The sequence below is a fragment of the Anopheles stephensi genome, chromosome 2 (genome assembly GCF_013141755.1).
Source record: "Anopheles stephensi strain Indian chromosome 2, UCI_ANSTEP_V1.0, whole genome shotgun sequence".
NCBI classification, from domain to species: domain Eukaryota; kingdom Metazoa; phylum Arthropoda; class Insecta; order Diptera; family Culicidae; genus Anopheles; species Anopheles stephensi.
The window spans coordinates 23166897-23238985 of record NC_050202.1 but is presented as its reverse complement, the minus strand read 5'-3'; the positions used below and the strand labels follow the sequence as shown (position 1 = coordinate 23238985).

At 41.6% G+C, this 72089-nt stretch overlaps 1 protein-coding gene across 7 annotated transcripts; it reads left to right on the top strand.

Annotated features, from left to right (window-relative positions):
• Positions 1–35985: 35985 nt before the first annotated feature.
• Positions 35986–64236, top strand: LOC118507454 (long-chain-fatty-acid--CoA ligase 6). 7 transcript variants are annotated; one of them, XM_036045941.1, is made up of 9 exons: positions 35986–36209; positions 39640–40410; positions 46340–46494; positions 58439–58612; positions 58678–58964; positions 59038–59934; positions 60002–60230; positions 61626–61799; positions 61876–64236. In XM_036045941.1, the coding sequence occupies exons 2-9, from the start codon at positions 40332–40334 to the stop codon at positions 62011–62013; spliced, it is 2133 nt and encodes a 710-aa protein (XP_035901834.1). In that variant the 5' UTR covers positions 35986–36209; positions 39640–40331; the 3' UTR covers positions 62014–64236. The 7 variants fall into 7 exon arrangements, with proteins under 7 accessions (XP_035901834.1, XP_035901831.1, XP_035901832.1 ...); XM_036045938.1 differs by having other exon boundaries at positions 35986–36262; XM_036045939.1 differs by having other exon boundaries at positions 35986–36439.
• The last annotated feature ends 7853 nt before the right edge of the window (positions 64237–72089 follow it).

Here is a 72089-nt window from a genome sequence, read left to right as displayed (position 1 = left end):
AACCTAAAGGCAGCACCCGCTGGAAGTGTGGTTAAATTTTATTGTTCTCTTGAAATTTGACTTCTCGCACCGGAAGTGGGTTGATATTGTTGTTAGATTATGGCAAAAGTATCCACCCAAATAAGGGGTGTTCGTGGTACCTCACCATCGGAAACAACATTTAACTTGCAGCCATTGCCATACCAGAAGTTCCGTGGGTTTGCGCTTCCCCGAAGCGCACCAGCCGACCAGCAAAAGGTGTTGCTCCTTCCGATTCCTCGGGGGAAATTTCAGTTTTACAACCCATTTACCCGCTACTAACCGTCACTCGGACATTGACGTGTCTTCCGAACACACCAAGATTGACGGCACCTGCAGCTTCAAAAACAACTTTCGTCAGCCTTATTTTACGAACTGTCGGAAGTTCGCAACGGTCATAAAGATGCCCGGGAAAGATGCCAACGGCCAATGGGTTTCGATGATGACCGGTGGCGGGAGGCTGATTTGACGCCGGGAAGTTAACGACCGCCCGGGCCGGGATCGATCGGGCGAAGTTTGTAACGTGAGCCACCACCCCAGCAAACAGCACCTGTGGCAATAACAATAATCTATGAAGTGTCTATGAAACTTCAGGTAGCCGTCGATGTGCCACGATGGCTTATGATGGTTGCGGAACAAATCTGACATGGTGTGAAACACTCAAGTATGCAAAGACAACATGCACTTTATGTCGCTGTTTCCTTCTTTTTTGTCTTGTTGGGTTTTGGTCCATCGTTATGAAATCTTATGAGACAAGAACTTCAAATGGATCCTAAATTTTTGACGATGATAAAATTTGAATCGTTTTTGGGACGTTTTTAATCATTCGAAATATTTACAGGAAGATGGTGTCAAACACGTGTGAATTTAGAATAAGTATTTAGTTATTTCACTTAAAAAGTACAGCGTATTGAGTAACTTAAGGCGTTAAATAAAATATACAGCCTTGGTTGATCCGTTGACGAAGCTGTGGCATTCGGAGACAACATCATTACTGCCGTAAAAAGGGAAGTAGCCGTGCTCCACTGTAAGATTGTTCTCCAATCCAGCTCTACTCTGACAGAACTGGCTTGGTTGAGTCTCGGACTCGGTCTCACTGGGGTCTCGGTCGCACAACGAGATGGAGCTTGCCGATTATCTTCGAGTTAGATGCTGACCGAGTCAATTTTTTTGCTGTCATTGCGGAGCAAGCTTAGAGATCATTGTATTTTTGTGCTGCCATAGTATGTATACTTGTATTGTCATAGCCCAGCAGATCAACCCCAGAATAAACCGGAACTAACCAACCTCCATCCACAACCACACCAACAATTCCGAATCAAAAAAAGAGACACTGTACAACATAGTACAACCACAATATTCCTGGCCTTCAATACCAAATCATCATATACAATCGAGTATACCCGGGATAGTTCAAAAAACATGGCTGAACGCTTGAAGTTTATGACGGTGTTGGCTCGATGATACGGCAAAACTTTTTAGGTATATAAATTAGTACAAGGTATCGATGTTACTTGCCACCATAGGATGCATTGCAACGCCTGCTGGTATGCAATACTTTGTTCTTTAAGAGCATTTCTTTGACGAAGGGCGGAGTTTTGTTCCATAATGTTTTATTTGACATACGTACTGCCTCTGACAACGCTAACTCAGCAAACGATACATAAAAAGAAAAGAAATATGTTGATGAATTAATTCAAATCGATCTTATTGTTTAAAACATGGAGATAGGTTTATGGCCGGAAAATCACTGTAAAAAAAAAACTCTCAAACTTTTCTGATTGGAGACTTGGTTTTCTTCAAAGAATATGGATACTTGAAAGATTCAGGCCAATCCCAGTGGTCACAACGTCGGTTCATCACTTAGCTGGACTGAGTATCCCATCCAAACAATCATTTTATACTTTAACAGCTTAAAGGGTAAAATGAAGCAAACGAACGAATCAAGGAAATTGCATACTTTTTGGCTATGGTCGAAAATTTGGCTATGGTCGTAGAAGGAGATGCTTGGAATTTAAAACATAAAGAAGACATAGACAGTTCATTTATTATACATAAAGTTCTCACAAGAGATCAATACATCGTTTTATAATCCATCACAAATATCTTTAAAGATTAAACTCTTGATCTTCATGTTAAGCACTAATGATGATTGTGATATGTTGTTGCCTAACTTAAGGCACAATAGAAGACAAGAGAGTTGTAAAAATCCACATGCTATGATTATTATTATTATGATTTAATTTAAAGCCAAATATAATTAAAAATCAACATAAATAACACATCGTAACAATAACAAGGAACAGATAGAATTAGGAATGTGGAAAGATATAACAAACTTCAAGACGGCCTAGCGAAAAACAATTGACTGAAACATGATGATCGATGCTTCCAAGCACACAAACACCTGCAAGTTAGTACTGTTGCCAACATGTTTAACCCTTAGAAATTAAACCCGCATTAGGAAAGACTTCAAACAATCAAACAAACCAAAGTCTCTTTGAAAAGTGTACGAAAAGAAACGCGCCCGCCATGATGAAACTGGCAACAAATCTCATGTCCCGCAAAAAAACTTTTCAAATTGAAAGAAAAACAAAATCAAACCAGCCCGTTCAACATTGTCACAAAGTATTCCGATTGTCTTTACACCCTTGCTTTCCCTTTTTGCAACATGAAAAAAGGAAAAATTACCCAAAAGAAATCAAGCCACTCAAAACTCAATCCCGATTGAGCCTGCCCAATCATGATTTGTAAACCTTTTTTTTGTGAAAGCAAAAGAAAGAAATGGGAAGAAGACACAACAGCTTCGGCCAAGACTACAACACATTCCCGACAGTCCCGTGCGATGTTTACAATGTGACCATTTATTATTCTAATGAACTAAATCGACTATCAACCGACAGTTTCGAATGTACCGATGTGACGGATTTCGCCCACAAAAAAAAACCCTGGATAAAACCAAGTGCTCGTGAACAAGGCAAACAGGACGGGAACAAAGGCAGGGAAGAAAAACCCGCATCGCATCCCACGCATGTTCCTCAAGTGGGAAATGTTGGGGGAAAGAGTTTCCCTTTTTTCACTCCATTTTTCCCCATCGGATGGGGTTTTTGGAAAATATCTCATGCGAAGCTGGGCAGAGAGAGCACAGAGTTGGGGAAAAAAAGGAAACCCGGGGACAAGTGTTTGCCGACCATCTGGTAACCGGGTACGTCAGGTTATTCTTTCCGCAAAACTCTTGCCGGAACTTCCTCAACAATACTTTATTAATTCCTTTTGTTCGGACTTCTTTTATTTTTTTGCTTTTCCTTAGTGGCCCGTTGTTGGCCCAACTGTTTGCAAGCTTCACGTTTCATTGAGCTTCCGGAATCTTTGTGTGTGTGTGTGTGTGTGACCGTATCCAAAACGTCCATAATATCCTTCCTTCCTGAGCGGAACCCATACCGGTGATGCTTTCTTTATTTTACTTCATCTTTCTGAGCTCCGAAGGCTGAACAAACGGGCCGTCGTTTCTCCATCATTGGCTTCGTATGAGGTACCGGAACGACTACAACTTGCAAACGACCGTGCTCTCAAGAGCTCCCGGGAGACGTTACCGGCGTGGAGTTGCAATGTACCGGCCAAACCCGGGAACATCGCAACAGTTATCGGGCCAGTTGATGAACTTGTTTGCCGATTTCGGTTCTTCTTTGACTCCCTGCGTGTTTTCCCCGTGTTGCCCTGTTAGTGAAACCGCACCCGGCACACGGGTATGGAAATTGATTGTATGTTTGTCGAAAATGAGTCTGGTCTGTGTTGGCGCGCGGGCGCTTGTCCAGCCAGCACCAGCAAAACCGACCAAACAGCGTCCTTTCTTCTCCTACATCTTGCGGACGACAGGTGGCTCCACAAAGCGGGATGCCGTCAGGATTGCGACTTTCCATTTTCTCATAACCCGTCCCCCGATAGAACGGGTTCTCTGTTTGTTCGACTTTCCTTCACGCTTCCGGGATGCTTTCATTTCTTTTTTGCCTTCCTTTTTCCTCCCAACATGCGTTTCCATTGTCTGATAAAACACACAGATAGCTTTTCCTTCGCCTTTTTTGTATGTACCAGGGGCAGGATGGATCTTTTGCCAACCCGGGCGGGTAATTGAATGGCTGCTCGCCATGCAGTAACGCTATTACTGGTAAGAGACCGAGGTTTTTCGCTACTCGGTTGGTTTTTTTTTCTACCATGGTACGATTAATGAAGCACAAAGCAAGCATTAGCTGTTCGTTCGATGCTTGAATTTGGGTTTTTGTGTAGGATTGCACGTGTGTGTGGACGACGAATGGATTCGGATGTTACTGCGTGTGAAACATGGTTACGGGAAATAGTTGATTATCTTGGACGAGAGCGAGTTAGTGCGAGATTGGTCGGAAAGCACTGCACAATGCAAACAAATGGAGGGCGGGAAATTGTGTACGTTTTGAGTGCACAAATATCTCAAAAACTAGTTTTGTTGGTTTTAACTAAAAGTTTCTTTGTGTAAGTTTACTGGGAAATGCATGTTGACTTAGCGTGTGGTGCTTTTAATTGCTTGAGAACAGGGATTGGTTCGGCTTTGCTCTGTGTGAATCAGTTGTTAAAAAGGTTATTTTGAAGATGTAAAATATGTGATTGCATAACTTCCCGGCGCAAAGGATACAAAACCAAGTGCCAGTTTGTAGAAAGTTTTAAATTATTTAATTGTTTACTTAAACGATGTTAACTTATAATAACAGACATTAGCAAATGTTAATCACAAGCAGAGAAATTAATTTTTGCAGTATATTTTGTATTAATTATAAATTGTTGTTGCTTTATAAAAATAATCTGTTACATTCAACAACATTCGCTTAAATATTTATGAATTTTTGCTCAAATTTCTTGAAACAGAAATGCTTTTTACTACTTAAAGTTTTTCAACATTCGATTGATGCAAGACACTTCACATAGTAGACATATCGGCCAATTATACAAAGCTGTAGAAATCAATTGTCACGGTGTTGAAATATGGCGCCGCGAAAGTGAAGTTAAATATTAAATTTACCATTACAAAACCAAGGATAAAACATTTACAATTTCGATTCTCATTTATTTATTTTTTATTTATTATGCTTCAGACTAATTTAAAACTGTCAATTTACAATGGTTGGAAGGCCTTTCCTTCTCCAAAACTTGAAACAGTATTAAATCTCGGATCGGATTATTGATTAAATTTAATAATTTATCATTGAACGTGGGGGCGGCCCGGTGGTAGATGCGGCAGCGCCGGTCTTCAATCGGCAGCATCGGGGTTCAAATCCAACCGGGGCCGTTCTCCTACAGAGTGAGGACTGACTATCCAAATTTGCAGTATCATTAAGTCTAGTAAGTCAGAAATGGCAGGTATGACCTAAAAGGTCATAAGGCCAAGAAAAAGGAAGAAGATCATTGAACGTTTGGCATTGAAATGCAAAAATTTAAGCAACTAGCAAAGAAAGAAACTAGCGAAAAGGAGACAGGCAAGCCCATCTCCCTGGCGCAGGCCCTTGGTGGTAGCAAAGGCCCCTGAGAGTTTTCCATCCACCTTCACCTGGCATGTGATGTTGGCCATTGTCATTCGTACAAGCCTGGTAAGCTTGGCCGGGATTCTAAAAGAGCTCATTGCGTCGTACAGTTTTACCCTGGCTATGCTGTCATATGCGGCTTTAAAATCAATGAAGAGATGGTAGGAGTGGAGCTGTTGCTCCGCCATCTTCTCCAAGATTTGCCGCATCGTGAAGATCTGGTCAGTGGTTGATTTTCGATTCTGGAATCCTCTCTGATAGTTTCCGATTATCTCTTCAACGAATGGGACAAGTCGATCTTGTAAGATTAGGGAGAAAATCTTGTAGGCGCTATTTAACAAGGTAATACCCCTGTAATTGCTGCACTGTAGCCTATCTACCTACTTTCAAAACACTGGTATGTGTAAATAAACCATTTGATTTGACAGGAATGTTGAAAAACTCCCTACTCTTGTAGTACTAATTATTCGTTTATTCAGAATTTATATTATTAAAGGATATAAAATTGGATCCGATCAAATAATCTCTACAGAATTTAATGAGCTTATTCGGTCGGCACGATATTTTAAGCTAATGCGAGTTAAAAGTTCCTTTGGGAAATTTTATAAAAAGCTCATTATTTGTGTTTCGTCAAAGCTATCCTTCAATTTATTCCCCTTGGCGGTCCGGTGGTAGATGGGATAGCAGCGCCGGTCTTCACACGGCAGGACTGTGCATGCGGTAACAATAAGTCAAGTAAGCCAGAAATGGCAGGCACGACCAAACATGTCGTAAGGCCAAGAAAAAAAGAAGAGAACCTATGTCCTTTATCTTACAATATAAAATAAATATTTTCAAGTGCAGTCCTAGGTGTGGTTTAGGAGGTCGAATATTTTAACCATCTGTATTCGAGTGCGTGCATGTACATCGTCAGTGTGGAAAGTCGAGAGTGAAAAGCCACTTGACAAAAATGGAATTTATATGCACGGAAACACAATATAAATCGGTTGTTGTAATAGATATTTACATATTTTTACTTATTGCATAAGTCATAAGTATTGCAAACCTTAAGGTCATATGTTAACAACCCTTTAAACGTATGTACGAGGTGTTGATCAATTCGCTTCCATATAATCTACCCAGAACAAATATCGTATAATTATTTAGCTACCGTAATGTGTGATGATTACATAAACGTAACAGTTGTAATTGACTAATGGCAAGGTTTTTATTTGTTATTTATTTGTAAATGTAGAGGTTCTTAACCTTTTAAAGGATTCATTCAAAATATTTCATTTATCAATATTTTATTGTAATTTAATATATTAATGTAATTGTTCCTCAACACGAAACCCGTTTGATAAACACTTTTTCTTCTTATCTCAGCTATTCGATAAATAATTATCCAAAAATCCTTGATGAATTTAATTGAGTGACACACCAAATGCCACGTACAATTTCCACCCACCAACACTAGACTCTGCTCTTAATCTCTAATCTCAAAGTCAGTGGGCACGTTCGGTCCTTAATTTCTCACTCGCCTCTAATGCCAACCAACCAAAATAAAAAAAAAATGGCTGGGATGAAGTGTGATTTCAAAAATATTGTCAATCACTTTGTCATCCCATTCATGCCCTGTGTGCGGCGCGTGTGCACATCCCTCCATCCATCATGCAAAATCATGCAATCTATGCTAGACAATTCGGGCAACGTTTCCCCTAACCGTGGATTGATGCACTGACACTGACAGCAAGCACGAGTAAGCATTTTATTAAAATAAATGACAGAGGTGACGAACTGTGCTGGCGGAAGCAGAAGTCAGCGTTGAAGCACACTCACAAGGAAGTCGTTGCAACACCATCACACTCGGGGAGAGATGTCACTTTTGAGAATGAGACGTCGCCAAACGAGGACTCGGTCGGCTTCCGCCACTTCCGCTCTACGGTTACAATTAATTCAGTGTCAATGGCGAACCGGTGGCGGGCGTCGGGTTTGGGCACGATTGCACGGCGGGCGATTCATCACCTAAAAACCAGATGTGCAAAATGTAACAAGTCGGCTCGGTCGGCTCGGTTGCCTGCAAAGTGTGCACAAAGCTTAAAAAGGACCGTCGGGTGATTACTATTCATAATGACGAGCGACATGACGAGCATGAGTCCTCTCGAAAGTTCCCTCCCCGCGTGGAAGGTCATTTCTTAGCACTTTTAGGAAGTTATAAAAAACAGTTTCGGGCGCCCTACCCCCTAACCATGTGATGATCCGCTGTCAATATCGTTTCACAATCTACGGTCGACTCTAGTCTTGTTACCCTTCGTTTGGGAATGTTTCTGATTTTTTTTTTGCTTCTTCGACATTGGTTGCTAGTGAATTCTGGTGTAAATCACGGTTGGACACCCTTCTCACCAACTTTCGACTCAAACAAACAGTAGAATCATTCTGACAGCTTCGTCTGACAAGCTTTCCCTATGTACCGAGAAGTCTATTACAATCGTCATCGCCGTTCGTCCGTATGCCGCACGCCAGACGATTGTTGATGATGAAAATTGCTTTCAGAAAGATTAAACTCTAATCGGAATCGGAATTTTCCGACACACACACACAAACCCACGCACGTGAAACCTCCGGGAAAGAGAGCGTGTGTGTGTGTGTGCCCCGGACAAAAGGCGAACCATATGGGATCAATCAAATTCGGCAAAGCCTCGGGAGGAAAATTTCGCCACCAGAAACAACCGTCCTTGATCCAGCCCGATTCCCCCGAGCTTGGCCGAGTGAAACACAAACTTCAAGCTGCAGACAAACGCTTATGAGGTGGATTTCCCAAGGTCCTTCTTGCGTGTTTGCCCACCGAGAAAAACACCCACCCAGCACGACACGTACTCATTAATTTACAAGGAAAATGCAAACAAAAGTCTGTTGCGAGCGCGCACCGGTGCGAAACAAATCGTGTACGGATGGCAGTGAAGGTGCCCGATTCGGATGCTTTGATTTTCCACGCTTCATGGATGGTTCCCGTCACACACACACACACACGTGCGGGCGTCGGTGCCAGGTGCGATGTCGATGGCGGTTCGGGATATGGCGATCGAGTTGGAATTGTAATGAAATTTGCCCACCCAGAAGCTCTGATTAAATTAGCGACTGTAGGGGAAGGGCGGTCGTGGAAAATGGGTGGAAAATTTCGAATCGGTACCAACCGGGCTGTGGTAACGGTTCACGGGCGCGTAGAGGATTAAAATCCGAAATTTGTGCGTATATTTGCAATTATTTCGATTGAGACGACGATGCGACAGCTAGTGAAGCCACCGGTGATGGTTATTGGTTATTGGTTTTTCGAAACTCACACTACCGTAACGTGCTATTGTCGCGCGTCATCCGGGCGTGTTGTGTTGGTAGCTGTGGTAAAGAATCAAAGTAGCTGTTAAAACGATCAACCTTAGCAACGCGTGTTGTTCGATTTGCATAGCTTTAGGCGCTTGTTCAATGAAAGTTTTAGAGTTCTTTTGAGTTATGGCTTGCAAATCACTATAGTTTGAATTTGTTGGCAAGTAAACGAGCCAGTGTTGACGTGAATTAGTGATCGATCATCTCTGCTGAGTATAATAAGAAAGAATCTCATCTACTAACCAAGTAATTATTTCAATAAAATGTTTAAGAGAATATGAAGCATATATGGGTATTGAATGTGACAGCGACGCTGGTGGTCTCAAGGCAGAAATGGGCAATGAATATGAATGCCGTTCCTCTAATAGGCAATATCCGCTATGATTAAAATTAAGTCAAGGAAGTCAGAAAATGGTACGCCAAGTCTTATCGAGGTCGCAGACTTAAAGGTAGATGAAAAATAAATTAGGTTCAAAGTTTGCTAATTGTGTGAAGCGATTAAAATAATAAATGCATTGGGAATCATACATAAGAGAATAATACCACTTTTATATCCGCTATTCGAGCTACAGCAATAACACAAAAAAGTTTATGAATTTTTAGTTTTGTGAATAGTCTTATTGTGTTGTATTACATGATTTAACCATATATTTTCATGAGAATGGCAAAAAGATGCTCAGAGTCGATACCTCGATTGATCCAATTAAGTCGAACTTTAGTCGATTCGTTGAAAATCGGCTTCGATTCTGCGGGGACTAGTTCCTTGGCAGATTGTTGAAAATTGGCCTCAATTTAACGGTGTTAAAAAAAGATAGTCTTATTCTATTGTCTGACACTGTAGCATATACTTCTTCTTGTTCCTTGGCATTCCCACCATTACTGGTCGGCTGTGACATGATTTTGACCCGTAACTGGGTAGGTAGTCCTACGTACGAGGAGCCGGTCTAGATGGGATTTGAACCCCGGTCCTGTCGTGTTAAGAGCGGTGTCGTTATCGCATCCCCAATGGGCCAACGAAGCCCTAACAGTCCAGAAAAAATTAATTCGTTTTTTATATATGATGGACAACATGCCTCCTGAAAGCTTTGTCTTAAGTGTTTTTTTTTTTTGTAGTACCACGGGTGATCCGTTGTCTCTCACTTATAAAAGTCTCTTACTTATAAAAAGTAATAAGTAAAAGTTAAACAAAATTACAAAGAGGAAAAAACTGAACTGAAGAATAACGATATCAATGATATGTTTTGAAAAGTTATTAAGTATCAGGTGCGAACTAAGCAATTAAGCAATGAGAGAAGGTTAAGCAGAATACAAAAAAAATGAACATGAACAGAAATATTTTGTAAAAAATAAATAAAAATAACTAAATTTATGAAAAGCTAATCTAAAATCATAAAAAAGAAGAATTTATTAATTCAAATGAATATCGTTTATATATTATCAACATATTGAAGCATCAATTTTATTGCAATCGTTGCAACTTTTGCTCTCTCTCTCTCTCTCTCCCGCTCTCCCTTCTATAAAATATTTTACTCGCTCAAATGAAACGACCCCTTTCACGCAAGGGTGTACTATTTATTTATGTTACCCCCGTACATTAACGCTGTCTGCTGTATTGTTTTATTGAATTATAATCAGCTTTCGGGTGGTGAAGCGTTTCACAATAAACAGAAGAGGAAAAAAACACAGCACAGAACAGCCCGAACAGGAACATAATAATGACAATGATGTTTGAAATCACGCTTTGCACACACCCATCTGCAGAGCACTGGGTTCGTGGTTAGTTTCGCCCGGGGAGTCCGAATGTTTGGAGGTTTTTCGGGTGGACCGCATGTCACCACCAGAGGCATCGTTCAAACGCCAAACAACAGGGACACAATAATCACACGCATGAAGCCGCGTGAGCGTCAGGGACACAAGGAAACGTGAAACCTCATTTTCCGACCGGAGGTTTTGCTTTTCCATTTTTTTTGCGGAAGCTTTGGTGCCATTGGCTGGTGTTATGGTTTGTGTGAAACTATCAGCGCAGATACAGACCGACCGACCGAGAGACCGACTCACACCGATTTTCCACCTGTCTGGTACGTTGGACTGGGGTTTTCCCGGTTTCCTTTTAAATAGCAACGTAATGGTGTAATTGAAATGTGATAATATGAGCATGAGCTCGTGCGTGTGTGTGCAGTCCAAATGTCCACAGCAACAAACAACGCACTTGCCCCCGTTGAATGCTTTATTGGAAATTATTTTCCCAATCGGGGTGCTGTAATTGAAATCATTCGAAACTCGTTGCCCCCTGCACTGGGTTTCCACAAAATGGAAAGAGGTTTTACAAATTTTCCTCATTTTCAAATTATACTTATGCTACCGGGGCGGGGTGAAATAATTAGCTACCATCACCACCATTACACCTGTGAGGCAATCGATTGAATTATAGAAAAAAAAAACGGAACGGAGACCAATATTCATATTTGCCAATGTACATTTCCCATTTTTCCTTTCAAACCATTCCGACGGTTCATGGGTTGAAAATCAACCGTTGTGCTTTATAGCAAACGTTACCAATCGAATAAATACACTCACGATTAGGCATAATTCGTTTCTAATTGAATGTATTTTCTGGCACACAATCGGGCACAGTTTTCTGCGCCTACCTGCGTCTGGTCGGTTGCATTGTGGGTTGAGGGCCAAACAATACCGTCTAACTTGTTGCAAAAACGAATGCCACGGTAAAGCGTTAATCGTATTACAACTGTTACAACTGCAACGGGAACGCAACGCAAAATGGGGTTTTGTTCTAGGAAGCCGGTGGTGATGTATTGTGGAAAAAGATCGATAAATAATCAGATTTAATTGAAAAAAGAATAAAATGTGTGTGTGTTGTTTCTCAATAAAATAAACCTTTTTTTTAGAAAATACAATAAGAAATACAATGAGAAACATTTGGAATACATAATAAAAAATCAACATTTCAATATTAAATACAATTAAAACACTCTATTTCGTTCGATGTGAGATAATACAGTTGACGGCGTATTATGCTCGGAGAGGGAAATGTCTCCCAATTAAAGTGAAAGAAAAATTACATGTAAATTACTTTTAAAGTAATACAGCCAACACAATAGAACCAGTGATTTGAATTTTTCCTAAATGAATTCAGATACATAATTTAAGATTTATTTTTTTCCAAATTTTACTCATCAGGTTTTTAAAGGTTTTTTTTTAACATTTGTTACAAAAAATTAAATTCTATCAGTAGCATTAATCTCATTCTCATCAGCTCACTACTGCCACCTAGAGGAAATTTTTGAAAGCTTCTTACATGAGTGAAATATTTCATGAAAGTTTTCATAACTATGTATTTTAAAATAACTGCAATACATCCGATGAAATGCGGATATTTTTAAATATAAGGATTTGATTAGAATAATTTATGAAAGAAAAACTGAGACTTAATGTATAATGAAGCAAGAAACAAGGAGTTTGAAGGAGGATGAGAAATATAATCTAAAGAAAAACTCATTTATTTCACTACATGCCAAGATTCTTTAATGTACGATTCCGTCCATTATTCCGGAATATTCCGGTATATTCCGTCAACTATAATACCATGTATTTATATTGTTCAATATTATTTAAATATTATTGTTGAGCTATCATTGTTCTTTCTTCTTGTCCGCTTTTAATCACGTTAAGAGATCTCCAATAATCTTTAAAGATTTTAATACGAACGTTGGGCTCAAGGTGATGTTGATGTACATAAGTTAGTGAAATAAACATGTGCCTGTTGCCTGTTGGTTCTTGCTTGATCAGTATCGTGAAGATTTTTTTTATTTCAGCATGTTTAATTTATGACAATATGGTGCATGTTAGTGGATAAATCTTAAAAGTAATTAAAGAAACATTTATCTTCTACTGTAAGATAACTCCACTCCACTTACACTCCAGGATAGAAGTAAAAAACTCAACTCAAGTCAAGAACTCTCAACATAGAAGAGGCTACAGAAAAAGTAAAAGGGAACTGTTTTAATTTTCTTGTCAACATATATCGGGGTAAAATAGTATATTTCAACGATAAAACTATGCTGAGACTTTATAACTTTGAAGTTATGAAACCATGTATTTATAAATTTTGATTTTGAATTTTGAAGATTCATTAGGTGAAAAGCTATTTACAAGCTGGTTAGAGGTACAACCATCCTTGAGGATGGTTTTAAATCAGAATTTAAAAATTTATGTTTTAAGTATACTTTAATAAAATAGTTTTAAAGTATATTTTAAGTATTTTATTTTTTAAAAGCATTCAAAATTAAAAACAGCTCATGCAAATAAAATCGGACTTCACATAAAAGTCTACCGTTTCGTTCAAAGTATGCAAAGCATCTGTCCCTTCTCATCGGTGCGAAAAGCAAGATAATCAGCATCAACACGATTTTAACAGAATCGTCACCAAACTCCATCGAACGGGTTGATCGAAACATATTAACAGCTCCTTAACCGTTTACAATTTGATTACAATTTCCCATCACTTTCCATTCTGTTCCTCCATTTCATCTTCATTTAAACACTTCTATACTTTCTTTCGGGGAGGAAAAAGAAGTGGGAAATCGTTTCCTTTCTCGCTCTTCCTTCATCCTGTGAGACGCAACACAAAGACGGGAAATGAAAAATTCAAACCCATCTTCCGAAAAGTGTATGAAACATTCAGGCGCTCCTGTGAAAAAGAAGGAAAACGTAAGGAAGCAAGCTGCAGCCTCTTTTTAGCACAGCAAATCGGTTTACAAATTCTAGATCCAGAACCCACCCAGGGCATACCTTCGTCGATGAATTATTGATCAGAGAATCGACAGGCTGGCTGGCTGGAGACCTTCCAGTCCCGAAGGACGGGTTACAAAGAAGCGAAACCCCCTTTTTGAGCCGCTATTTGTCCGGATGTTTAACCGTCTGACCAAGGGTTAAAGATTACTTCTCGTCCCCAGCCCATCCCGGGGATGGGGATGGTCATCTCTCTGGTCAGCTCAAGAGGATTTGGAATCTTCTTCGGGCGGCTCATTCCAAGATGATGAGGACGATGATGATGATGATGATGGTGTTATATCCTCCTAAAGGGCGAAGATCCTTACTCGAATGTCTCGCTTAGTCTTAGCCCAAGATTGGACGGCCGGGCGACAGGTTGCAAGCTGCATAGTGCCATTGATTGAAAGGAGTCAATTAAATTATGGTTCACTGGCTTTTCGAAAACTTCCATCGGATGTAACGAATTTCAATCACAATCTTTTTTTTTTGTTCCATTTTTTAAGCATTCCTCGGTTGATGGTGCACCATAATAGGTCCAAGATTCAAAACCGCGCACTGAAAAAAAATCCGGTTGAAAAGTTAATCCCGAAGAAATATTCAAACGCAAAAACTGAACCCGTACAGTTGATCCAAAGGAGAAGAATTTCGTTTGCACGCTTCATTTTCATCTTATTGAGTTGGTTCCGAGGTTCCAATCGAGTGAGAAAATTGGACTGAAAATTAGGAATAAAACAGAAGGCATCATCATAACTTTTTGCTATTTTGAGCTGCAGTTGCTGCGAGCTACTGGCTTTATTGTAACGAATCTCGTCACTAGAAACTTATATTAATCCAACAACTTTATATTTTTAAGTTGACTGAGATCCGGGAGCTAGGATTGATGTAGGCGAAATGGAGTCCCTCTCGTAAACTAAGTTCATATTTCTTCCTTTGCGAAAGGAAGAATGAAATATTGTTGAATTTCTTATCCACTTTTTGGCTTCCCAATGCCACATCTCCCTTGGAATGAAGTTTTGATGACCTTTAGCCTTTCTGGTGGCTGACACAGTGAGGATACAATAAACTTTTGCTGCCCTCAGCAGTGTCCCGTGTGCGTAAAGATCTTCTTTGCACATCCTTTTGGGGTAAGTTCCAAGACTGACAGCTCTGAGAATTGAGTCCAGAGTATTTTTTTTTTGCTGCGTTCTTCCTTCTATTCATTCATTTGCTCCGCTGCCTGTCTATATGTGTCTTTCCCGATAACTTACTTGAGCCGGTGTATCGTTTTGCCATATGTCTATAATTGGCATGTCATGGCACATGGCACATGTTTGCCGGCGTCGCCTGGCTTTCTAAACACTGAGCCACTGTGGGAGACTCGGTCCCGGACCTGGAATACCCCCGAAGGAGCCGGACGATTTTGTGATACGACGATTGACTCTTTGACAGCACTTCTAATGAACTTGCGGGACAGATGAATTCCCCATTCTGGGATGTTTGGTGGCGTTAAAGTTCTGTTTCACTATAAACGAGGTGCGTGATAAGCTTTCACGCCGATAGGGACAGCCCGAAGAATGTGTTTTGGGACTTTTTTTGCGGAGGAAAGTAATTAAGACACGTGAGTTTAAGTTGAAAGTGAATTTGGGAAAAAATCTAGAGGTTCGGTATTGGAAAGGATATTTTGTGAGAGTTTATTAAAGTCTTTTTAAAATGGAAATTGCTTTAAATGAGATTATCCTGGGGTGTAAGATTAGAAATAAGAAGGGCTTTACAAGCGATACAAAGGAAAATGACGAATAAATTGCATATATTAAGGCTGAAAGAATCCTTATTTTTTTGGGAATGACGTCGTTGTAACTTTGGGTCCTTTAGTAAGCAGCAAGTCGCAGCACTAAGTATACAGACATCTTCAAATTTAACCTATTGAATCACTAGTTCATCGGAGAGTATTGTGTTTCTAAAGTTCTCTGGACGCAGATCTTCTATCAATTGCTCAGTGGTCAAGCTGATCTAAGACAAAAGAGTGATCTAAACACTATCCTGCAACTTGGTGGACTGACAAAGCGGCCGAAATACCGAATCAGTCTTCCACAGTAAATTCAGACGATCTGATCGGAGTTAGTCACTAGAAGTAAGTAATAAGACTTGCTCAATGTAAAAATAGGAAAAATATAACTAGACTAGGAGAGCAAGAAGATGATCCAGAACAGTGCCAGAAATCCCTTCTAGGACTCTTATAAGAACCAGGTAATTCGGTGTTATGTACGAGACTTTATCCAACAATACCTTAAGGCTTCAGGGTTTTTGTTGTCCAGAAACAGAAGTTTTTCGGAAGGCATTCCATTAAACTCTTCAATTTATTAACTCGAGCCTTCCTACTCAGTCATAAAGCTTCCTTTGAGAAGGTTCATAGTTGGGACGGCATAATTCTTCGAATGATACTTATCCTATAGATCTCAGCTGCAGTTAGCCGCCATGGGTGTAGTAACGACGATGAAATGTTCAATAGCCTAAAATCAGCTAAATATTGATGGCTGACACCCTTTGACAATTGTTGGCTCTCGAGAACGCAAAGAATATTCTGTTAATACCTCCTAAAAAGTACAACAGTAACCGTTTTCCAAACATCCTCTCGCTGCAAATAAATCTCCCTCAGCTTATCCATTTAAATGTGTGCAAAACAGCATTTCACAATCGTCAGCTGCACAGATGGAGCGTCGAAGGTTTCGCCTACTGAACCATTGAACCCTCCAAACCACTCAAAAGCCACGGAAAAGAAAAGAAGATTTACGGGCTCGAAACCGAGGCATTTGGAAATCGCACCCCACACGCAACATAAAATACCGCAACATGTTTGTGTGCACAATAAAAATCGTTCCCGTGCAAAGCAAATGGCCATAAAAGCCATGGCCTATCAATTTATGCACGCACCAATATCGGATTACCATTACGCGGGTGGTGATTCGGGCACGTGATTACAATACATTAAGCTTCACTCTTCCTTTCCCACACAAACACACGCGCGCGCATAAACACCACAATTGTAGCGTGTGTAACGGGCGTACATAAATCAAACTGAATATGAAACACACACATTTCATTACGCTCCGGCATGGATCCATTGCTCATCAGCTGATCGATTACTCTTCCTATCTTTCGGCAGGTCTGGGGTTTGTTATTGGGGCCGACTACCTACTGTCGGCAAAGTTTTTGTGGATAAAACATTTCTGTCGATAAATTATTAAAACCCACATGCTCGTTAGAGTTACACAAAACCTAGAGAAGGAACTTTACTTGCTCTTCTAACCCCAAGAAAAAAGGATTTTTCTTACCCTAGTCATTACTATGCGAAACAGTCTTACTCACAGAACCGAACACAAGTGAACTCTTTTCAGCAAAAGAAATAAAAACAACCACAAACACAACACTTCACTTTTCCCAAGAAAAAAGGACTTTCTTCGTACTCGGAAAGAAACTTTTCCTTCCAACCCAAAAAACACATGGTAATTACACGGTGGTACTACCATCATTTCTGCAGGAAATAAAATGTACAAACTCCATACCCAGGCTCTAACTGCACGCTCCGTCGCACTTTGGGAAGTGTATGGGGAAACAACAATATTTTCCCATCGCCCGTTACAAGCGGTGAACGAGCTCAAGACGGGTAAAGTTGGTTGGTTGTTTCTTTTGCCGAACGGAATCCGAACGGAGCGAACCGAAGAAATGGCCATTATTCAAAATCGCTCAGGTGTGAATGGTACCGGCCGGCCACAGTTTGATGGTGATGGTGGATTAATAAGTTAAGAAGCACACATTTTCGGTGTGTTTGATTTGGAGCTACGCATAGGAGCGAGAGTTAATTCTGGACATTCTTTATTTTTAATCAAATATGTTAAGTTAGTTTGGAGTGTAGAGTACGAGGAAATACAATGGTTGCAGGCAATTTGCAGTACTTAAGTCTCCTATCAGCTGTCCCTGATGAGTTTCAAAGTCATTTTCAGGAAAATTGCATACATTTAGGCGTATTTTTGTTAACGAATATGCAGCGATTCTCCGTAGCGCAGAGACTAACTATCCAGCAAGCCTGAGGGTTTAAAATCAAGTCACAGAAAGTCGAAACGTCTCTTTCGAGGTTTTAGCGTCAAGAAAAAAGAAGAAGAAGCATCATCTAATCTATCTGTCTTGCGTATAGGAACACTTAATATTACAAAACGTGAAAAAAAGAATATGTAGCAAAAAGGAGAAAGCGAGTAAAGATTATTAAGATATTTTCTAAAATAATCAATCCACAAAAGCCATTTAATCCTTCCGAGACCCCACCCATGATAATCTTGGTTGGACACTATGCGGCGCTAAGGCGTGGTCAATCATCTTCTCGGGTTACCCGGGCTTGTTCCTTGTGTCCTTCGACCAAAGTATTTGATACTTACAGGATTTACCTTCAGCCTGCAAGAGCTCCCGCAAGCAACTAGCTGAAAGGCAAGCCGTGAGGCGCGAATCTCTGCCGGTTAAGACGCTGTGGAAGGAGGGCGCTTGGCACAAGACCGTGGAGTTCGCTTCGTTCTACGACAAGAAAGCAGCGGGCATAAATTGCTGCTTGGAAGCCGACGGCATCGCGGGACCAGTCACCTTCGCGGCTGGTCGCTGTCCGATGGAGGCCGAGCAACAGAGATAGTGAATCATTCTGTTTAGGAAACGCTATCGTTGAGGATTTGGGACGGAATTTGAAGTCGGTCCTGTCATGTTAAACGTAATCACGATGTATGAACTATTCCAATCCTCTGATCAAAGTTGATAATAGAGGATCGACACATTTTCCTAAGGACAACCGACCTTAAAAAATGCTGCATAGTCTACTACTTGCATACTTTTAGGCGTCAACCAGAGGGCCTCAATGCCACGATAAAGCTAATTACAGTCAAACACTTTAACACAAATCTCTATTATTGATGTGATATAAAAAATTGTGTTATTAAGCTCCTTTAGGCATTTTGATTGCATATCTTTAGGCGACTTGATGTATATAATGTTTTAAGGACGTTTAAAGCAAAGGCGAAAAGCAATTTAAAGAGTTTTAATTTATGAAAATGTTAGAATGTCTCTTCTAGTTTCATGTAACATTTAACAATAATATACATTTATATTAAAGTTCAGCCAAAATGGCATTCCTTAAAGTTATCCGATAGCCGACGGCTTCACAAAATCCGCACAATAAATAAAAAAAAACTCTCAAACTCTCAAACTGCAAAAAAATTATCAATAAAGCAATTGCTCAATGCACGATCATTGAGACGGAATCGCACGAGACAGGAAGCAATCTAACATCAAAGAGACTTTACAATATTTCCACTTCCTTACGCAAATTGCAATATTTCTCCGGTCCGCGTACTTTGCGGAGAAGCACTTACGCCCCATTCTTCGTACTTCACTTAAAAATCAAACAGATCACATCTAATCCCTCCAAGGGTTTTGTAACAGCGCAACCGGGTGTGGTTACTGGTACGCTGCATCAAATTGGCCGTTACTAGAACGCGGGATGAATTGCCACGAGTTCTAGCATTCCCTGGACAATCGTTCGTTGTTTGGGTTTGGTGAAACCCATCCAAGCAATACAATCATTATTGCTCTCCTCAGCTCTGGAAATAGAACCAGGGTATAGAGAGCTAGAACGAGTTAAACATTTCCCATCCGTTTTACCTTATCGCACTAATGATCCACCAAACGACGGAATGGAACAATGGTGGATCAGCGTCTAAACCTTAAGCACGGCACTAAAGAACTGCATTCCGGGTTGAAATGCATCACGAAGCGGAAGACATTTGGAGAATGTGAAAAATCTCCAACAATATCTTTCACCTGCTTATCTCGCAGGCACCTCATTGCCCGCTGGGAAGAGGTTAAATTACTGCTTGCTTATTCGAGACCCGATACCGGACGTATTGCAAACGTTTATAAGGATAATACAGCACGGAGCTGCTTGACGTTGCTTATCGTCCGCCATAAGTCTACCGTACCACCGACGCCGCCGCCGTCACCGTCAGGGATGGTATTCGCCAGTGACCAGTGATGGTGGTCTCATTAAGTCGAAATACTTTTCCGCCCAGGTAGTTTCCTGCATCGGTGATGAGCTTTCGGATGTGCGGATTATTATGAGCGTCACTAAAGCGGCGTATGTTTTATTCATAAGTAGCAAACTAAATTAATGGTCATTATAAGCGAGCCGGGTGGGGTTTCGTAATATGTCCCCGCGGGATGGTAAAGCCTCAACGAGTTGACATCTTCATTGTGCGCTTCATTAATATCAGGAAGGTTAAAAAATTCCACCAATTTCGGTCTACCATGGGAAAAAGCGACATCTACCGGGAAACCGCAGACGCGATGGCTGTGATGACACGTTGAACACTAAGGGGAGAGAGGATCAACCAACACATCAAGCGGTTAGAATTGCACATCCTGTCAACAGCAAACTTTATTCGGGAGTGTTTAACTCGTAGTCGAGGGCTTGTTTTATGCTATGTTCCCTCAATATTTCCCTCTTGATACATGCTTTAACAGATTTGCTTTTTATAAAGCGAGTTCATTATTTGTTATTTTCCTCACGCATTGCAACTGTCTCTCTCTTTTTCCCCTTCAAGAAACCTTCCAATGCCACATGCTCAACTTTAAGGACGCTTGTCAAGGATACAAAATGAGTACATTTCATCCAAACCCCACTCATCACTCGATTCATTCCACTCCGGACAGCAGACAGGCTCAAACCATCCAGTCCACAACAGATACGGGAAATGGGCGGCCGTCCGGCATAATATCCTGTGGACTTGAACCTGGGATGGATGGAAACCCCACACAAAAACCCATCCATCCATTTGACATCCGTCGGTGGGTGCTTAATTTGATAATTTGATTTAAGGGTAAGTGATTTCTTTTGTCTCCACTGTGCGATCCGTCCAATCTCTCGCTCCCCCATTTTCTCGCTTCCAATTCATACTTCACCAGCCGGCTTTAGCACGATGCTCCGAAACTCTGGGGGCCAAAGTTTCCCGGTAATGGTTAAAAATGTCCAACCCACGGTAAGGTTCAGTAGCGTTTGAAGACCAACACCCGTAACCTGCGACACAGTCCCCCAGTCCCCGGAAACTGGTGGGACAAAACAACAGCCCAGGCGGAGGACGGTCAGGGCAGGAAAGTTAAAGCCATTAAAAACAATTCCGGAACGCTGGAGCCGCATTTGCGGGTGCAGAAGTACTTCCGGGTGACAACTTTTTTAAAGTAATCCAATTAAAGTCACGCAAAACGCAGATCCAAGCTTTGGGATGCGGCAACGGGATGGCTGGTGGCAGTAATTAGGTGGTGGTGCAATAAAAGCTCCACTTCCTGGTGTTGAAGATAATAAAAATTTATCACCACATCCTTCCATCGGGAAGAGGGTGAGGCAAGTGGAGGGGAAAGTGAGGAGGGACAAGAACTGCAATGTTTCTGTCCGGACCACCAAGGGTCCAATCGCATTAAAAACCAGCTGTTTGACTGTACTGGAGCTCACTGATAAGCGGCGAAAAGGGCGTGTTTGCAAGGGGATTTGAACACAAACTAATACATTGAGTGCTTATCGGAAATGCTTGAAAGGAGATTTAGTACTGTAATGAGACTTAATGTGAGCTGTAAGTTGGACTGATTCCAGATTTCTTTGTGCTTGATCTTGTACCGCAAAAATGGTTCGTCCAATAATTATTTTAAAACAAAGATTCTACTACTTTAACTTTTCTTTGCAGACAATCTTATACAGTGCGTAACACATCAAAAGAGTCACTATTTTTTGAGAATAACTTTTATACAAATTTTTATAGAGGATTTTGATAGTTTTATGTTTAAAAAAAACAGGGGAACATTTGAAGCGTAGGAAAAAAAATCAAAATATAAATAAAATATTGACATACATTCTCGAATATGCCAGGGTTCATCAACAATTTTTTTTCAAATATTTGCTCATTTTTGAGAGCCTTTCTTACTACATGTAGTGAAATTTGAGATTTGGAAAATTTGAATTTGGAATTTGGATTGAGATGAAAAACAATGGATTTTCGTAGGTGGCTTCATCGTTACAATGAAGTAAAAAAATATTAATGGACGAAAAATAAGCAAAAAATATGATTAAACGAACTTTACAAATTTGCAGAACATAATTTTTTATATAAAATTTCTCTCGCTCCCTCTCTCTCTCTCTCTCTCTCTCTCTCTCTCTCTCTCTCTGGCTCTGGCTTATTAGACTTAATTACCACCTTAATTAATTGGATAGTCAGTCCTCACTACGATGGAACGGTCTGGATGGGATTTGAACCCCGGTCCTTTGAAGACCGGACGCCGTTGTCGCCTGTGACACCTAGTTTTTCAACTTTTCTAGTTACTCGGAAAAAAATGTGTTTTTCAGTTACGCACTATATTATTGAAACAAAAATTTTAATAAACGCAAATGCAACACTACTGAATGTTGGAATTTTTAAACACGATTAAACATTTAAATACATGTAAGAATTCTTCCAAAACACAGACAACTTTTCGTAGAGTTAATGTAAAGTTTTAAATTATCTTTAGAAAAAAAAAACTATGCGAAAAAAATGATAAAATGTTGAACGTTTAACGATATTAAAACACAAGAAAAAGAGGTAAAAATATTGATTATACTTACTTACTTACTTATTTATCAGGCGCTACAACCGCTTTGCGGTCTTGACCTCCTGCAACAATCCTCGATACCGCTCACGGTTTAGCGCCGTCGTTTGCCAATCCGTTAACTCGGCCGTATTGACGGACGCATCAACGCCATCACTCCATCTCAATTTGGGCCTACCACGCCTCCTCTGTCCGTGTGGACGGCCTGAAAGGACTTTACGTGCTGGTTCGCCCGGTGTCATTCTCATAACGTCACCAACCCACCGGAGCCTGACGAGACTAATTCGCTGCTAATTCGTAGAGCTCGTCATTATAGAAACTTCTCCATTGTCCTTCCACACATCCGGAGCCAAAAATCCCTCTGAGTATCTTCCTCTCGAACTCGGCTAAGAGAGCCTCAGTTTTGGACAGAGTCCATGTCTCAGAGGCGTATGTGAGTACTGGGACTATGAATTTTAGAGTGGAGAAGTTTCCTTATTTATACTGATTATAGAAGTATAAAATATTCATGAGCAATTTAAAAAATTAATTATTAAACCTACATAGCAACGTGAACTACTTACGAATACACATGACTATAATTAATTAAATCAATAATATGGATAAGCATAGCTTGAATTATAATAAAATTTCCTCTTTTCATTTCGTTAGAATATATTTTTAAGTATTTTTATCAAATTAGGCCAAAGGAAAGCAGAACAAATAGTATTAAAACTGAAGACTATGCTAGACTATGCGAAATAATAAAAGGGACTTTAATCAAGTTTATCCAAATGTCTTCATAAATTAAGTTTTTAGGATACTTTGGCAAATTTAAGCAAATAACCCAATTAGCTAGCAAACCATTAAAAAAATTTATTGAAAACAGAGATATTTTTACATTACAGGGGTTTTCGGTTGATTTACATATTTATTCATTTATGTAACCAGTATGACAGCATACTATAATACATTTATTCTAAAATTTGCAAACCTCTATTCCATATGTCTTCTTCCGATGAATGTCTAGCTAGCTGCTACCTATGGCAACAAGTTGCTTCTTCTCGCTTCTTTTAATTTTCTGTCTCACACCAACCTGTTCACACCTTACCAACGCACGAAAACTCCTTCCTCAGTTGTAAGGATTTACGCAGCTTTAGATACGCTGGTGTGCGTAAGCATTTCCCTATTCACACTTCATCATCAAATCTTTCCCCTCGGTAAAAACGCACTCTACTGCACACACGATGCTCCTTGCTGTGCTGAGCCTACCAATACAACAGTGGCAGGAAAAACGCAGAAGGCAATCGTTCCTAAACCGGCGCAGACTGTATGTTTTGAGACACGCTTTTGGGGAGCCGCGGCTGCGGTGCGGGTGTTTTGTAAAGTGAAAAGCCGGGAAAACTCCACCACATCGGATCACATCGAAGGGTGTCGCGTCTCGTTGATGTCGGTTGTACAGTGAGTCGCAGTTCAACCGTAATCAGGGACGGTCGATAAATTTCGGTGAATCGCGCTTGTTGTGACAGAATGGAGCTCGTTCGTGATAGAGCTTTAGAGTGGTTTTTGATACGATAAGTGACAACATAGTTTAAAAAAAATAACAGCAATTTTATGCAAGCAATGACAATGACAAATCAAGTGCAAGTTATTAGTTTTGATCCAGAGAATCCAAAACCATCAGCTAAGGAATGGTTGCAAAATGTGGAAACGTTCGCCCGCAATAGTAATCTCAGTGAGGATCAACTGTACTCCTTCGTGCGTGGAAAGCTTCAAGGATCAGCAAAAATCTGGCTCAAACACTCAAAGGTTTCCAGTTGGCAAGAATTTCGTCAAGCATTCCAGAAGGCTTTTCCGGACCGGGACTCCTCAACAACAACATTGCAGCTACCAAAAAATCGCGTCTTAGAGCGAAGGAAAAAACTTCCCAACGAATCTACTGACGAGTATATAGGGGAAATGTTGAAGTTGGGGAATCGTTTCAAAGTGTCTGACGAGATTATCGTTGGCTATATCGTGGCCGGTCTTGATGATCCCGTGCTGTCAAAAGCAGTTGCACCAGGAACTTCCGTTCAACAGTTGAAGAGTGCAATCGCATGGCAGAAGGAGCTCGGTGGACTTTTGGACCAGTACCACGAATCAAAGGTGACAGTGGATGACTTCGAGCGATTAGCCGATAGCATGGAGCAAATCGCACTGAGCGGGGACCAGTTAGTGCGGACACTGCACGGAAACCAACAAGTGCTCCAAACAATTGGAAACGAACTGTCATCCCTGTTCCGACAGCAGCGTGCCTCATTGTCATGTAATCTGTCCAATTTGGGCACCTCCAAAACGCACCAGATTGTGGTGCATCTTAAGGCGAGTGTCTCGGGAGATTCTGCCACAAGGCACCGACCATCTCCCGTCAAAAGTCGTTCGCTCCAAACTTCCTTAATCTCCCACTTAACCTGTAATGTCATTCAAAAGACATCCTCCACCCCGATGCTGCAGCTGTCCAATGCCCGGGAGCTTATCCCAGACCTTACCCACCTAAACCGTGCCGTGTCCCGTGAACCTCCCAACCACCTACACCCCGAACCACTTCTACCAGCCTTATCAGCCTTTCGTTACTTCACCACGCTCGACTTCGATGGAGGCCACCTGCAGATTCCGCTCGCCCCAAGCTCCCGCCATTACTTCACCTTCGCCACCTCGCCGTTCGGTGCATTCCAGTTCCTGCGAGCGCCGAAACACTTCACCAACACAACGATTATATTTAACAAAATTCTAATTGAAGTTGCCCGCAAACTTCCCACCGGTGATGTGGTGGTACTGAACGACACACTCGTCCTTCCCGCCCGCGACACTGCCGAAGGGTTGGCGAAACTGTCCCGCACACTGGCAGCGCTCGGTGCATTCGGGCTGACGGCACATCTTGGCCGGAGCCGGTTCTTCGAGCAGCGCATCCAACTGTTCAATTGGATTGTACAGTACGGGAAAGTCATCTCGATTGGATTACCGGTGCAGTTGCCCGTTAGCCCGGCGCACCGATTGGTACTAATGATAAGCGAATGTGCCGATGGGAAGACGTTCGAAAGTTTGCTCGAGAAGCGCACCAAGGAGCACGGACGAAGTAGGGTGCTTGGAAGCTTGAAGGCGGACGAGAGTCAGGATCAGGAGGATGAGCGGGTAGTTCGGTTGGGGAAACATTTGGTACAATCAATTGAACATTTTCGACAATTTTTGCTGTTCTTTACGTTCGAGGTAGAGTTGAGCGTGGATTTGAAGGAGGTGGATTCCATCAGGGATGAGTTGCTGCAGGTGCAACAATTTGATTTTGAGCTGAAGGTGAAAAAGTCCTGCCATGCAAAATAATCTATTGAGAATCGCGAGTTAATTCCGATGTTCTATCACAATAATTTTGTACTAAAATCATTTAAAATAAAGAACCAAGTGATTATTTGTATAAATCTGAAATTTTTATTATTTACATATAAAATTGCTAATATTAGAAAAAAATAAGAAATACAGAGAGCGCAGTTGGGTAAGTCTATAAGCAAAGCTGTACGATTATCGGGAACATTTAAAGCAAATCGACATTTGTTTGTTGCGTATGGGTTTGAGTTATACAATCGCTATTGAAATTTTTTCAAATTCTCCATACATACATATCAAGAATATCTGAATAAATTAAAATCAGGAACGCAAAATATTATTTGTAGTTTTTTTTGAAAGATTTTTATCACCAACGCCTAAAGATATGCAATTCGAATCAAGCGTCTCTTTTGTGCTAATAAATCTGGTATTATATTTTAAGTACTTTTCAGAATAATTGAGAGTATCCAAGAATTCATGTTCCAAACTGATAATCAAACAAGGTCCTCTTTTGATGTTTCTCAATTTGTCTAAATAGTTTCCTAATTTGAGGTGAACCAGGCTCAAAGAGACTAATCTGCTTTTTAGCACAATTTAGAAACTTACAACAATTTATTCTTTCGTTTCATAGTAACTCATTTTCGCCATATTCACTGGTTTCAGTAAATTTCATAGCCTTGGTAGTTCAAATGGAAAAATACACAATCAATAGCAAAAAACTAAACGCCGATCTTTATGGTTTCATTGACATCAATCTTACACTAACTTGGCAAAATATTATTCTTGTTTACCAACCATGTTCTACCAGACATGGTTCTTCTCATCCCATTTGACTGATTTTTACCAATCCCGATTCAGTAATAAACATTTTAAATTAACTCCCGCCGGGATGCTGCGGAACCATCCGCACCAGGCCACACATTTATTCTTCACCATTTCAAACTTATGAATAAATTAATAAATTATTTTCTCCAGCACCACAAAATTGCAGACTTCAACAGGAACAACAACGAAAAAAAAAAAAACAAGCAGGCAAATTGCAAATAAATCCACCATCGTATCGCGTCTCGTCACTAACTTCCGGGCAGATTCGAAAGGGAATTGAAAGAAAAACCGCAAACCATTTGGAAGCAAAACAGGGAGGGAAAATAAAATCCCAACCACCACCACCCAACGCCACGCTAATCCATTGCGTACTAATTTGCCTTCAAACCACACACCGTCAGCCGATGACGGCGACGAGTTTTACGTGCAAGAGCAACCAAAAAGCCATAATTCGATTAAGGATCGCATTTCATTCGGATTTTATCCACGGGCTTTTCTTTCTTGATGGCGTCTAGATGGGGACATAAAAATCGTACCAACTCACCGAATGGATGTGATGATTTGACTGTCGCTTGTGGGGGAGCGTGTATTGGGTATGGGTGTGTGTGTGTGTGTGTGTGTGTGGATGGCGACTTCCGGTACGAATGACGAGAATCGCTGAGTTTTGTTAATTGTTGATTTCGTAACGGATTTTTTTATGTAAAATCCGTATAGACGGATAGTAAAATGATTCAAAATTTATTTAAAATGTGTTGCAATTAAAAAGGTATTGCTTTAAGAATTCTAGGAGACATTTATTCCGAAAAAGTGAATAAAATATACCGACAGATTAGTTCCCACATAAACGTGTTATTCAAATTGCATAACTTTAGGCGTCGGTGCTACTAAAATTAAACGAAACTGTATCTACTTTCCAACGAGACTGGTTCTATTGTCCGCAAAAAGTTCAGCAGCCAACACTATCAATAAATCTTTCCACACAATACACAAAACAGACCGTAAAACAGTCGTTCAATAAAGTATTAACAAGTGTAAGTAAACTACCAACCATCCGTGTCATCTGCATCTCACAAGCGCAACGAACGCAACCCGGCACGATCCGGTCATTCTTCAGTGCATCTCCCTTCGTTCCACAGGGTGTTAAATCCACCGGCCCACCGGGTGATGCTCAGCGGGATGGGAATTGTCACGGTTTGCATATTAACAAGGCTTCACCGTACGAGCTACGGCCAGTGTTCGAGCGTACGGGGAGCACCAAACCAGCAAAGGGCATAAACCAACAGTATGAAGTTTGAAGTTGACGTGAGGTCGTGCTGGTCATGGCGTTGTGTGATTGTGTGATGTACAAATGAAACATTGCACGGTACATTGCGATACACAAGGGCGATACCGATTCGGAAGGATAACGACAGTACGCTTGTATTGATGTTTGTGGTTTTTTGGAGAATGCTGGTCGATCGGATAAATGCGACCCGCTGCAGACACAGCGCATGTGGATTAGGTGAATAAAACGTACAGGCACACATTGTAATGCACTTTCAATTTACTGAAATTCTCCATTGCTCGAAACTAATTTACTGAACGTTTCTATATGAGCTGCTTTCTCGTAATTTATTTACAAACAACAAAGTGGCCAACTTTTGACAACTGACAGCTTTTTAAACAACTCTTTTCAAAGGCCGGCCTAGTTGTAGTTGAACCTGTCGTCTATTGACAATGTACCCAACCCCAGTTCTCCTACCTCTGGTGGTCAACTTCATGGCCAATCTTATCTAAAATCGAATCAATTAACAGCTTTCAAAACTTCTAAACTGTAAATAGAAACATCAAACAAGGCTTGGTAGGAGCGGCAGGTCGGAGCAGGAGGATAGTGCCAAACGGATGCACTATCCTGACCCCAAATATCACCATAGGATCAAACCCATCACCTGCTGAAAAGAGCTGTCTCGATGCAACATTCATCACCTGCCAGGTCAGTTCGGGGTCAGGTCGGAGGCACATGGAGGCGCATGGTACCGTGTAGTCTTGAGTGTTTGTTTCTACTCCCAGGCTCGCCCGGACCATCGCCCGATTGCAGGATGGACGGCGTTACACTTTCCAATTTAAATTAGTGGTTATTCACTTTTGCGAAATTCATGAATATTTGCATGATAAATTACGCACTGTTCAAATGCGTCTCTTGGTAGTGCGTACGGGAGTGCGTACGGTATGTCGTAGGTGGTTAAGTTGATGATTATGCGAGGGTGCGAAACCTTTCAGCAGCAAGGAAGAGAATGCATTGCGTGCATCATTGTCACTTTTCGATAACGTCGTCACTACGTTGGGGGGACGTTATTTCATTGCTTGTTCTAGGATGTAATGTGTTAACTATGAGCTAAGGGTTGATGGAATTCGGAAAGTTTTAGGTGTAATGACAGTACCTTTGCTTATTTTTTCTATTCATTTCCATATTTGTTTCTATTTATTTAAATATTCATTCTTTAGTATTTTCTCCAATAAACTGAAGGCATTTTAAAAAAATCTTCCACAATGTATTTTTGTAAAATGTAAAACATTTTTTAAATTGATTCATATCGTTTTGTTATCAAATATATTAAAAAATAAAAAAGCATCATATTAAAGAGGCAAAAATAGTTATGTTATGAGCTACTTTGTCAAATCCCACATTTGAAAACAGTTTTCTGAGCTTCTTTCTTCTGAGCTTCTGAGATTTCTTTCGCCTGCACTGATAGAACTGCCTTGGTTTCTGGTTTAAGACAAATTATATTAAATTGCATATCTTGCAGGATTACCTATTTGCCTAATCTACTCTCTCTCTCTCTCTCTGTCTCTCTCTCTTTCTCTCTCTCTCTCTCTCTCTCTCTCAGCAAACCATATTTCACACAACTCTCTCCTTGCTATTGTGCGGCATTTTGCATAGCTTTAGGCGCAATGCTGGGATTGATCGTGAACAACGGATAAAAATAAAACGAAACTGATTGTAATTACTTAATCATATCTCATAAATAACAAAACATAAGAAAAACTGATGAATTAAAAATAAAATCAAAATCATCATAATATATTGACAAAACTTCAATAATAAATTAAGTACCAAAAATTTACAGTAATCTACAATGAATATTCAATCATGCAAATACTTCGACCATCACTGTTCATTGTCAACATAATCGATTAGCGTTGTGCGTTGGGGCTGAATATTTCAAGCCTTCTAGAGTAAAGCCATTCCAAACCACGATGCACACACGGGCGATGCAGCGCGGGAATCGGACCAAGCCCGTTTTGTCTCGCGAAAACTTAAACTGTGCTGCTGTGCAATGTCCAATGCCGTTCAGGTAGTAGTCCTCTGCACTAACCTTGCGCGATGCTTCACATTAAAGTACGTAATCAAATTTTCTAATTATGCAAATGGAAATTAATTTATTCAATTGAGCCTACTGTCAGCAGAACTACCCATCGGAACGATGTTGACCGACAGGACATCAACAGTGTTCGATGACGGTGCGCTTGTGGTTGCAATGCACCTTGTGTCTTAGTTGTTGGGAGACTCAAACGAGATGCAATTACGGGATAGTGTTCGTGGAGGATGAAATGAGTTACTGTCACCGCTGGAAATATAGTTCCATCCTATCGCTATGAGAAGATTATTAAGAATAGAGTCGTTCCATGAAAACAATTATGAGATATTGAATTCGTCTGAGTGTATGCAATTCGACTTACAAAAGGCTTAAAGGTATGCAATTTGTTCTAAAAGTTGCTTTTGGAGTTGCTTGCTATACAAAACATATTTTATGCCTAAGTACACACCAAGCATATTCAACAAGAATCCTTCTTTATCATTTCTTCCCAACCATAAATTGAATCTTGAAGCAGAATCGATCATCTTCCTTCGGGGGAAAAAAAGCGAAACGAATGCCAAACAAGACTGAAATCGCTGCTTGCAACAGCATAAAACGAAGCACAAAACGATAAATATTCATAAGAATCACTTTCATCAACTTCTTCATCCGGAACCTTCGCTACCCAGTCTCAGCCCTCCCGTGTGACATTACGCCGATCGGCAAGATATTTCATAAAATATGTACATCATACAGCGCCAGAAGCGCTGAACTAGCGAACGAGAATTATCTTGCCGCGGAGGAAAAAGTATTTTCGCTACTAATGACTAGAGCGACCGAATCCGGGCCTCCCAAATATTTCTACCCCCAAGGAACGGAACATTCGCGTACGAAATTCGGGTAAGGCTCCAAGGCGAACAAAAAAAATATCACCGCGTAAAGAAAGATATTCAAGCATTTTCTCAAATGATACAGTGAACTTCCACTAACAAGCATCACAAGCAATGACGGGAAATTGCCTCGCATTGCTTTCACTTTACAGTCAACCGAGTGAAAAAAGGGGGAAATTGTTATTCCCGCTCAGCAAACCCGGTCCCGAGTTTTGTGTGTGTGTGTGTGTCACAATGCCGGGACCGAACCGAACCGATGGTACCGAAACCCTGACAAGACATCCGTTGCGGTACCTGAGCTGCATCCGGGATACCCCGTCTTGGCACTATCCGGTTGAATACGCTCTGCAGTTGACACAATCGAACGCCGGATGTACCGGTGAATATACGCATCGAGTACGTGAATCTTATTGAATTGCGTTTTCCAAAAGAGTTTCCCCCTTCGAGTGTACCTTATCATACCATCAATGTCCATATCGTGGATGTCTGTGTGTAAGGATAAACTTTGTAACCCCTTTTTTGGTGGATCACTGGTTGGATTGCATCGTTCAATGCGTTAGATGGAAGATGTCCACAAAATGTCCATTTATATGCAAATACTGTAGAGCTAGTTGTGCTACGATAAGTATAACTTGGTCTCAAACATGTCCAGGTAGTTTAAATTGCTCATGTCACCATAAATGCTAAGTTGTTACAGAAATCCTTTTTAGATAAATTTATCATTTAAAAGTTACTGTTAAAGATTTTTCATGAAACACACGTTCATGCCAGTTACAAATGCTTCATGCTCTAGATTGACTCCGTTGTCTGCTATTTGTTGATTAAATTGATTTATTTCTGATACAATAGTAATCAGATATGCGGTCCCGTGTCCGAGGCGACAGCGGCGCCTGTCTTCACACGGTAGGACCGGGGTTCAAATCCCATCCAGACCTCCTCCCCATACGCATGGCTGACTACTTTGCTACGGGTAAAATCAAGTCACAGAAAGACAAAAATGGCAGGCCAAGACCTTTCAAGGTTGTAGTGGAATCGGAATCGTTCGGAACCATCAGAACCGTCGGAATCATCAGAATTGTTTGAACCGTCACATCCGTGTGGAACCGTCCGGAAACTCGGAAGCATCGGAATCGGTGGAACCGTTCCGAAACGTAAAATGGAATCGTAATCGACTAGAATTAGGGAGTGTATGGCCCAACGATCAATGTTTTTACCTCGATGACGAAATGAGGTTCGTTGATGAAGACGGTTCCACCGATTCCAACGGTTCTACACAATTCCGACGGCTCGTTTGAACCTACTAGCTGGTTTGGAACTAGTTCCAATTGTTTTTTTTTTTTAAACTGTCCGGAATCTTTTCCACTTTTTTGCCAACTATGCCCCTCTCTATTACGTTTCGTCAATTTTTTATGTTTATTTTGAGATTTTATTATTTTCACTAGAAAATTATACTACTATCATCATTAGAAATTTCACTTTTATGATTATTTTAGTTTCATTTTCTTCTGTAATAAATAGATTGTATATAAACTTGTATAAAACTAAAGGGGGGGGGGGGTCCGGTGGATAACGGTACCGGCCTTCACACGGCACAACCCCGGTTGAAATCCCATCCAGACCGCCTCGCCGTACTACGGGTAAATTAAGTCAGAGAATGCCAGAAATGGCAGGCCAAGACCTCTCGAGGTTGTAATGCCAAGGAAGAAGAAGAAGAAGAAGAAGAAAGAAACTTGTCATTTAAGAAAAACGGTTTACAATATTTTAGAACTAGACTGGATTGAGAATAAAAGGAAAAATAGAATTAAAATGGAAATAAAAATGGTGAATTTAAAAAATGACATGAATTTAACACACTTGTGTAGGTTCAAAAATTCAAATTACCTTTACACATGCAACGGTGAATTGGAGTTATTTCTACAGACATTAAAACAGAAACGACTTGAGTGAGAAAAAGATCAATAAAGTTCAGAAAGAAGAGATTTTTTCAAGATGATGCAATTCTCGAACACATCTTCTATTCGATCTTCAACACTTCAAGGTTCGGAGGTCTTTACCTGATATATATGTATTCCTGGAATTTATTTTACTCCGAGATGCTTAGAAAAAAATTAGGCGTGTTAATTGTTTAAAAATCAAACCTATCTTCAAGCCACAAAAATGCTGTCGTATAGTTGTCCTCATATGCTTAAACACACAACACACATTTTCCCATTTGCCTAATCCATTTTCTAGTGCGACGACAATCACCTCTTCTGGTGATGTTTGAAGCGAAACATTCCACCATCGAACGGATCTGCATAGTGTTGATCAACACACACACACAAGCCCCCACACTAAGTCACACTGTTTACAGTATCTAAAATGGCCCTTCGGTAACAACTACCCGTGCAAACACTTTCCACCGGGTCCGGGTTTCCCGCGCTCCAATCCCAGCGCGGTGACAAACGGCGAAGTGCAAACTCAATCAATAGTCAATTGTGTTCGAGTGGTATTTCTGCCGTGCTTTATTTGTTCATCTTTTTGCACCCATTTTGCTGCACCATACCCCGGGGAAGCATCATTTTGTGCGATACTGTTTGCTTCCGGTGTTGTAGTTACACGCTTGTGTGCCGGAGTTGTTTTTTGTCTCCTTCTTATCCCTTTTATTTTTTCTACTTCCTGTTCCGGCTCGGCAGGAGTTATTTTCTGCATTTTTCGTCCTACTTTATTCAACGCCATAGTCAACACCATCTCGTATGCTTTTATTGCAACCGTGATAAAATGTTGCAATCAACCGGGTGATTCTTCTCATTTTTCTCCCGGATTTTTTGTGCTCTTTTTTTGTTGTTTAGTTGAATTGCATTTTACCAATGTTCGTGATTTAGGTGAAATTTGCATAATCATTTTGCACACTCGCGCATCAACTTCACCGGCAAAAGGGTGATTGAATTGCGCTAGTGAATGATAAACGTGATTGAGTGTAAATTTCGTTACAATTTGGTCAGTCAACGCGATGCAGCTGATGGCCGGGTGACAATTGGCTGATTTTTGCCGGAAATATGCTGACCTGCAGCCGGTAATGGAATGCAATGTGGAATGGAATGTGATGTCAATTAATGCTGTGATGGCTCGCGTTGTAATTTGCTGCTTCTGTGCGGGAGGAAGCTGGAAGCGCTCATCAACTAATCTGATCTGTAGGAGGGATTGATGTCAACGGAACGGTGTTTGCATATTTTCCGTTCAATTAGTCGCAGTTGGGGTAGTTGAGTAATTTTTGCTTACTGTAACTGCATGCCAGGGAAGGCTCATGTACATAAACTACTGCAAAAATGCACTAATTAAATTGATAAAGTATATTTTTACTTTTATGCCTCAAAAATAATGAAAATAGTCTAAGAGGAAGTTATTTAAAAATCTCAAAATATAGCATATTAACAATAAAATAGTTTGAATAGGAGTAAAAACAATTCAATTTCAAAATAAGGATATTGAAACTAATTTCAATACGGGAGAGATAAAGTGAAAATGAGCCAGAAATGACGGCCAATGCCCTCAGAGGCTGTAGACCCAAAGTAGAAAGAGTAAAGAATATTTAAAATAATTTATTTCGAATTTTAACTAACATTTATTCACATATAAATATTTTTTGCAACGCATTGTAAAGCTGGGAAGAATTATAGCACATGAATTATAGCAACCAGTTTATACAGCTTCGCTATAAAAATCAGTTCTACATATTCGAGAAAGTGTGGGATACGTAGAACAATTCGTTTGTATATATGTATAACAGTCGCACAACACCGCAGGGCTCCTCAAATGAACGAATAGAAATTATTTCGTTTTTTATCAGTTTTTTATAGCAGTTTGTGTATGATGTTCTAAAATTGCTGTTAAAAAGAATTTTAAATGATTTCCACTGATTTAAATAACTTTCTTACAACTCTTGGTAAACTTTTACAATTCTGTCTGATTTTTCTGACTATTTTTTTTTCATTCGTTTATCTATATCGGTTTTGGGTCTCAGAGACCTCATTCGCTTCTTTATATTTCTGACACCGAAATGTGAAGCATTATTTAATAAATTAATAGTGTATTTTACTAAATTTAAGTGTGTAATGTTTGCATTCTGAAGAGTTATTTAAATGTAACTTTCTTCAGATTGTATTGCTTTCACGGTTCCTGGTGCTTTTATATACTACGAACTGAGCTGTTAACGAGTTGATCATGTAGAACTGATGTTAACAAGCAAAAGAAAATAATTACACACCCTCTTTACACAGAACTCTAGGTAGAAAATGATGGTGCTGGGGAGCAACTTCTAACATAACCATGAACTCGATCACCCGCAACATTTCAATAATAAAACCACGCTCTTCTCTGGGTGAATTTCAAGCTTTCGCCTATAAAGATAACCTGCCCACAGTAAAGCACGACCCCATTCTCGGCACGTTTCGTTCCCCGTCGTTCCCGGCATGCTCCCGAAACCGAAACTCCTGCAAATCGCAACGAGCTTTGCTAACGTACCCATCAAACTCACCCCCTCACCGAAAAGCCGGAGAAAAGTTCGCGCCGATTCCTTCATTACATTACGTTTCTTCTTTTGTTGCTGGTTGTTGGGAGGGAAGGTTACATTCGGGTCGTTGCACCACCACGTTGTGGCTTCGTGGTGAAGTACAAAATTCGCTGCAAAACACACTCCACAACCTCGTCTTTCTTTTATCCGCTGCGTGATTGGCTACGTGGGATGAGTATGGGATTGGAGCGTTTGATGGCCGATTCCGTGTTAGCAAAATCTCGCACAAATCCACCCATGTGCTCGTGACGGTTGGTAACGACTTTTTTTTTCAAAAATTCGAAACGAAATCAAAACACGCGCACGGTGACGTCACCAATCGTACCATATCTCGTCCTTTACGGGTGCTATCACCAACACACATGCGCACCACACGCGCGTATCCTTTCGCAAGATCAGTCGCGTGACGTTTCTGCTGTCGGTGTGTGTGTGTGTGTCGTTCGTGCTCATACAAACACATACAGAGTGGGAGAGAGATAGATAGACGGAGAGCAAAACATACTCATTTCCGTGTTCCGTGGAACCGGCCAGCAGGTAAGAAAATAGTTACGGAAGTAAGCATAAAGGGAAGAAGAAGCATACACAAAAAAACTGCGCCGTCTCGATCGAAGAACGGTACACGGTGCGTGTAGCTCAGGTAACAATCGTAGTAGCGAGCGTTGGTGAGATGTTTCTTTCCGAGTTGTGACGGCTCGTGGGACGGTCCTAGTGCGCGTTTGTGCCGGCGAGTGTTGTGCAAAAGTGAAGGGTTTCGAAGCCGTATGGCGAACCTGTGCTAATCACAGCACATTCCACGAAATCGGAACCTGCTTTGGGTTGGCAATTTTTATGTTGTGGCCCTCCGAAACGCATTTGACGTCAGACGGCCGTCCGACTATCTTCAGCAGTGTTTGGTGTAACGAACGTACGCAAGTGTATGTGTGTGTGTGGTGTCTGATCGGATGTTTCTCTTGCCTGGTATGTTTATTTTATCGTTCGACTCTCCGGGAGTGCGGCGTATATCCTGTGCCCCAGTGCTCGTACGATATCATCACGGCTGCGAAGAAGTCATGCGCTTTGCCGACTAACGTTGAAATGTCAGGAAAAAAAAAACATCGTCACGTTTGCTTGCCATTCGGGCAGAAATCATCCGAGGTAGTTCCCCCAGGGTCTTTTTCTTCGGTTGAATGAAAAGTCTGTGTTATCCTGTGTAATTTCCAGCTTCAAGTGTGCGTCCACGTGGGTAACCTGCCCTCAGAGAAAGGTTGGTGTTGTGTGCGTATGTGTGTGTTTTCGGTAATCCCGTGTTCAGTGCAAGCAATCCATTGTGAATCACATCTGCAGCCCAGCTGTCACCGTTGCTTAAGTTTGTGAAGTGAAAAACAGTTCAGCCGCTCTTGGAATGCCAAGACCGCTCAAAGAGCTGATATTGGTTCTGGATGCTCCGGTAGCTGTTTATCGAAGCTATCACGGATTGCACTCGAACCGTGAAGAAATCATTATCGAACCACCGCTAATTATCTGGACCGTCTGTCTGTCTGTCTGTCTGTCTGTACCGGCTACAATTAATCCAATCTCCGGGGAAGGAACGCATTATGATGTACAGCAGAACATCACCCTCCCGGGGGGAGAACGATTCGATTCCAGTGTTGTAGAGATGTAGTAGGCCGTTGCGCATTGTTGGCTTCGTTTGCCGGTTGGTACGTTATCGCTTGGTTGCCTCGAAACGCATGCCTACATCGAGGCCCTTTATATGGTTCAGTGCTACGAGGGAGAAACACATCAACAGCACTGTAATCATAATTGCTAACTGTCGATGAATATACGTGGTGATTTAAACTATGGTGACGAATTTCCCTCCCACTCCCGGCAACACTCGCGCACTGCAAAACATCAAACACACACACACACGCACGTTTTGCAGATGCGGCATTTTGACAGTTGGCAGTTTTGCTTTCCCACAGCATGGGCTCTCTCTCGCACAACTCTACACGCGCGTGCTGTTTTAGCTCTGAGTGCGAGAGAGTGATTTAAAGAGAGAGAGCTCGCTACGCTAAAGAGAGCACGTATTTGCTTTCTCGCTCTCCTGTCATGCTGTGGAGCAAAAGTCGTGTCGACCGTGCGGAAAGTAGCTGGTGCGTTTTTAATCGATGAAAAATTAGTTTTTCTATTTGTAAGCCTGTTTTAACCTTCAGTGTCATATTGTGATGTGGAATTGAATGCTAAAAACGTACGTTTTCTGTGTGTTTCGTGTGTGTGTGTGCGCGTCTGTTTTGTGTGTTGAATAAGGTGCAGCCATTCGATTGTATGCAAAGACAGCTCGCGCGTGTATCGTATCGATCGTGCGATTGCATACTTTCAGGCTGTTTCATCGAAAATCGAAATAGTCAGGTGCGGACTCCTGCTCCCGCTGGTTTCCGGACAGGAAAACGGATGTAAAGGATGTTTATTGCGTGTGCCAGCTAGCCTTCTGGTTAATGCTCCAATACTTTCACCCATTGAAAGTGGGTTGCATACGTTTAAAAAATCGATTACAATCAGTCGTACGACGAATGTGAGCAGTCAGACCACCGGGAGAGGTCATCCTGTCATTTCCCTCATGTGTGTGTGTGTGCGTGCGTGTGCAGCTGTGTGTGAATGTTTGGTCCCTTTAAATGTGCACCAGTTAGTAGCAGCAGCAGCAACGGCACCAGTCAGACCACCTGGTTTATAATCCAATTTACGAGTAAACCCGGAAAAAGCGACCAACGAAGTGCGCGACACAACAATGTTTTCACTCCCAGTTGTCCCATTACATAATTGAATTGTGGAAAATGCTCTACCCTCTCGTCTCGCCGAAGGGAAACTCCCCGACCGAGGACTCTAATCACGCGTGAATCTTTTTTCGCGTACACTAAAGTCTGGGTGGACCGCGAACGGCGTAGCGACGCTGAGGGAACTTATAAATAAGTCATCCGAGGAAAATCGTCTGTGTGCGTTCTATTTTTCCGGTAGAGCCGGGAAGAAAGGGTGTGAACGGTAGTGGTGCGGTGAAACGTCGGTGTGTTATCCTCAGTCACAAAACCGCAATAGAAGCATGCGTGTGAAGTGCGTTCGCCGCTCCACCTTTCGGAACACCAGGAACAATTCGAAGTATGTGCGAGGAAGCGTCAAGCATTCCTAACCAACAATTCGGCAAAGAGATCTTTCCATTTTAAAAATAATCACCATAACGAGCCGATCCGATTCGAATTGCGGTAACCGGGATTGATCGAAAAGTTTTGTCACAAAACCCAGCAACAGCCGGTCACCATGGGATATTGTGTCACACGGTGCTGGGTAGAATAGGTTCAACTTTCGGCGCTCGTTGGTTAAAATGTTTTATTTATGCTCATTCATGTAGACGAAATGCGTACATATCGACAGATTTTAGCATCCTTCGGAGAATCCAGGTTTTTTTTGGCACTGGATTGAGAGTGGCGATGAAGCATTAGCATAACCACCTTTGGAAGTTGTGCGTCAGCAGTATGTAAGGGACTGGAGAGCGGCAGAGGAGCCATAGATCCATCGTTGGAAACTCCATATCATTAAGAGTATACAACGTGTCAAGGGAAGGAAGGTCATCGACGATCGATAAATTGATAATGAATAAACCGGTTGTATCGGTTCTCACGCGGCACGAGCCTGTTCTATTGGGAAGGCTCGACTACTTCACTTTTATCATGGCCTCGCCATTTTGGTATTCTAAATATTGGTGTTCGTTGCAAAATTTCCCACTATGCAAATGGATCCCGAGCTGAGTGGAAGTTACATTTTGATAACAACCGGTTATTATACATTGAAAAAGGTTGATGTTAGCTTAGGACTGTTGAAGGATGGTCCGATGTTTCTCGTCCGGAACCTGTGACATTTAAAGTTAGTTCCATAGCAACTGTCAACGAATGACGTTGCGGAATTTCGTCACATTGAGGATTCTCCTGTACGTGGCTAGCATGATTAAGATTCTTTATTCGCGACCAGGAATAGCACCACATCCGAGACATGTGATCGACTGATTCCTTCTCTATGGATGTGTCCGCTTGTCTGCATAGCTGGAACCAATATAGCAGAGTGTCGCACAACAAAGACGCGATAAAAGGGGGGGGGGCGAGCCCGGAATGGCGCTCGCGATCTTTGCGACAATTAAACACGCGATCACGCGATCAGTCGATCCTTTGTGCTGTGCGTCGTAGGACGTGTCTGCGCTTCACCGTGTACGATCTGGTGCTGTGGAAGAGGGATCGGTTTGTTTATTAATGTCCACTGCGCAGCGAGTCGAGAGCAGTTTTGATAATGTCCAAGTGGGTTAATGTCGCTTATCTTGTGTTTGATTGCAGTGATCCGTCAGCGTCCATGGTTCATGGTGCCTGAGAAATTGCGTGCAGTAGCAAGTGGACAAGTGTTAGCAAAAATCATAATAATGTAAACTGGTGTAAAGTGTGCTCCAACTAGAGAGTGAGCGAGTGTGACCGTGAGTGAGTGAGAGTGTTTTGCACGAAGAGAGAAATTACATTCCCGGGTGTCCAACACAATTAAAGAAACATGCTACCCCCCACAGTATCAGCAAGGAAAGTTGCATTTGTAGAACAACTTTGACGAGTGGTGCTGTCCGTTTGCGTGTGTGTGTGGGTGCTGTGGAAAAGTGCACCTCCGAAACCCCCCGAGTCTTCATACAGGGAAAAAAACCCGGGGAGCAAACTGGTGTCAGTGGTGTTGTGTGCGAAAAGCCTACCAACCAAGCAGTGTGTTGTTGTGGCGCGAAACCGAAGAAGTAGGCGACAATCTTTCAGTTCAAGTGTTACCCGACGTGAGTGCAGTCCAGCCCATTCCAGTCGCCCGTGGTTGGTGGCACAGTTTCGTACATAACAACAACAACAAACTCCACCACCCCCTTTTGGACCGGTTTCGAGGGGTTAGCAGGAATCGATACAGCTTAAAGAGCTGCTGAAAAGTACGCGAGGATCGTTTTAAAGTGCATATTCCCCTGCCATAAAGAATTTCTTTTGGGCAAGGAGGACAGTGAAAGTGAATGTTCTTAGTACCGAAAAGTTTCCTGACGTGGTTGAAATCAGCAACGACTACCATCATGTCCAACACGACCGGATTTTGTAAGTACTGTTTGATTTAAGCAAGTATAGGCTCAACAGGTCTGCCTGCCATAACTTAGTTACCCGTAGCCAGATAGTCTGTCCTGCGCTCGTGATTAGGTTGATGATACTTCAAAATATGATCAGTAGAGACATATCAACTCCTAGAACAACTAGAAGGGGATTTATTTGTCTAAAGCTTTGAGCTTGTCTAATTAACATAGTTAGAGGCATTTAAACTAAATTCCGAAGGCTTTTGATTTAAATAAAAAAAGCAATTTTAAAGAAAAACAAGAAAAACAAAAGCCTTAACAAGAATCTAGGACGATGTTTAACAAGTAGTTCAACAAAATATTTCAAAAATATGTATTTGGCATAAAACTCGTCAAACTATAAAATGCTGAGATATAAGAGAGATTATAAGCTCTTGATCGATTGGCCTCTAGGGCAGTCCGGTGGCCAAGGCGATAGCGGAAACAAGTCTTCGTACGGCTGGACTGGGGATCAAATCCTATCTAGACAGCTTGACGCAGGACTGTGAATGTCCAGCAATGGGCAAAATCAAGTCACAGAAAGTAAGAAATGGCTGGCCGAGTCCTCTCGAGGTTGTTGATATTAAGCAGATGAGCTCTAGACCTTTCAAAATTAATTAAAGTGATAGGTGACAGAATAATACACTTTACTAGTAAATGTTGAACTCGCTGAAAGTTAGATTTTATTTACTGTCAAATTTTAAACATTCACCATTCCTTCACATGCAACGTACACGTGCAGCGTACTAAGCTACCATATCCACAGACTTACTAGAAACGAAGATAAAAAGAGCACAAGCAAGCACACAGTAGCCAAAAGGCTTCAAGTCACCGCCACCAAAGCTCATGTATTAGACGTCATATCACTGCGCCACGAATGGGAGCCACACTTATGAAAAAACCAAACGCTTAGCAACGCGATACCGTCGCTAAAAGGGCGCCTTGAAGAAGGAATCCCGCTAGCGAAGGAAGAGTGAGATTAATTCAGCCATAAAAACGTGACGATTAAGCGGTGTGGATCGAAACAAAATCAATGCCAGCCAGCCACCAGCCAATGGAGCTGGAATGGGGGAAAGAAATTGCTTTCCCTGACGCATGTAGGATAACGTTTAGCTAGCCTTCACCCTCAGTTATTCTTGTCGATTACGAAGGGTTGCGTAAATGTATTTCCAGTTTTATGTAATCAGAGTTTTCGCCGTTGTGCTGGCTTTAAAATTAGCTACATCATTGTAAAAACACGGTGGGTGGCTTAACACAATGGGACTGATTTGGGGAATTGATTTTTAAATCTGATAAATCCACCAATTTCTTTTCCTTTTTTTTTGTACCGTCGTTGGTGTTAAGTACATGCCGGGTTCGGCTTTTCGGCGGTACTATCGGCGCTACTATCAGCAAGGTCAAGGATTTGTAATGCGCGATGAACCGATTTGGGTGTTCATTAAAATGCGTTCACGATATCTCGGGGCGGGATCGTGTGGTTAAGGTGGGGGACCGTAATGTAGAAATAATGGACCCGATATAGGTTTAATTATTCGTCCGGATCGCTTTTGACGTTAGGAACGCTCGCTGAATACCATATGATTCTGTGATTGATATTCTAAAGCGTTTTTGGTGATGGATGAATTAAGTTGACAAAAATCGAGGACTGTATTTCTACCTGTTTTATAGCTAAAGATCGAGCACGTTGCGTCGCTCGCTTGATTTGGAACTATTTGTATATGAGACGGAGGTAACAATTAATAGCCTTTTTCGAGTATGACAAGTCATGGACGAGTGAATCATGGAACTCTTTGTGGAGATTTACATGTATTAGATTAAATCGCTGGGAATTTAGAAAAGAGGACGATTAGTCCGTTGTAACACTTGAGCTTGTTCACTGAAAAGGGTCCCATTCTGTAAGAATTTTTCGGGTTATCTGTTTTATGCTGTTCTTTAGGCTAAATTTGAGTCTCAAAATAAAAACGCCTGAATGTATGCAATGTATGAATTTTTCGATTCATTCTTATTTACTTAAAACATTGATAAGATGTCTATTAAATCAACTGACAGTTTTGACATTTGAACTGTGCTATTTGACTTATTTACTTATTTAATATCTATGTTATAATTGTGTAGTTAATACTGGTGGCTTAATGGTCCAATTTATCTTTTGTCTGAAGGGTTAATCAAGTATCAAGAAAACTATCTAAGATTTACTTTCACCCCAGCGAAACTGAATAAATTACTATTAATCCTAACTAAACTAGAGCAGATTACTATTCTCATGGCTTTTACGTGTTAGATTAGGCTAAAATGAACTATTTAAAACACCAATTGCATATCTTCAGGCGTCTTTGTATTGTAGCTTGATGATCTATTCACATCTGGATCGCTTTGTACGGATTCCATTCTTCACAAAACGTGGGTACAAAGAGGATCATTCCGATTTATATTCTAGGTCGCATGAGAAAATAATTTACATGATCATCTGGGAGCTACTCAATCTGTTTACCAACCGTAAATTGATGCATGAAACGTGTGAAAGACCACAGTCCTTTTGTCTTGTTATTATTTCCTCGATTGATAAGAATATCTGCGCTACTTCCTTCACTCGTGAAAAATTATTGGTCCGAAGGTGGGCCAACGTTATCGATAGCGCGACATGCTTGTAAACATCCGTGACCGGGAGCTGGGCCGGATCATTCACCTCGTGCATTATAATAACTGTCCCCGTGGGTGAATCTCAATCTCTCTCACCGACACTCTCGATTTGCTTGATCTCTCGCCCCTCGAAGATGCAAAATGAGTCTGCGCAGCCGCCGTTGGGAAAATCGCTGCCAGTCGTGTGTGTTTACGGTAGAAAAAAAAACAGGTCGAGACTTGTGATGTCCGATGTAGGGCGCGCACACCGGCAAAGGTGTGTTGCGACCATGCGTAACCGCAAACTGTCACTAATCCATCCACCCAACGATTGGCGGTAGGGGTGCACAAGGGGGCCAGGTCAACCCTACCTTGCTCCAGCAAACGACGGGGATGGCTATATTGAGGTGGGTCATAGTAATTAGAAGCATTCGGATCTTGCTCGTGCTGGGAACTACATATTTTGCCGGGCGTAATCATGAAAAATTACAGCCCCCTTATCTTTCACACATACACAAAAAATAGTGGTTGGAGTGCGAGAACGACGAACGGGTGGTTGCTGGCGGGGAAGATATTTCTGCACCACCAACCCCTCCGTCCCTCGTTCCGTACCGCCTCGATCCATTTGCCGAAGAGTTCACAGTGGCAGACGCATGAACATGACTCGCTAGACGCAAACGCCAGACTCACGTCGGCAGTACGCAACAGTTAGTACTCAGTCGCTGGTGGTGTTTTGTGGCCACCACCCGTTCACCAAACCCTTGGTTCGTGTGCTGTGAACTCTTCAGGAAAGCGTGTGCGCGTGTGTGTGTGCGTGATTGTATGTGATATTTAAGTGTGCATTTTTATGTGATTTTCCCCTACGCTTTTCCTTCAAACCCCAACTTCTCTGCTCAACACCTCACCCGGCATAAGTTGGCGAGATCACGTCTGTGAAGCTTGCTCACAACTCCCTGCTCACGAGAGTTGGCTACATCTTTCTCAGACGGTAGCGAATATCTCTTTTAAGATCGCAAGTGTGAAGTGAAAGTAAACAGTGTTTGCAACGGAGAGCATACAGTGCCGAAGAGAGAGAGAGATAGAGAGCACGAGTAAATTCAAACCAGGAAGCGAAAACCGCCGATCCACACAATGTTGAAGTTCATCAAAACCTGTGGTAAAGATCTTGTGTTGCGTCTCTTGTGCTTGTTTCTTTTTTTTTTAATATTTTGTGTACGTATGTATGTATGTATGTTTCAAAAACTGAACATTATCTCAAATCGTCGGGCGACTCGTTGATGGGTCGTCTTGCCACGCGTGCAGCGGTTGTATGTAAATATTTAATTTTCTCGTTGCAAAAATGTAACCTGTGGACTCAGCGAACCACTCATTTCAGGTTTTTTTTTTGCCTTGCTTCTTCTAAAGTGTGCTCGTGGGAAGCTCACGTGTTGTTTTGCTGCTACTAAACCGGCCTTTCTAGATGCCGGTTATGGGGTGGCAGCCGGTATAGAGCGCTGAGATGTTGTTGTGTCTTATTGGAAGTTGACCAGGTCGCACGAGTCGTATCGATTAGCAGCCAGCTAATGGTGGCTCCGTGCACGATCAGAGATTTTTCCCCCCCTTTGTGTGATTATTGAAAGTCCATCGAATTCAATTCTGAGGTGTGTTTACTCTACTTGAGCTGAGTGTGATTTGTTTTAGCGACTCATGGTAGATTAGCTTTTTGCTAGCTGAGCGAAAAACTGAAACATCATGCCGGGTTTGAACCAGTATTTCAGTGTCCATCGATAACGCCACCGTAATTTCCGTTGGTGGAGGAACGATAAGGAAGAGAAGGAAGTAGCTGCCCAATTGGTACACCTTTTGGGCGGTTTAATAATAACATTGTGTGTTCGTACGTTTGATAACGAGGCACCCCGAAGCCTTTCCTGATGTGATGTGAACCAAGGTGGTATGAGCAGTTTATGTAATTTTACGCAGGCCTAAAGTGAAGCCTTCCGTTATCACAATTTGGTTGTGATATGAATGTTGATTTGGTGTGTTTCGTGAAATAGGGGTAGCGGAAGATTTTTTACTGGTGAGAAGCAGTGGTTGTATAAACGGAAGCTTGAATACTTTCATCTATTTTGAGCTAAATTTTAGTGTAATTACAAATTAAGCAGATCAATATCTCTGAGTGTCTTGAACGTTGAAACCATTTATGTGGTTGATTTTTTTCAAATTTAATTGCATTATATTTATGAATTAAACACACAATAGAGAGACAACACAATAAGGCCAGCCTAGTCTTTGTTGAATTCATTGTTTTTTTTTTTCATTGGTATGCCTAAACTAAAGAAACTATTGAAAAACTATGGAATTACGGAAAAAAGCAACAACTTAATTTAAACACCGAACATACGTGTTCGAACGTTCAAACGTGTAAAACAAAAGTATGGTTTGTAGGATTTGAATTTGACAAAAGGTCTTATTTAGTTGTTTAACAAAATTTTATGTCCGTTTCCATCAAAATGGGAAAAATGGTAGAGTAGAATTTCTGTTTGATCCAACGATAGTCCCATTTTTGCAACTAAGTCTACGTAAAAAAAAGTTTATGATGGGTTGAATATCGATCTCATCACCTCGATTTTGCACTCTTGCGCCTTTTACTATTTTCATTATATTCTTTTGTCCGGCGCTGCATATGTTTTAAGATATCTTTTTGTGATCTTTTATGTAACCGGCGCCGGTCTTCATACGGCAGGACGGGGTTCAAATCCCACCCGCACCGTCACCTTCGTAGTGAGGACTGACTATTCATCTACGTGGTATCATTAAGTCTAGTAAGTCAGAAATGACAGGCATGACCCAAGCGGTCGTTAGGCCAAGAAGATAATTCATTTATTAACGAGCAAGACGGCTCGAAGCATTTATTATGTTGATTCCGTGTAATAATAAGTATTTCTTTATAAATCGTTAAACATATTAAATTTTTTATTAAACAATGAAAGCAAAGTGAAATAATTTTAGTTAAAACACATGAATTTTATATTATGTGAAATTACTCATAAATGGATGAATCATTCCGGTTATCATGCAATCCTCAAAACATAATAAAACAAATGCACCTAATTGAATTTTAACATCTGTACAAACGCTCCAGTGGTTTACGTCTGCGCTACGCACGTTGCAGATGTGCGCATTGCATACTTTTAGGCGTATAGAAGATTTTCGTCGACTTTTTTGCCGGTGGTTAATGTTTTCTACTTTCCCGTTTTTGCTCTTTTTTATAGTTTAACTAATGATTTCTTCTTCACACCTTCTTTTTTTGATCTTTACAGTAGACGAAATCGAGGAAAATCTGCAGTACGTGGGTGGTACGGCTGGGGCCGTCGCGCTGACAGCAGCGGCCGCCGCTACCGCCTACTACTACGCTACCAGACCCGTACCGGAGAAACCGCTAGTGCCTCTAGATAACCAATGTCCAATCGAACCGGTAAGTATCGTCACAGCGAAAGCACATGACCCACCGACCGATGACGTCGCCGTCGCTGCTAATGGCCATCGGTTGGCGGCGTCACTCGTGGCGTGGCGGTTGTCCGTCCGTGTGTGTGGCATCATCAGCCAAATGCGCGAATCATAAATAGATTCCTTGCCACTATTCTTGTCCGTTTCGGTCGACATGCCGACATATGTGTGTCGATATGGGTGTGAGGGAGTCGGCGTGTGTGTGAGGTGTTATTTGCGTTGTTGTTTAGTAAAAATCTGCTATCAGCTAAGAATAGCACCAAGAAAAAGGCGCAGACATACGAGCGTACGCAGTCCACCACCAGTCAGCTTGTTGAGAAGCGGTCAAGCGCACCGCCTGCTACCCTGTTGGATGAAAATGTTTAGTTATGCTCGAGGAACCATTCGCCACAACCCGTTGTTCTACCGCCACGGGTGAAGCGTCTGGCGATGGTTGTTAAATTAATGAGCTACTTTAGCTTTAACTGCTTCCATTGAAACGGTGCGGATAAGAGCAAGTCGATACGCCGCAACCCATCTTTAGCGCATAAATCGGGAGCTGCGATCGTTTGTTTGCTTCTTTCAACGACCTCGACCGATTAAACATCATGCCGATGGAGGCGCCTGGTGCGCCACAGATATCGAACACTCGAATCCCAGTACCGAACTAGTTTTTTGTTCGCACGTCATCGAAGGCAAAACGGTATCAAGCACTAGTACTGGCAGCTAACAAGCCCCGACGGAAGCAGAGTTCAAATATTTACAAGAAGTTGGTGAGATAGATGCTGGGGTATTTATGCGCCCATGGGTAGCATCTGGACTGACGATTGGTTTGGGCTATTGAAACACTTCTTTCTCACCCATGCCATGACTGGTGGTGGGCATAGGGAGGGATCAGAATCGAACATTGTTGATCTTATTAATTCATCTATAAATACTCATAAAACGCTGAAACTTCGCCGTTTCGCGGGTAAACATTTACAAGGCGCTAATGAAATTGGTTTGTTGCGAATTTTGAGCGTGTTTGTTTTAAACGTTTCGGAGCCAATATTGAAAATAATAAAAAGTACGCCGCGTTTGCGATTGAATGTTGCAGCTGTAGCAGTTTTTCTAAACCAATGTTGTCGACACCGACAGGATGATGCAAATAATTGTTTCAGTTGCTGCGAAATGATGGTCATTTATTTTGTGCATCGATGTTCGAGTAGTTCAATATGGGGTGTTAGGTGAACCCGACCAGATGTGCCGTGAGGAATCGATATTACACATACCCAGGAGGCACCCTGTGGATGGGTAAGACTTACCTTCTCGGGTATGACAGTGACCATGAGGAGGGCTTAGTTTCCAATGTGAACAGTACACGAGGAAATCGGTGTTTGATCGGCAGACGAATGGTCCGAATGATTACTGCGGATACACGTGTACTAAGGTCGATAGATAAATGTTCATTTCTAACGACTGAAACGAGGGAAATAAAATAGGTGGGGAGTGTGAAGAAGATGGGGTAGAAACAATGTTTGTTGAAGAATAAATTTCTACGACGTACTATTTCCGAGTCCGATTTTTAAATTATTCCCTTTTTTGTATGGAAGTTAGAGCTATGCATGCGTTTGAGCGTTTCGAAAGTTTTTGTAGCGAATTTTGAAAGTATTTATTTGTGTTTATTTTTACAAGAAACACAGGAGTATTAACACCATAATTCACTGAAAAGGAATAAAGTGTTCAAATTTTCTTTTACTAGCAGAACTAATGCAAATTTGCATGATCCATTGATGTGAATTGATGTGGTTTCAAATGTGCCTGTTCGAATATTAAATTATTATTTTATTTTAAATTGATCACAATGAAACAATTATAAAAAACTATATTCCTTCGGTGTAAAATATCATGGGCTTCGGTTACAATATCATCTGGTAACTTCACGATAAAAGGTAAATGATTTCCTTGTCAACTGAAGCCGTTCCCATGTCAACTACTTGCTTTTACTTTAACAACTGAAGAACCCTGTAAAATTTAAAAAGATTCCTTGCTCAGTAGATTTTTTTTTAATATTAATTTTCATTAAATACTTTATAAAGAGTTAGCAATATGGCCAGGACAGACTTCGAAAATAGTAGAGAAAGATCAATCAATGATTTCAATTATAAAGCATAAGCTAAACTGCTATTGAAAATCACCAGCTTTAAACGAGCTTCGGCTGGTAAGAATATTTTTGTATTGTACGTAAATTATTGGTTAGTTAGTTTGAAATGTTAGTCTTTGGTCGTCTTTTTTTGTATCTGATCCTTCGTCTATTTTGACTCTAAATCAATTTGACGAAGAAATAAATAAATGGCTTTTATATAGCAATGTTGCAGATGATATCATAAAACCAGCAAATGACATCACAATAGAATCATCAATACAATCAATCAATTTCATCAGATGATATTCCAATTAAATTTTCGATAATGCCATACAATATGTTTTGTTATGCCTGTACATGCTCTGAAAGCAGCTCAATAAGGTTCAACTCATTTCACAAGAATGATCACAAATGTCTTTTTGCATATGCCAAACCAACGTTTCAACCACGGAGCTGCATTGCATCATCAGCTACCCCTGTTGTTGCGTTGGTTCAAACTTCAATCACCCGTACCCACATATCAGTCTGTCGCAATTTTCTTCGAAAAGAACTCACCCAACCCTCTTCTACACCACCCATACACCCATAATGTCATAATGTAATGATGACGGCACTTAAAGAGCACATTCCAACAGCCAATTTTCTTTGCCTGTTCTGACCCAACATTATTGTTGCCCAGACGCATCGCAAAAAAAACCGGGTTAGGGAGCGGGAAATCATCTTTTGTGTAGAGTGATATGATCGTCTTAGCACAGAGATACAAGAAAGAATTGTTCATCCCTGTAGCTCATCATGGCGTTCATGTGTTGGTGATCAGCGCGCAGGAGCAAAGACGCGTACGACGCGCCACCATTAGAGCGCGATCATGCCCGTTTATGTGGCCGTTTTGGTCAGTGAACTAGAAGCCGTTGTCGTCGGTGGACGTCTCGGGTGTGTGGCTTAACGTGCGCACCGTGATCTACTCGCGCCAGTGTCCTTAACATTGGAAAGCATTTCGAGAGGGGTTTTTTTTGTTACTTGGTTTCGTGTGTGAAACACAGAAGGATAAAAATAAATATATCCTAACCTCACTGTCAAAGCTGTCCCAAAACAACGACAAAAAAAGGGTGATCGTGGGTGAAATGTTCTTTTAAACGTGTGATGATTCTGATGATTGTTTTAGAGCCGATCGTACAATTTAGTGAAGGTGAAAGGTTCTGATAATAGCGAGAAAAAATGGAACCATCTCCAACATCAAAGGGTTCGACCTAATTTAATTGCTATTAAAAAGCAATTTTCAACACGTCAGGAATCAAACTAACATCTCCCCAACCTTTCTAAATGCGTCGTACCTGGTGATGACTAGTTTTTTTGTGACATTTTCGTTAAATTGTGTACGGTGCTTTGGTTTAAAATAGCAGCAAAAAATATTATACCGTGCGGGGTAGTTTTAGTCGAGCGGCAAAGTGTTGCACCCGTCAACAACGCACTAAAGTATTGAGCTAATCCGATCAAATTCACATACGATCGTGCAGTGTCCGAGTGGTGAAACGAGTTGAGGTGGTGTAGCGTGTGTGTGTGTGTGGCGACGCAGGGTACAAAATTATTATGATCCAACCGAACCGACTCGGTGTGGTAGCTCTGTTTTTTGAGTTTGATGAGATGATGTACGTTTGCTGGGGTTGAAATTATTAGCTCAAGGATATAGGCGTGGATCCGATACAACGAGCCGAACCGGACAGGTTTGGATGAGTGCAGCTTAAAGACGAACGGTGCAGTGGAAAGAACGGACTGTTACTGAGTGGAGTGATCAGTGCAACGAAAAAGCAACGCGGCCACAAAATGTCATGCTGTGGTTCACAGGAACCGGTCCGGTTACCGATAAATGCCAGCTTTCAGAGTGACATCCTGAAGGTAACGTCGATTGGGGATCGCTGTCGAGGAAAGAATTTCAAACATTTACATTATCTGATGATTTAACTTAAATTTATCTGAAAACAAGAGCCCTGAAGAGGTGAAATTATAATTAAATTGTACGTTTACCCGGGAAAAGCCCCCATCCCGCAAATCGATCGTAAAATGAAAGATCGTGGCGCGCCGCCCATGTGGAACGTAGTTTTTATACGCTCGATTTAAATGCGCTTCAATGTTTCATTTACTACCGTGACGCACATTCGTCCAGTGGCGGAACGGAAATGCTGTCAGCGAAGGTTCTCCCATCTCACCACAGCATCCTTACAAGAGGTTTTCCTTCTAAAGAGTCTAATGCATACACACGCAGAGGAAAAAAAAGATGCACACTGCAAACAAAACGCCACTCGGGGATCTCGAATCGAATTTTCAGCGATTATTCTTTCCACCAACCGTAAGCGTTGGACGATGGACGAGCGCTTCGTTGGTGCGTGGAAAATTTATGAAGGAAAACTCACTCAGCGGTGAGGTGGGATGATCATGTAATGCACATTTTGGGGCCCGGAACCGTTCGGCCACACGATGCGGATAATTAAGCTTTCGGCTGACTCTTGTTACAAGGTTGATATTTAAATTTTCCTCCGCGCGTTTTTTTTTTGTTGCTATTGGGATGATCTCATAGAGCTACACTTGATGGGGGGCTTTGAAAAGGTCTGTTTGTATAATTATCGCTGACATAATTGTACAACAACACAATCGGTATCGGAATGTTGAGGTAATGTCAATGATGCGCTTCCCTTTTTGTGTCTATGTGTGTCGCTCGGGAAAACATATTCGAAACGGTTATTCAAGGCGTTTCTGTTTGGGGTCGTATCACATTACGGCCATTTGCGGTAGGGTAGCTAAGAGGCCCCCGTATCGTTCGGGTAAAGGGTAATTAACGGGTCGTGCCCGATGGTTCTTCAAATAAGAACCGCTACCGAAATGGATATTCTGTTTGTTTTTCGAATATTAAATGGATGGGTTTGATGGGGAGGTGTTACGTTACATGGCATGGAGGACAGTAAATTCTAGAAAGTTTGTGTGTCCTTCATAATAAATGAGTACTTTAGTTGATGTTTAAGAAGATGGGCCATATTGTTATTCTGCGGGCAAGAATAAGTACTCTATTCATGAAGGGTTATTATTCCTTAAGAAACACCCAATATAATTTGTTTTTGGAATATTAAATGGTAATGTGATAATCGTAGAATAATACAAGACCTTCGTATCTAGTAACAAAAAATAAATAAAAGAGAGTATGGAAGAATGTGTTTCTTTTATTCTGAGACCTTTTACAGAAATTTACTCATCATCAAAAAAGTTTTAGCAGGATTTTCAGGAAATATGCAAAATATGATTTTTTAAAATAATTTACCCTTATCGAATGACTGGGTGCCGTCTGCTCCCTGGAGTTTAGTAGTGAGCTATTACGAGTTTCTATCCTCCATTTTGGTTTTACAACATTTTGATCTATTATCTTTTTATTTCAATATTAATAGCTCCAGATGAAAAAGAATATATAGCTCCCTAGAATCCTAAATAAACAAGAGCCGTCAATAACGATTGTTAAATTCGTTACTTATGCACTTTTTTATTTATTTATTTATTTATTTATTTATTTATTTATTTATTTACACTAACATTTACTTTCCACCATGGCTGAACAAAGACTTAAAATTAGACAAAGTAAGGGTGGAGTAGCAGGTTTTGACTCACTGGAAAGTGAGGTTCGGAGATGTTTGAAAATGTTTGGAAGGCAGAGATGGATGAGCTGTTATCGAAGAGATCGGAGACACTATTAAAACTGCGCAGACATATAAGGAAGGGGTCATTATGGCTGAAGCACGTACGCCGGAACACGATAGCTAGCGGAGCACGGGGACGGAGTGATCGGGTGGGGACATGTATAGGCCTATCCGGTACAGGAGATCAGGAGCGTCGGTGACATGGTGGAGCAAGCCAGCGATGAACACGGCACTAGCCAGAGCCCGCCGTTTCTCTAAAGACGGCAACCTCAGGAGTTGACGCCGGGTCTCATAAGAAGGAAGGGAATGATTGGAGGAGCCTAGAATCCTACGGGTAGCTAGTCTGGTAAAAAAGCGCTGCACTTACAATTAAATTAGGTGGGACCATGAATAAAGTGTTTACTTTGCACTGTAAACTAAGTCAAACATTAATGAACAGATATAAATAATTGTGCACTGACTGTAATTCGTCATATGCGTCGTTGACTTACTGACTTACTTTTTTAATATCAATTTTAATTAATCTAATATAACCTTAAGCCATTTTAATTGCAATTTGAAGAGTTTTACTTCTAATAACCAGTTTATGTTCTAGCTTCTATTTTTCATTAATTTTTAATCTTCGAAGTACTTACATGGATGGCCGTAATGTCTATTGAATACATTAAATGGTTTGCCAAGCGTTCAACGAAACGTTGCTTGTATATCTTTTGATCCTGTTCCGAATCCTTCCTGTTTCTTTGAAAATTCCCTTGCCTACGACCTTTATCTTTTTGATGGCTGCTTTTTATTTTTACTTTTTTTATCAAACGCTCAAATACTTTGAAGAAGAATAATTTTAGGGCTTAAGATCATGCATCTTGTGTGGTTAAGTGTATTATTGGTGATCTTTTCCATGTTGCAGCTGATTGAAACGTATTTTAGCTTTTTTATTTTCTTCAGGAATTATTTATCAAGTGCATAGGAGTTTTCATAAAATATCATAGGAGGATTTAGCATAGGAATTTTACCAGGCATAATAAAAAAGTCAATTATAAATACGCACGATGGGCATAAATCTATTGAAAAAGAGCTCTGTGCGAGCAAGACCATATGAACGATTCTCTGTACAATATCATGCAACAATTAATATGAATTAAGTTGTCTCAAAATCAGAATCCTCCTTTTTTCAACATCAACCCTGTCCTGTCCTGTATGATTCATTCCGACCCCGAGAGATGGGCGATAAAAATAACATTCATTTTTCCCCATCGGAAACGCTCAAGCTCATATCGCTTGATTAACTAGCGCAGTCAATGTGCAATTATTTTCACACACATCATATCTACCATGGGCGCATCATGCCTTGGTGCGCTAATGGTGGTAGACGAACAAAGTGCAGGCAGGAAAAACAGAACAAGCCAAACCAAAAACACATCTCAAAACAACAATTTTCGTAACTTCCTCACAGCTGCACATTGCTTTGTGCACGAGTGAACTCTTAGGGGGGTTGGGCTAACCAAAACATCAAAACAAGCCCCGCTGAAGTAAAACACAAACCACACAGTGTTGTACCGTGTGCTGTGTGTGTGTACACTTTTGTGTGGTATTTTAATTAATCGTGCGGGCCCACGACAGTACGGACACGCGGGATTGCCCCCCAGCTGGGCGTAAGAAAACAGGTGGGAAAATTGGTTCGCCTCTTGTACGGAGGATCGTTCTCGATGTGACGGATGGACGTACCGCGGGCTAGATAAGCGCGTGACCAACCGTGTACGTGTGCCAGCTGGGCAGAGAATGTTTGTACGTAAATAATCGTCCGCTCAGTGGATGGACAAGAACAAATAAATGCAAAACTGGTCCCATGTGACCAATGACACACACTCGATCGATTCTCGTGGCGTTACAAACGGTTGAAGATCACAAGATAGCGCGGATCAGTGATCCGCCATCTTAATCATGCTTCGATAAGCACCACGAATTTCTAGATCACGAGTCATGAATGGTCTATTCCCGTTTTCGGAATGCAAATCACATGAGAGTCTTGAACCCCCGGGACAGTACCAGGGAGGAGTACTTTCCAAGTCCGAGAGGCTCATTAATCCTCGTGCCGGTGACAGCTAGCTCGCCCGCTAGCGTAACAACAGCACGAGGATCTCTTTTTTGGTCGTCGTCCTCCTTCTATTCAACAAAGCAACGGTGAATTCTACTCTGTCAATCACATCTTTGTGTGTTTTGCTAGCTCAAGCTGTAGACGGTGCCGTTCGTTCAGACCTCCTCCGTAGAAGGATCGGGAAAACTGTTGCACGATTGGTACCGACCCGGGGCGGGGGAGACCTTGACAGTAAATTATGGCACCGTACACTAATTTTGTTGCGAAGGTAATTTATCGTTGCGTTTCGTGTTTTTCTTTTGTCGTTATACTCAACCGCACACACAACGATACCCAACGAATTGGTGTGTTAACACTAATTTTACATAATTACACGACAAATGTGCGACGAGTCGTCGGCAAGGGCCAAGGATGTGGCCGGGATGGTATCGATAACGGACGCACACCGGATCACGTAGACACTTTCTGTGGACTGTTGGGAGTTAATGGTGTTGTAGTAAATTGTATCGTCGATTTATGTTTCGGGGTTAGGTCCACTCGTGACCAATTTACCGTAAAGTGACGTGGGCTTGTCTTTTAATTATGTGTGCGTATCAGGTGATAGCATTTTGAGATGTGCGTTTTTTCGGTAAGGATATTTATTTGGACGATACAAATTGATAAGGTATTCTCTACGGAGAGTTATTGATGAGATGAATTGAAATGAGCAAAGTAAAAACAATACTCGTTCAAATTTTTCTTTGGTGGGATCAGAATTTGATTGTTTATTATGAGCCGACCATGCCGTCTATAGTGTTTCAATTAAAAGACTTTCTGAGACTCACTAAAATTATTGTTTTTATGGTTCAATAGACCATAATAATGAAGTACTATGTTGTGTAAAGTAATTTAAACCAATACATCGCATGGATACGTTGCTCTTCCCTTTTCTTTTGTACTAAAACCTCAAGAAGTCCTCAAGAGTTCCTAGAATTCCTGACACCTGTAACTAAATAGTAAGTCATGCCATACGTGCTGACACTCCGGACGAGATTCAATACTAATTCCCTCCGAGTGAAAACTGGCTCCACTTACATGAGACAATGTTTCAAAAGAAAATTTCTCTTTCTCTTCTTGGGCTAACGATCTCTTGGGTCATGCCTGCCATTTCTGGCATACTAAAGTTAACAAGAGTGGGAGAGCCTGGTGGTAGATGCGACAGCTGCGCCGATCCACACACGGCAGGACCGGGGCTCAAGTCTCATACAGATTTATATACAGATAAAAAACGCCTTAGTTTATGTATTTGTAAAATGAAATTTCTTGGTGGAACTAAACTATGTTAGTTAGTGTGAGCTCTCAAGTTAATCTTAAGCTGCTAAACTAAGCTGCGAATTAATTCGATAAGTGTTAGAAAATGTTCTACCAATTCTTTAAGAATCATATCTCTCTAAAATAGGAATTTTGGTGAATTGAACTGAATTATGAGCAATATTTTTAAAGAACTATAATAATTATCATAAGCTTTAAATGTGTACATTCCTAAGTTGATTTCAACATAGGAACTAAAAATTAAGTCGTTTATTATCAGTGGACCAAGCAGTTCTTAGTCGTCTCTAGAACCGTCTCAAATAAAAGTGTGTTAGGAGCATTAAGAAATGAATAATATTTACTGCTTAAAACAACTTACTACACTACTTAGCTTGAGTACAAAACTACTGACTAAAGATAGAATCAAATCGGATCAAATAATCTATCTCCAAAGTTTCGGTGGGACTGAAAATACATTCTTCACTGTGAGCTATGCTCTAAATTCATCAACATCCAAAGGTTCGTTTGATCGCCTGTTTACCAAAACTACAATACTGTTTTTGCTTCCCTTCCGTGCAATAATATTTGCATTTTCCCGAACCATTGACGTCTATATCGAGTGCAATTGTTTGCGTTGGACTGTGTTCAATCTGTCACTAATATTTCTTTCTCATGCCCTTCTAATGCCAACCACCATCAACGTCTGTCATATTCTTGAGCTATGATTTAGAAACCGCTGCCACTGTTCAGTAGTTGCATGCTTCAGGGTAAACATTATTGTTTACCATAGCCCGACCTCATCACGCAAATGACACATACACACACTGGGAAATTCTTTTACCCGAACTAAATGCTGATTGACTACTCAAGGCAGAGCGCACGAAAACTGTGAGCCGGTGCAGGTGGACCACGCTAAATAAATCGCCAGACAGCCTCAGTAGATATTTGCGTTTGCTGCATCATCTCCCGCGGTTCGTTGATCGCAGGGAAATGTGCATCGATCACCGGCTGGCGGCGGCGGCGGCGGGGATGAGATCGTGGTGCAGATGGATGTAAAATAAGCGTCGAAGTGTGCATGATATGGGTTTGAACTTGAACTTTGAAGCAACTACCACCGTCGTGCTGGGCGGCGGCATGGCACACGAAAGCAAGGCGCTGATGAGATTCTTTTCTCATCGCATTTTGGCACCCGATTTGTCACACCCGACCAACCGAACCAGCAAGTGTGCGGGGGAGGTCGGTCGGTAGCGCCGTGTATGACCGTGAAATGTCGTACTCCCGGAAGCATGTCACCGGTTACATCTCCCCCGAACTGAATGTCTGACAATTCCCACACTTGATTTTCTTCTTTTTTTTGGCTTACTGGTGTTGCCCTCCACCTTAGAAGCAGCTAATAACCATGACGGATTCGGTATGACGGTGTACGTTGCGCTGGTTGGAAAAGGTTATGAAAAATGGACTGTTTTAGTTATTTTTAGGTCGCGTGATGATGGAAGAATCGACCTCGTAAAAATGGTCATCACGATTACTACTAATCCGGGCAAGAATGTGAGTTAGTTGTTGGCGTGTGTGTGTGTGTGTGTTTTATTTCTGATTTCTTCCCCCTCCTTGAGAAACCACCTGGCATCTGATGGATTATAGCTAATAAGGGAACACTCCGGAAACACGAGATTTGTGAGACAAACCGACCAGGAGTTTCGGGCTTACGATGACACGCCGTAAAAATAACATTTCACCGTCGTGTCGTGAAGAAGCGACACAGTTGCATAACTGATGACGTTATAGCGATCGAGGTAATTGATACAGCGATTCACTTGTACCGGTGATCACAGCGAATTGTGATCAAACAAAGACTCTTTTGACAGGCAATAAACAGGACAAATTTGATGCTGGGACGGCACTCGTAAAATTGCTCGTAACAAGACCAGCTTTTCAAATGTCTTGCTTGACTTTAGCCATAAAATCCATGAGATGATGGTCTTCAAGAAAATCCTCGCCGTCTCAGACTTGGGTTATTTCAATGTCCAGCGCTCGGTCCAATATCGCACCTTCAAGAAAAAGGATTGTGTCTACTGGCAAACAAAACAGATGTAGAAAACCGTCCTCCTACGCCGTATGTCATCGCGTACGTGTGAAGGCAAGCTGCAACGGCGGTTAAGTGGAAAATTTATGGCATCGCTTTCAAGTGCGTGCTCCATCTTTGTTGTTGTTTCTAATAAATAACGCTCGCCCGGTAAAATGGGCTCACGGTCATCTAAAATGCGCTCCTTGTGTTTTTGTATGCGTTCTCTGCCGGGAGGAGTGAAACGCTCGATCGCCCTACGAACACTGGGTAGAGATCATCTTGAGGATCAAATGTAGATGCACTGCGTTGGAAATTATCGCTGCACAATGAATTATGGCAAAACGCGAAACGAAAACACCGATCGTTGATCCACTTAAGATGGGTGATGAGGTAATCCCGGCCTCGGGTCACACCTTCCATTACCGAAGGTGGAACCAACAAATCATACTAAATCGCCTGTTGAAAGGATAGGTTTCTATGGCAGGATAGGGAGACTTCCGTAACAGAGGGTGTTTTTGGTAGGATCTTTGGTCGAAAGGGGGAAAATTAATGATCTGATGAGCTTAACGATGTCTAACGTTTTGGAACCTTGTCAAACTTTGTCGGAAAATGATTTACAACCTGTCCTGGCTGCAACACGTTGATTCTTACATTTCTATTTTCTCTTATCTTTATCTTCATCAGGGTCCGGAGCAAATACACGTTTCCAAGTTCTACAAGGAGGCAAAGGATGGCAAATATGTCAGCTGTCTCGAGGAAGACATCCGAACACTGTATCAATCATTTCGCAAGGGTGCCTACGTATCGAACAATGGACCTTGTCTCGGTTGGCGAGAGAACCTACAGTCACCATATCAGGTAGCTGGCGGTCGGAAAGGGGTCCCGAGTCTTCCGAGAAACTAATCCGCCTATCTTCTTTGCAGTGGATGAACTTTAACGAAACGCTACTGCGCGCAAAGAACTTTGGTTCCGGACTGATCTCGCTAGGATTACGACCAGGGCCGAGCACGTTCATCGGCATCTACTCACAGAACCGTCCGGAGTGGGTCCTGTTCGAGCAGGGATGCTACTGTTACTCGCTCGTAGTGGTACCACTGTACGACACGCTCGGTCCAGATGCGTGTGCTTTTATCGTCGACCAGACGGAGATGCAGGTGGTCGTTGTGGAGGATGACAAGAAGGTGAACCTGTTGCTGGACAAAGCTCCGAGGTGCGTCTTGGCCTTAATAACCCTAACTGTTCATTCTAAGTAACTAATGAATTCTATCTATTCCTCTCCACAGATCACTGCGAAAAATCGTTGCCATCAAGGAGGTTCGACCGGCAACGCTGCAGCGAGCGAAGAATGTCGGCATCGATGTACACACGTTCGACGAGGTGGAGAAAATGGGTGCAATTAACGACCATCCCGAGCTAGAGCCCAAACCGAACGATCTTTGTACGGTTTGCTACACCTCCGGCACGACCGGCAATCCCAAGGGTGTGATGCTAACGCACGCCAACGTACTAGCCGGCGTGGCGGGTGTACTGCTGCAGCTCGGACCACATCGACCACGCGTCGGAGACATTATGGTGTCGTTCCTACCGCTAGCGCACATGCTGGAACGTTGCTGTGAGAACGGTGTCTACTATATGGGCGGTGCTGTTGGATTCTTTTCGGGCGACATCAAGGAACTGACGAACGACCTGAAAGCACTGAAACCGACCCTGATGCCGGCCGTCCCACGCCTGCTGAACCGTGTGTACGACAAGGTGTTTGCCGAGGTGCAACGATCGTCCGTCAAGAAGCTGCTGCTAAATATGGCGCTCAGCTCGAAGGAGGCCGAAATTAAGCGCGGTATCGTGAGGCGGAACAGCATCTGGGATAAGCTGGTGTTCCGGAAAATACAGGAAGGTTTCGGTGGTCGGCTACGCCTGATGGTGGTCGGTTCTGCTCCACTGTCCGAAGCAGTACTGTCCTTCTCGCGTGCCGCTCTCGGGTGTCTCATCTGTGAGGGTTACGGTCAGACGGAATGTACTGCACCGATTACTCTGACAGTGCAGGGTGACTTTGTTGCGGGACACGTCGGGCCGCCGGTCGCGTGCAACGGAATCAAGCTGGTGGACGTACCGGAGATGGAGTACTACGCGTCGCAGCAGCAGGGAGAGATTTGCGTCAAGGGAGCAAATGTTTTCATTGGGTAATGCAACCCCATCTGATGCTATGTAACAGGATAGTTTGAATGACATTCGTTGTGATTATTGTAGGTACCTTAAAGATCCACAGCGTACGGCGGAAACGATCGATAAGGATGGTTGGCATCATACGGGCGACATTGGGCAGTGGTTACCGAACGGTACGCTGAAGGTGATCGATCGCAAGAAGCACATCTTCAAGCTTAGCCAGGGAGAGTACATCGTGCCGGAAAAGATTGAAAATGCCTACATTCGCAGCCAGTACGTGGAGCAGGTGTTTGTGCACGGTGAAAGCTTAAAGGTATGTACGCGATGAAAAGTATTTTAGTATCTCTAGTCACTCAGCGAGAGGAGTAAAATAGTCAAATGCTTGGAAATCTCTAGCCGACTGACAAAAAAATGAATCAGACAATAATAGAAGATACTTAGACCTCAGATACAATATTAAGAGTGTCTAGCCCTGCAGACACTATAGACCTGCAGAATATTGATTCGACGCGTGCAATCAGTTATTAATTAAACATCAGAACTAGAGATCTCAGAGATAAATACGACATCAACAAACTGAGAAATAGTAAAACTTCCTTCTGATCTCATTGATCTTGAGAGCGGCCCGGTGGTAGATGCGACTTCGGCGCCGGTCTTCATACGGCAGAACCGAACTTCAAATCTCATCCGGACAGTTCCTGTGTACTGAGATCGTAACTCCAAGAAGATAGAAAGAGAGAGAGACCTAGGAGGTCGTTAGACCAAGAAGATAGAAAGAGAGAGACCTAAGAGATCGTCAGTCTAAGAAGAAGAAGAAGAAGCCGAGGGCTTGCTAGAGTCCTTATCACCTAGAGTAGTCAAGTGTGAAACGAATCCAACATTCAATTTCAATGCTTAAAAAGCAACAATCATATCTGTACACTAAAATTCTTGGGATTACAGATGAGAAAAGTAACCCCTTGTCCATAAATAATTTGTAGTCCTCAGCAAACAAGAGGAGTCTGTGTAGACAGTAACCTTTCTCTGTTCTTTACGAGGCATAATTCTTGAAGATGCTCCCTGTCCTGTCGGATGGTTTGTTAGACGTCATTGCATGTAACGTTTGACCTGTTACTGTCAACGACCCGAAAAAGTTTGCGTAGGTGATTTGCATCGTCCAAATTGTAATTTCCTGACCTTTTGTGCAGGGCGGTCCGGTGGCCGAGGTAATAACGGCGCCGGTCTTCACACAGTAGGACTGGAGATCAAATCCCATCCAGACCGCCTTACCGAGCTCAGGACTGGCTACAGGAGTAATGGCAAGTTCAGGTCATAGAAACCTAGAATTGGCAGACCGAGACCTTTCGAGATTGTGCTATAAGCTATCAATTGTAAAGACAGATCAAAGAGTCATTATAATTGGTTCTTCGTCATCTTTCCACATGTACTGGACCAAAAGATCTTCAGATAAATCGTTTTCTCGGATATTTCTGGGGGATTGTAATCTGTTTTAGTCAATGTTCCTATATAAAAGACGGTTTTTATTCAGTTTGAACAACTTGGGTGTATTATTTATCTAACAGGCGGTGTAACAAGAAATGGTATTTTTGATTCCATTCAGCTCGTTGTTTGACTTTACTCCTTCAGTAGTTCAAGATATTCAAGTTATAAAAGCCTACGAAGTGTTACTTCATCTGACTGATCGATACCTCTCGTCATCCATTTGCAGAGCTGCATAGTAGCGATCGTGGTCCCGGACGTGGAGGTCATCAAGAGCTGGGCCCAGGAGAACAACATTCCCGGCACGCTAAGCGTACTGTGCAACAACCCAGACGTCAAGCAGCTCATCCTGAACGACATGATCCTGTGGGGCAAAGAGTTTGGACTGAAATCTTTCGAGCAGGTAAGAAACGTGATGGATGCTCAATACGGCTCCATACCTTCCAGCAAAAGCTAACCTCAATGTTCATGCAACGTAGGTCAAAGATATCTACCTACATCCGGATCCATTCTCGGTCCAGAACGGGCTCCTAACGCCGACCTACAAATCCCGACGGCCACAGATCCGCAGCTACTTTGCACCCCAGCTGGACGACATGTACAAACATCTTGACTGAACCCGTGCACGGTGGTTCGCCAACTGATCGTACGATCGATGCCCCAGTGCGGGAAAGCCGCCAGCTAGCCGTGTTTCCGTTTCCTCTCGCGATTTGTTACGTGTGATTTGGGAGGCAAAATCGAACCGAAAACCCAGGGTGCGCATCGCACCGTTTCCTCGTTGTTCCTTTCCACTCCCAGCCCGCGCCCTCTAGCGATGGGTCTGCTAGTAGTATTCAGGGGTTTGTTTTTTACTCACACTCTCGTTCGTCGTAGTAGAGGATGGAAACGAAAAGCAAAAAGTGCAAACGGGAAATTGTGGAAGCGCGTGCGCTGCGAACAGTCTGTAGGCGAGAGCGATTAATTAAATAGTAATTGATAAACAACCAAACAAAATACAAATACGAAAATCCTCCCCCACTAAGCCCGGTACTAATCTTATTCATTTCTGTTTGTATATTTGCCGCTATTTATTGCAATTCGTCGATAACATGTATAAAACCGAATAGTCAGAACTGGCTCAGTAAGTTTCGCTAATGAAGAGGTGTTGCGGTTGCCGGCTGTATAATAAGCAAGCAAGTCGTTTTTCGCTGCACCGCGCATTCTTCTGAAGCAGCTTATCCTATATCCTCGTTGCATTCAATCATCATCCATTACTGAAAAACCACAACACCTTGATCGTGATCGCTAAACGCTTACATTAGAACAGAACAAAAATCTAAAGGACAGGCGTTAACATAGGGGCAAAGATATTTATTGTTGATAATCTGATGCAATTCCGTCAATTCTTCTGTGTGTGTGTGTGTGTGCGAGGGTTGAGAAACACACAGGAAGGACCGCCGGGTCGGCGGCAGCGAACCAACTTCTTAAGTTAGTAGTGCTAGGCTAACGCGAGTGCATCCGTTTGTGTTTTGTTAAATTCCATTCTAGAACCTTATGGCTAACACTTATCGACCACCTCCACGCGCACCCCATTTATCGGATAAGGCAGTTGTGTGTGTATGAGTGAGTGTGTGTGTGGTAGGTACTGAAGAAACGGAAAGAAAAACCAATGATGTTATTGTGGGCACAGCAAGCCCATCATCCCAGTTTGATGAAACTCTAGTCACGGTTTAGCTCCTTGTTTAACGATTCGCTTAAGGACTTGTTTTTCGTGATCTACTTTCGTAGGTGATTTTTCTTTACTTTCGTTACTGAAAAAAAAAAAACATTTACACATTTAAAAGTAAACGAACAAAATCAGCTTGGGTCAGGTGACAATATGTATGTATCGAACGTATACAGATTAGAATACGATTGTTCTTAGTTGTACTTAGTTTTGTTTTCTTTTCTGAATTCGGAAAACTATCTTATGTAGCATTACTTTTGAAGGTGTGTGTGTGTGAGTGGGATTAAAATAAGTAGCGAGTCAGGGATGGGTAGAGCAATTAGGGGGGAAAACCACATACACACATGGAAGCGGCAATTGAAATGGTACAGAAATAGGAAAAAAAGCACGATAAGGCATGAATTTTACCATTTAAAAACACAACAAACACACACACACACAATAGGAAACACAGCTAGGTAAGAGAAAGAAAAGGAAAAGGTTAAATTGGAAAATAGGATCGGGAGCTCTTAATAACACTACATAAACAAATTAAACGATGTTAAATGTTTCCCTTCCGAACAGTAACTGTTTGAAAGTAGGAACAAAGTGAGAGTGCGAAGAGAAGCGGCGTTAAACGGTATGAAATGAGGGAAGAAAGAAAGCAAATTGAAGAAGGAAAGCAAACTAGCAAACGAATAATAGTATCATGTTGCATTCGCGTTGGATTCTTCGTAGAAGGTGTGAACAAAAAATAAGAGAACAGAATTTAGTAAGAGCATGTTAGTAATTGATACGCTAGAGTGGGTGAAATGTGGCAGGCTGGAAGGAGATTGATAATGGTTTAGGAACAAACACTCACTCACACACACAAGTAGTAGTTGAACTAATCAAATGTAAAAGTGAGCAAACGGGCCAGGGGAAAATAAGGAAACACAAAACACAAATTAAAGTGGAAAATTTAAACACACACAAAATCATAAGACGTATGGTGGCAACCGAGCAAGCAAGCAAGCAAAGTAAAGCAAGTGAAACCCCCTTTACACACTATTAAGAGAACGCAAAGCAAAGTAACTACACAAAAGGAAACTTTTTACTACTGGGCGCCTATAACTTAGATCAAAACTACAATAAAAACTTATTTAGTTAGTTGAAAGAGTAAGCTAATTATTCGGTTTCACCAGTGGGGATTTAGCTAAATGTTTGCAGCTTCCGTATCCGAAAGAAATGCTGGAAATGAAGGAAATAAATACGCCTTATCGATGTGTATATTATTTATATTTCGTTGACATAAAAATCATTATTTTTTACATGAGGGCTGGGGATCAAATCCGATACAGAACGCCTCCCCGGTTGCAGACTGACTGCAGACTGACTGATCCACACTGACTACGGCTGAAATCAAGTCAACCGAAGCCATACATGGTAGGTCTAGACCATTCGAGGTTGTAGTGCCAAAGAAGACGAAGATATTGTTTTATCCGCATTTTATTTACTTATCTTAATCGAAATTTATTTTAAATTTTCAGTTAAAGTGATTTCATCTCAAATAGTTTTGAACACAACCTTATCCGTATTTCGATTCAGCTCGTGTGATTTTTTTTAATCTACCTTTTCTTTTGCTTATCGTTAACTATTTTTTTATCTGAATCGAAATAAAATTAAATTTTTGTTGTTATGGTTTAATATCGAATAGTTTTGAGCACCTCCTGCACCGTGATTCGATCCAGCTAATTTAAATTGTAAGAGGATAACTAAAATGTTTTCTTTATGCAATGCATTCATGTACCTAAATGGAATTAAGTCAAGCTTATCTTTTTCTATTACCACAAATATGTCTTGTTAGATGAGTTTCACTTTCGTGAAATAGCATGCATTCAATCGCCGAACGCTTTATTTCATAGGTCAGACAATCATTATTCTACTAAAAATAAATTATTTTACAATACTGTTTTATTCTTATTGCTTATTTGTTACAAGATTTTCAAAAGTCTTTCTCGCAAAATGTTGAAAAAATGTCGCTTGATATTTTGACCACCGTGTTCCCTTTTTTGCCCACAGTGCGATTTGAAAGGGGATGCTTCTACAGTGTGCGCCATAAACTAACGAACGCTTTAAAAATAAAATATTACTATCATTCTATCATGCTTTACGAAAAATTACCAATTCCATTTATAATTTAAATAATTACATTAAATTGTGATTAATATAATCTTGACTAAAGGCATTAAATATCAAGCGTTGAAAATGTGTAGAATACGAACGCGGCTAAAACATGGCGTCATTGAATTATTTATAGAATGGTACTAAAATTATAAAATTTCTTATTGATTTTATAAAAAATAATAATTCATTAACTGCATTGGAGCAGCACGGCTCATTTAAGCAGTCATTTAAAAATATCTGATGTGATTCTGTCAAAAAAAGGTCCGAAAGTATCTATAAAGTTTTAAAGCTCATTTATACTTGAAAGTAATCAATTTTAAAATTTTATCCTTGATGTAAATTCAAAAAATATGTCACATTTCATATTACTGTTCACTTATTTTTTTCTAAATTTCTAGCTTAAGTCTTTGTCCGCTTTTTCCCAAAAAGAATCCATATTAGGCATCTTTGTAATCGATGTAAACATTTGCACTGAAATCGAATCAATAACCGAAGAAGCTACACATTTCAGACGAAAATTATGTTTACCCAAGTACATGCACACAAACTCTACCGCACGGACACGCTCACCCTTCAGCAGCAACGTACATAGCATTTATCGCACGACTAGGCTTTGTACATCGGCCAATCGAACGACGTCCACTCAATCAGAATCAGTTTCGAAGTAATTTAGTTGTCACCTACCGGATGACCTGGGGACTTGGGGGCCCGGATTTTCACTGCATCTCCATTGTCTCCCGGGTGTTTACCCTCCCTCCCGGAGGTACTTCACACACGTAACTGTCGCACCCCTTTTGCCCGGCTGTGCAAAACGCCCATGTCTCGAGCGCCTATGGGCATTGTTTAAAGTTCGCCCAGCCATAGCCGTAGGTTGATGAGCGTGTCCAAGTAAAGTGAGCACCACTTGAAACTATTTCACCAGCACCTACGTACCCGTAGAAAAAAAAAACGAACAAAACATATTGACACTCCATTTGTAGTTTGGACCGAAAGTAGTAAATGTAAATGCTGCCTAGCTGGTCCGCTTATTCGCTTCTCTGTTTCTCTCTCTCTCTCTCTCTCTCTCTCTCTCTCTCTCTTGCTCTCTCGCCCTGCTGCCATTGACACACCTATCCACGTGGAGGAGGATCATCTTCATCGTGATGTGCATGGTCTCTGTGAAGGGTATAATTGCTCCCCAGGGATAGCTTACGGTCAGTTTGATCGATTACGATTCCGAGGCGTGTGGTATGGGCGTAAGACACCTCCGTATCTGGTGGTGTCCACCGGCTCAAGGATTTGCTTCTGCGGTATTGCAAGGAAGGAAAATTAATTTGTTGCACTGTGGTGTGCCGTGCAGGGTAAAATGCCGACAACTTGATGTTGATGGTGGTAGTTGTCGTGTGGTGGTTGTGGTTAAATTATGCTCTGTAATGAGTTCTGTAATTAGGTTGTCGAGGTGTAGTTACGCCTCACCGAACACCGAGCGATTCGATTTTCGCGGACGATTGAATACGTCCGATGCAACAATTTTAATGCACAGTTTGATGGGAGGGTGATTACCAAGGTGCGAGGTGCATTAAGCTGGACGCAACAATATAGGCATTTAAATATTGTATCGATGCTCGAAAAAACAAGTCCACAATAATCAAATAAATCGATTTGCATGATGTGTTTCAATCAGCCTTGATGTATGCAATCTACAAAACAATGTTTTTAGTTGCAGAAACAATTGAATTTTAAATTTTTATGATTCACGTTGCCTTTGTATAGCTTTTTGAACAGTTTATTTCTTTGAGTGTTTGGCGTTAAAAAGGCTGTTTAGACCACAGAGAATTTATAATTAGACACTAACGCCTGAAAGTATGCAATTAAATAATTATACTCTTACGCCTAAGAGTATGCAATTAAAGGTTATTGCTTTCTAGTTTTAAAGCTCTATTATCTTCACAAAGGCTATTTAGACCACAGGGAATTTAGTATTAGACAGTGACTGTTACAGCAGTGACTGGAGATTCTACAAAAAAATAAAGTCCGCTAAAAAAAATAATGAATAATGTTGCTAAAAGCTAAGCAATACGGACAGGCCGTCCTTCATGAATAAATAAAAAAGTCCAGCTATTATATTAAAATTTTAAAAATTAATACAAAACACATATGGATCAATTTATTATTTGATTCTTTCTCTCTCTCTCTCTCTCACTCTCACTCTCTCTCTCCCTCTCTCTTCTGGAACTAAAGAACTCTTAAAGGCCTATTAAATGTGGTAGCTTTGGCCTTTACGAGGGACGGTGAAGATGGGATTCGAACTCCGGTCCTACCGTGCGAAGATTAGCGTCGCTGTCGCCTCCAGCATCGGGTGGCGAAGTTTACTTTAACGCTATCTAAACGCTTCTATGGGATTTACTGAAGTTAAGTGGGACTACATTGTCTTTTCATGATCACTGTCTTTTAACCATGTTTAACCAAAGAAATTGACTACGAAATCATTCAAATTTCCCTAAGGGCCATGCCAGACACTTCCATTGGTAGAAAATCGAACAAGACAGATTTCATGTCTTATCGAGGTATTCAAGCTAAAAATACCCTCCATACTCATGGTAAACATCCTTCAAGTGGACTCACCACCCATATATGGAACCAATTTGAAACCTCCAAACAGTGAAACAGCATCCTTACGCAGCTCAATCATCCATTCTGTTTCTCCTTCATGTAAAACAAGCTATTTATAATAATATAATATAATATAATATAGCTATTAACGTACGGAGAGACGTTTCACATCGAACCTTGCAACAGCTTGCATGCAGGTGGCAAGATTATCGTCATCATCATCATCATCATCTTTCAACAAGTATCCGTCAACGAGACATCCTCAGAACAACGATCCAAAATGCACAACATTTCCGACCGATTACAGGGACAAGGATAAAGAGAAAGGGAAAACTTTTCGAGCATTTGGAAGCACCTCTCCATCTTCGGCAGCCCAAGCAAAGCTCCAGCGAACCGAAACCAAATGACGAACCATTAGAACTGTTGTCGTACCTTTTGTTGTGTGCGTTGCGTGTCTTGTTCTGCTTCAAACGAAAGGATAACGGAGGGGTAGACAAAGAAAGAGGTGGTGGAACTTTTCGGACGAACTTTCCCGCACGGTACCTACCGGTGGACAGACCGAAGCAGACAGAAGGCAGAAGATTAAAAGTTCACCTATGAATATTTGAGAAAGGAAGTCAGGTGCGCCACGTACACATGGACCAGCAGCTCCAGCACTCTCAGACTAGCAGCAGCTCCACACGAGCGAAACGCCAGAAAGTCTACTTAAGACCATCCGGTACGGCATTCCATTTCCTGTTCGGAGTTTGCTTTCTTTTACCTTCCAAAACTTTTTTTTCGGTTTTTATTTTCTTCAATTCCGCTAGCGCTTCCTTTGCGTTTCCAGGGAAGAGCGTAGCCGTACGAAGATTACTGTTCCCTTTCATCGGCATCGAGCAACAGCGCAAAGGGTCCCCGTCCCAGGGTGGTTCTTTTGTCGAGTGGAAAGTTCTTGCTACACCCGTTGTAGATTTTCTCCCGAAGGTTTTTTTTTTGCTGCTGCTAAAGAAAATCCTTAACACTCTTCTTTGCAACAGAGAACATATCCTTACCTGGAGGCTAAGAACGGAAACACAGGTAGAGGGATTTGCACCGACGTCATTGCAAGCAAAGTACAGCAAGCCACCTTAAACGGTTGTCTGGTCATACGGGGGAAAAATGAAAAGTAGTTGGAAGGAGATACTATGAGAGTGAGTGAGAGAGAGAGAGAGAGAGAGAGAGAGAGGCGAACAGTTTTCTGCTTGAAAAGAAAATCTGTTCGGTGTGCTTCGGTCGGTCTTTTCCTTGGCGAAGCGTCGTTTCCGGTAGCTTCGGCGGAAAGGATCACACTTCTTATGCGCTTTTCGTAGTTACATTTTCTTTTTCTCCATTCAGCGCTTTCGACAATCCGGGGGTGGTACGGGACCGGCCAACGACCGACTATGCGGTGCAGTAACAACTTTCTCCCAGAAGACTTTCACTGCACTACAGTTGGAAAATTCTCATATCCACCTAGAATGGGGAGAAAGGTTTTAATAATTATATTCTTATAACTAAGAATAGAACTATAATAAAAATTATAGGAAAATCATAAACAAGCTACAACAAGAGTAATATAAATCAACAGTATTAGTCAAACAAGTTAAACAATATAAGTAAGTCTATGGCCAGATTGTTAAAGAAAAAGGTAATCATATATAGGTGACATCAATATGTGTAAAAGCCTCACTATAAAATGAATTGGATCAGAATTATGGCAATAAAATTATCTGTCAGACGTTTGTTTTTTTTTATTGTTCAATGATGTACATCCCTCGAAACCCTCTTAACCGCTCTCGAGAGGAAGATGCTTAGAAGGATTTTTGGCCCCGTATGTGTGGAAGGACAATGGAAGAGCCGCTACAATGGCGAGCGCTACGAGCTGTTTAATGATCTCACCATCGTGCAGCGAATTAGACTCGCCAGGCTCCTGTCGGCTGGTCACGTCATGAGAATGACACCGGACGACCGGCTGTTCACACGGACAGAGAAGACGTGGTGGGGTCAAACTGAGATGGATTGATGGCGACGATAGACGAGACAGAAACGATAGTGGCGTCGGACTTTATGCGATGGGCCCGGGATTCAAATCCAATCCAGACCTCTTCTTCGTAATGGTAACAATCGACTCGCCGAGCTAGAAATGGAAGGCCAAGATCTCCCTAGGTTTGTAGAGCCAAATAGGAAGAAAGGGAATGTAAATATTTTTTTGAATATGCTGACTATCACTAAAACGAGACTTACTTCACCGGCAAATAAAAAATGGAAATCAAAACATCCATTTAAACATCCAAGCATCGAAATAGATCTTCCTGTTGATAGAAGTACATTCAGTCTTGTTAGTGCAGCTACTACCCGCTAGATGGCGCTAGTAAGCCGCTAGCAAAGCCCGTTATGGATTTATGCTGTATAAGTTTACTTTCCACAACGATTCAATTTAGTGGTTGAAATCTCTTCTGAAAAGTGCTACAAAAGACTTACTTTATTTTGCTTAACGTTTTAATCTTATAATATAGTTATGTAATTATTATAAAGTAAGATGGTTCTTAGCCGTACTATCAGCAAAGCATTTCCTCTCTGGCTGGTTGCCTTATAATAAATGCTTAAAATAGATAACTGCTCAAAAGTTCTCAAACCACAAAGTCTTCCAGCAACGCCTAAGCGAAACGTACCCGTCCTTGCCCGAAGTACGTCCCAAACAATGCATCACAAATTAGTCCTGGGCGATCCTTCATCCCATCGGTGACGGTGGCTCATCTCGCTCGTGTTAGCACGGGACAGAAGGCAACAATTGGCATGCTTCGTGTGTTGTGCCAGACAGTCCTACTACAACCTGGCAACTACTACATCAGCCCTACTCGTCGTCAGCTTCTCAAGTGGGCCATCACAAGCGTCCCGTATTGGGTTACACGCTCACCACTCGTTATGCACGGGCATTTTCACCGAAGAAGTATCGCTCGGTTTCGCTTCTTTCCATCCTTCGGCCCGGTAATCCGTACGTGAACGAGAACGGGGAATCATCCTTTCTAGGACCCGTAGGGAACATTCACTCAAACGGTGGGCTAGAGAAACGTGCCATAAGGAAAAGCGGATGGCACAGCACACCAGACCCCGGAGTTGCCGGAGATAACTAAGCTCAGCTACCTTCTAACGATCCACGCCGTGGATAATGACGTAAAAAGCGGGAGTGCAAAACATGGTGTAATATTGTGCAAATTTACCACCCAATCTAGAATTCATCTTCAAAACTGGCTCTCGTCGCTGCCTTTTCCACAGCCCAGCCGGAAAAACCCGGTTCGGTGGGTATTCCTTTTTTTCGGCCGTTCTTCTTCGATGCTGATTGTGCTCTTACCTGCAACAAGGCTCCGTGCACCGGTGAATCGATTCGAGCCTTTCTCCACCCAGGAAACGATGACGAACGATAAACGTTTTGTACTGCAGCAGTGTGGGGGGAGGGGGGGGGGAGAGTCGTTTTGTTGCTGTTGTTGTGTAGTGTGCCAAAAAGGAAATGCATCAACTTCATCATCGGGTGGGTCGGGGTCGTTCTTCTAGTAAATGCTGCCAGGAGAAGAATATGTATGTGAGGCTGAGTTTTCTCACCCCATTGAATGATTCTGCACTGAATAGTTTTGTGGTGGGACAATGTGTGAAAACTCCCTCTAGTTTTCACCTTTTCACTCGCAACTCCCACGATGATTGAGTCACTGAAAATATTGCCAAAATAGGGAAGTTATGCAAATGCACAAACTAACATATTCCAGTGACAACACAAGGGTAAAATTGTTGAATTTTTATTATGATTTACATACTTGTGACTTATCAAAAACTTATATACTTACCGGTTTTCTTTGCGTGCTGTACATTTGCTGCTTATTTTTAAACCTTTTATTTTATTAAAAAAAATGTTTCAGTCGAGCATGCCACAGAAAAGACGAGTGACAGGGAGTCATATTCTTTTTTGTTATGTTTTTTTTAGTAAAATTATTATTCGTTAACACACATAATATGTAAAAAACATAAATATAAATATTTAATATAAAAAGTACAATATATTTGAGGGTGGCCCGGTAGTAGATGTGACAGCGGCGCCGGTCTTCACACGGTCTTCACCAGGGTTCAAGTCTCATCCGGACCGTTCCCCCGTAGTGAGGACTGACTATCCAACTATGAGGTAACAATAAGTTAGTAAGCCAGGAATGGCAGGCATGACCTAGGAGGTCGTTGAGCCACGAAAGAAGAAGAAGACAACATATT

Excerpts from the sequence above, each read along its gene's own strand:
- LOC118507454 (XM_036045941.1), top strand. The coding sequence starts at position 40,332 with ATGTTCTTAGTACCGAAAAGTTTCCTGACGTGGTTGAAATCAGCAACG. Across the intron at positions 46,495-58,438 it reads ACCAATGTCCAATCGAACCG|GGTCCGGAGCAAATACACGT; the intron begins GTAAGTATCGTC and ends TATCTTCATCAG. Across the intron at positions 58,613-58,677 it reads ACCTACAGTCACCATATCAG|TGGATGAACTTTAACGAAAC; the intron begins GTAGCTGGCGGT and ends TCTTCTTTGCAG.